Source organism: Muntiacus reevesi, chromosome 6, assembly GCF_963930625.1.
Source record: "Muntiacus reevesi chromosome 6, mMunRee1.1, whole genome shotgun sequence".
Taxonomy (NCBI): domain Eukaryota; kingdom Metazoa; phylum Chordata; class Mammalia; order Artiodactyla; family Cervidae; genus Muntiacus; species Muntiacus reevesi.
Window position 1 is genome coordinate 88,790,625 of NC_089254.1, and position 61,975 is coordinate 88,852,599.

The 61,975-nt window shown below is 42.5% G+C and overlaps 1 protein-coding gene across 1 annotated transcript; it reads right to left on the bottom strand.

Moving 5' to 3' along the window:
• Nucleotides 1–34,676: 34,676 nt before the first annotated feature.
• Nucleotides 34,677–50,976, bottom strand: ZC3HC1 (zinc finger C3HC-type containing 1). The gene is made up of 10 exons (XM_065938791.1): nt 50,591–50,976; nt 48,839–48,950; nt 45,613–45,763; nt 44,364–44,447; nt 41,464–41,591; nt 40,123–40,277; nt 38,836–39,079; nt 38,293–38,505; nt 37,621–37,827; nt 34,677–35,219 (listed from the first exon to the last, which is right to left on the bottom strand). Exons 1-10 carry the CDS (start codon nt 50,740–50,742, stop codon nt 35,151–35,153), a joined length of 1,515 nt encoding a protein of 504 aa, XP_065794863.1. The 5' UTR covers nt 50,743–50,976; the 3' UTR covers nt 34,677–35,150.
• Between the last annotated feature and the right edge of the window lie 10,999 nt (nt 50,977–61,975).

Below are 61,975 nucleotides of genomic sequence, written 5' to 3' on the forward strand. Positions count from 1 at the left end.
GCTGGTATTGCTCTGGATCACTAGTAAGCTGAGAAAATAGGCAAACAGACACGCTGGAGAGAGTCAGGACTAAGTCACACAGGATAGCTATACAATCCTATCTATATAGAACCCCGTATCTATCTATAGAGCTCTCACCTTTCCAGTGCCCCACATAATCACTATATTTCACACTGTATAGGATTTTTCCACACTTCACATAGGGCTTTTGCAAGTGTTTCCATATTTGATTTTCACAGGAATTCTGTAAAAAAAAAAGGCATGCCGGGTGTTATTTATTCTCATTTTTTAGAAGAGAGAAGTGGATTGCTCACCACATACAGTGAGTGGGAGAGCTGATTTGAACCTCTGTTTGCTCTACAGACAACCTCTGACTCAGTGAGGCAAGCAAAACCATGACCCAGATTTCCATCCACTTAGGTGTCAGGGTTCCCGAAGAGAGATGATTGTATACCAGGCTCTTCAAATGTATTTAATTTAGAGGTATTACCTGTGCTCAAGGAGTTTGCAATCTAGTGGTGACAAAGGAAGGCAGGTCATGGTATGGTTTTAGAAACATATACAGAGATAAAATTCAGAAACAGAATGTGACAGAATATGTTTTTGTTATTGTCAAAAACAATAAAGCACAAGAATTTGCAACCCTACTTTCCTCCCATGCTCAACCTGAGAGTCTGGGTACTAGAAGCTGAAAGCTTGTGTCCACCCCAAGGCCATGTTGAAGACCTCACCCCTAAAGTGATAGTATCTGGAGGCAGGACCTTTGGGTGGTAACTAGGTTTAGATGAGGTCATGAGGATAGAGCCTACTAATTCCATGTTGGGATTAGTGCCCTTGTAAGCAAATAGAGAGACCAGAACATTCTCTCCCAATTTTGTGAGGACACAGCAAGAAGGTGTCCAGGAAGACAGCTCTCACCAGACACCTTAATCTGCCAGTGCCTTGATCTTGGACTTCACAGCCTCCCCAACTGTGAGAAATGAATGTTGTTTAAGCCACCTCATTTATTTTCTTGTTACAGCAGCCTGAGCTAAGACATCCAGGCTTTTCAGTTGTGTGGTGTGGTGCTCTAGGATTGGAAGACACTTAGAGAGGGCAAGGAAAGAGGAGAGGACAGGAAGATGGAGAGTGTCTCTGCCACAGGGAGGCTCCAAAGGCAGAAGTCATAGAAGCAAGAGATTTAATAGTTAACTGGGGGCAGGGTGAGAGCAGTGCTCATTTCCATCTCCCAAACTTGACTGGAGAACCTGATCTAAGAGGTGCAACATCTCCTTCCAGGGTGTGTGTGTGTGTGTGTGTGTGTGTGTGTGTAAATTCCTTGGGGGCAGGAGAGGTGGTAGAGTAAAGTCTTTCAAGGTGGAACTTATGCTTAAGCTCAGAGACATCCCCACCATGGGTTTAAGGAAGGCAAGGGAATCCACACACAGGTTGCAAGACCATCCAGAGGGAGAGAAAACCAGAGCTCCAACCACTCCCGCTGCCGCCCTCTCCATCAGCTTCTTCCTTTCCTTTTTCCCAGGACTGAGTGAGACTGATTCTCTGGTCTCCTCATCCGGGCTGCAAGACTGTTATTGAAGAAGAGGGTCACAGCAAAGAGAGGTACTGAGGCAATTTGGGAGGATGTGCTCTGAGCTGACTGAACGGAAAAGACTCAAAGATGGGGGCAGATTTTGAAAGATAAGTTACAGAACCTAACCCTGTCTGGGCAGAGACCACAGTTTCAGGTCCAGACATCAGCTTGAGTGAAGGATCCGAAGTGACGTCAAAACCAGCCAGTGGTTACACTGATGGAACAGATGACTTACAACATCTTTGCTAAACACATATAATAGATTGAAGTGGGGAGGAAGTGTGAAGGTAAAAACTTTTCTCTTGAGCTCCAGGTCCACATTTCCAACGGCCTACTTGAAATCTCCAAATAGCAGGCTCAAAACCTTATCCAGTGTCTACCTCACAAACCTGCTGGTGTGGTCTATGCCCCTTCTCTTCCCACTCACACAGGTTAGATGCCTCCTCTCTCTGCCTCCCCCCTCACCCCAGAGATTATCAAGTGCCATGGATGATCCCACCAGAGAATGTCTCTCACAACGCCCCCACCTCCACCTCCTGCTGGCCTGAATCAGGTTTTCCTAAACTCCGATTAGATCTCACCCTCGCTGATTAGCACAGCTGCCTAATAGACCCCTCTTCTAAGCTCTCCTCTAATCTAAGCTTTAGCTTAGCTATAGCTGTGCTGTGTTCAGTTTTGTCCAACTCTTTGCCACCCCATGGACCACAGCCTGCCAGGCCCCTCTGTCCATGGAATTTTCCAGGCAAGAATACTGGAGTAAGTTGCCATTTCCTCCTCCAGGGGATCTTCCTGACCTAGGATTGAACATGGGTCTCCTCCATTAGCAGGTAGTTACTTTACCACTAGTGCCACCTGAAAGCCCTAGCTAGTTATCATCATCCTAAAGATGGGGTGCCCATTCCTTGAGTCAGAAGTCCCATGAAACTCCCGGGTATCTACTTGAACCCGCACTCACAACTGGAGATATATTTCTGGTGAGTTTGGAAATAGGGGGACAGAAGGCCCCCACTCCAAAAAAAGACAATTCCCCCATAGGAAAAAGAACCCCATGCAGGAGTCCTGATATTGTATCAGAGCCCAACAATGGCAGGAAGTGGTGATCCTATGAGCAACATGGAGCCTGAGTCCAGAAAACAATGGTTCATGTTACCTCCCTGCTTAATAAATGCAGCCTGGCTCCCGTTGCCTGTGGGATAAAGCCCAGTTCCACAAAGTCATTTGCTGTCTGATCCTGCCTAGCCTCTGTCCCATCTCTGCCGCCCCAGGCTGACTCTAGTCTCCCTGCCCTCATCTCCATGCTCTGAGCAGGACATAACCTCTGATGACGGTTTCTACTTGCCCACACAGTCCTCTCCTGGAATGCCCGCTTCCCATATTTCCCTGGCAAACACCTGCTCCTCCTTCAGATGGCCTTTTCCTCTGGGGAACTTTCCCTGACTCCCTGGCCTGGGTGCACCTAGACCTTGGCTCATTGGTACCAACTGTAGTCAACTATAATTTACATGCTTACTTGTTTCCCTCTGCACTTAGCATATTTTAAGGACCCACCCTCCCTTGGCCCCTTCTGGGAACATGCCTGCTCTCACAGGCGCCGAAGGAGTCATCAGTTCAGTTCAGTTCAGTCACTCAGTCAGGTCCAACTCTGCAACTCCATGGACTGCAGCATGCCAGGCCTCCCTGTCCATCATCAACTCTGAGAAGGAGCCATACTTTGTTCTTTTTTTAAATTGAAATATGGCTGATTTATAGTGTTGTGTTAGTTTCTGATATATGGCAAAGTGATTCAGATATATATGTGTGTGTGTGTGTACATGTGTGTATATATATATATACATGTGTGTGTGTGTATATACACACACACACATGTATACACATATACATGGGCTTCCCAGGTTGTGCTAGTGGTAAAAAATCGCCTGCCAACGCAGGAGACATAAGAGATGCGGGTTTGATCCCTGGGTGGGGAAGATCTCCTGGAGGAGGGCATGGCAACCCACTCCAGTATTCTTGACTGAAGAATCCCATGGACAGAGGAGCCTGGTGGGCTACAGTCCCTGGGGTCACACAGAGTTGGGCACTAAAGTGACTTAGCACACGCACACACATATACACGTATGTATATATACTTTTTAATATTCTTTTCCATTATGGCTTATTACAGGATATTGACTACAGTGAATATAGTTCCTTGTGCTATATGGTAGGACCTTGTTGTTTTTCTATTTTATATACGATAATCCCAATTCCTATTTTATCCCTCCCCCTACCCCTTTTCCCTTTGGTAACTCTAAGCTTGTTTTCTATGTCTGTGAGCCTATTTCTGATTTGTAAATAAGTTCATTTGTATCATATTTTGGATCCACATATAAGTGATATCATATGATATTTGTTTTTCTCTTTCTGACTTTTACTCCACTTAGTATGATAATCTCTAGGTCCATCCATGGCATGGCACATGGCATTATTTCATTCTTTCTTATGGCTGAGTAATATTCCACTGTATTTTCTTTATCCATTCTTCTGTCAATGGACATTTAGATTGCTTCCATGTCTTGGCTATTATAAATAGTGCTGCTAGGAACATTGGGGTGCATGTATCTTTTTGAATTATAGTTTTTGAAGGAGCCATGATACCCATGCCCACAGTTAATTGGACTGGAGCTTGATGCTGAACCAAGGGCATCAAGGGAGAGCAGAATCTGCTGGATTTTCTTTCTCTGGGCCCATTCTCATTGCTGGTTGCTGGCTCCTTCAGCTTGGTCTTGGATACAGGAAGAAATGAAAGATTCAGAGAGCATGCCGGTGTGTCCTTCTTTGGGGCCTGATGTTCCCATGAAGCTGGCCTTCTTCTCTCTACCTTTCAAAGTCTTTTTATATTTCTTTTTATTTAATGTCCAGACTTTTTAGTTATAGTGGTGGAAGGAATGGGTAAAATTTTATCTACTCCATCTTGCCAGAAGCAGAAGTTCCTTAAAGAACAATTTTAGGGACTTCCCTGGTGATCCCAAGCTAAGACTCAAGTTTCCACTGCAGGGGGCATGGGTTCAACCCCTGGTCTGGAAAATAAGATTCCACATGTTGCATGGTGTGGCCAAAAAGGGGGGGAAAAAGAACAATTTTACAAAATGACTACCAATACACCTTCCACCCCACCTACCAAAGGGCACACCACACATGACTTTGTGCCCCTTTTCCTCCACCCAGTGAGAACCTCTTTCCTCCACTTTCTTTAGTTTCCCATATATGCAGGAGACCTGGGTTCAATCCCTGGGTCAGGAAGATCCCCTGGAGGAGGGCATGGCAACCCACTCCAGTATTCTTGCCTGGACAATTCCCATGGACAGAGGAGCCTGGCAGGCTACAGTCCATAGGGTCACAAAGAGTCAGACATGACCGAAGTGACTAGCATGTACAGTGTATGGTGGCCAGTTTTGCGCTCCTACCAACAATGCTGCCACAAACATCCTTGCACACATCTTCTGCAAGCACGTGAGTTTCTCTGGGTGCACACACCTAGGAGAGGGATTGCTGGGTCACAGGATATGGACATACCCAACCTGATGAAGTAAGGTTAACTTCCAAAGTGGCCATAGCAATGTGCCAACGGGACTTTACCTTTCTTACTCTGTATGACTACTTTATGCTCACTGTTTAAGAGTGAGAATATAAAGACATACTATTAGTGGAAAAAAGAAAAACAGCAGATGAAGCAGGCAGAGAGGTGACCCCAGACATCCCTTCCAGCCTGATATCTTACCAGATATCAGGCCATACCTTTTCCCTGATTCTGAATGCACAAGCCTGAGTTCTGAGACACTGGGGTCTGCTCCCCACACTTTCCCCTGCCCCCTGCCGAGGCAGAAGTGATGTGAACGAGACAGAGGGGGATGTGAACAGCTGGCACATGAAATTTACCTTCCTGGAGGACCCGCACACACATTTCTCAAAGGACCCAAGCATATGCCTTTTTCTTCATCAAACTCTGCAAATTCTTCCCCAGTAAGAAAGCTCAAAGCTCCAGGTCCTCACTCATAAGGATCCTTGGACAGGTTTCCATTTTTGGAGTTTTCCCATCCTTCTTGAAAGAAAACACCCACGTGGTTTTTGCTGGGCTTTCTGCTCTTGTGAAATCACTGAGACAACAGCCAGAGTGGAGTCCACCCCAGTGATGACTCAGGCACGTGATGATAATCTTCATTCAACCCCCTCTTCAGGTAGATGGACTAAGGCGGAAAGGGAGGAGAGGAGGGAATGGAAGGTCTTGTTGGAAGTAGTGCAATCTGACTTCTTACCGCCGCTGGAACACAGCCAGCTTGTTTACACTCCCGGGCCTCTGCAGTCCCACTGCCTGCATGCTCTGAGCCCTGGTTTTTGCTGCTGGCTCCTTCCTTTCAACTGGAAATCAACTGATGCATCTTCTCAGAGAGGCCTTGCCCGACCTCCTGGTCTAACCCTGTCACCTTCAACCCTCACCTCCATTGCTCTTTATCACATCGGGCTGCTTTGGGGACTTTCCTGATGGTCCAGTGGTTGAGAACCCACCTTGCAATTCAGGGGATATGGGTTTGATCCCTGTGAGATCCCTAGGATCTCACATGCTGTAGAGCAGTAACTAAGCCTGTGCACCAGAACTAGAGACTCCGAGTGCCAAAACAAAAAACCCCACATAACACAAGATCCTGAGTGTCACCACTAAGGCTCACTGAAGCCAAGTAAATAATGAAGGAACAAAAATGTTAGGAAAGTCTGCTTTCCTTTTCTGCAGAGAACTTCATATCAGGCACTGTTAACTGCCTCCCCAAGGCCTATTTCTCCTTCCACCTTGCCCACAGAACTCTGACTTGTTCAGGTGATAATTCCTGCCCTCGCCCTCATCTCAGGCTTCTGTGCATGTGTGTTCAGTCACATCCGACTCTTTGAGACCCCATGGACTGTAGCCCGCCAGGTTCCTCTGTTCATGAGATTTTCCAGGCAAGGATACTGGAGTGGGTTGCCATTTCCTTCTCTAGGGGATCTTCATGATCCAAGGATCGAACCTGAGTCTTCTGCATCGGCATGCAGATTCTTTACCACTGAGCCACTTAGGAAGCCCTCTCATCTCAGGAGTAAAACCTAATTCATCTAAGCCAGTTACACTGCTCCCATCCCACTGCTGATGCTTGGTTTGGGACTGAGCACAGGATGACATTCTGGCCAGTGAAATGTGAGGGGAGACTCCCGGGGGGCTGCTGGAAAATGCTTTATTTTTCTGCAGGGGAGACACATGGCTTGGAAGAGTCCCTCTTTGCTTCCGGGGAGTGTTGCCCTGTCTGAGTGTGATGCCTGGAAATTTATCAGCCAGCTTACAACCCTGTGAGGAGCTGAGGGCCAGGCAGAGGGGCAGAGTCAAAGGGTGAAAGGGGTGAAGGCTCTGAGCCCCTGCATTTTTCAAGTCCGTGCTGTCTGACCTCAGCAGCTCTTGTTGGGTGGGTGTATTAGTCTGTCAGGGCTGCCATAATAAAGCAACACAGACTGGGTGGCTTAAACAAATGGGAATTTATTTTCTCACAGCTCTGGAGGCTTGAAGCCTGAGATCAAAGTGTCAGCAGGGTTGGTCCTTCTGAGGCCTCTCTCCTTGACTTGCAGATAGCGCCCTGTCTGCATGTCCTCACGTGGTCTTCCCCTGCACTTGTCTGTCCCAATCTCCTCTGCTGATACAGACACCAGTCACACGGGATCAGGGCCTGCCCCAAAGACCTCATTTTAGCTCAGTCAGTCATCACTTTAAAGGCCCTACCTCCAAATAGAGTCACATTCTGAGGTGCTGAGGATTAGGATTTGGGGCAGGGGCCAATTCAGTCACTAACAGTGGGGTAAGAAAGCACCCTTATTTTTTTTAAAGATTTTTTTTTATTGGATCATTTTTAAAGTCTTTATCAAATTGGTTACAATACTGTTTCTATTTTATGTTTTTGGCTTTTTGGCTCTGAGGCATGTGGGATCTTAGCCCTTCAACAGGGATCAAGCCCCACCCTCTGCGTTGGAAGGTGAATTCTTTACCACTGGATCTCCAGGGAAGTTTTAGAAATCACCCTTATCGTTTAAGCCCGGTGCTTTGGGATCTTCAGTTACTTGTGCTGGAGAACAACCTGATTCAATAACTGCCTGACATTATCTTGCTTACTTATTTGCTCATTTATTGACTCTCTCTCTCACTAGGATGTCAGCCTCATGAGGATAGGGACCCAGCCTGGCCTGTTCAATGCTGGATCCCTGGTGCATAGAATCATGTCTGGCTTAGAATAGCCGCTCAAGCTACACTTCTGGTATACGTGAAGCAGACAAGGCCATCTCTCCTGACTCTGTCACTCTTGCTAATCACCCTCATGTTTTATATTTAAAAAGTAGAGTCTGATATGCAGGAAATGCCAGTCCTAGGCAGTCAGGAAGTTCTTCATGTTGGAGACCTGGTGTCTGCCTAATTTCAACAGAAAACCTTACTTTTTAGAGAGGTGGAAATCATATGTGGGTCCAGTCAGAGCCTGTTTCCAGTTTCAGTCAAACAAGGAAGTGAGGATCAAAGAGAACCTGACAGATGCGAGCACTGACTCTGAGTTTGGTGTGAATCAGAATCACCTGGAACCTTGTTTCAATAATTCAGACGCCTGGCTCCACCGCAGAGACTCTGATTTAATGGGTTAACCATGGGGCCCAGGCCTCTGAATTGTTAACAAGCCACCCAGGTGATTTTAACAAGCCACCTGTGTTTTGAGAACAATCTGCCTAGGGCCTGCGGGAGGAGTCTGAATTGAGGAAAACAGCTGGATTCAGCTGCCCTGAGGCCTGGGCCCGGAAGGAGCAGAGGCCTGGGAGATGGTGGCCAGTCTCTGTTTGGGTACAGTTGCACCAGATCAAGCATGAAGAGCAAGCAGTCAGGCTTCGCTGGTGGTTCAGTGGTAAGGAATCCACCTCCCACTGCAAGAGACATGGATTCCATCCCTGATCTGGAAAGATCCCACAGGCCTCGGAGCAACTAAGCCCCAGCACCACAACTCCTGAGTCAGTGCTCTAGAGCCCGGGAGCTGCAACTACTGAGCCCATGTGCCGTGACTTCTGAAACCTCATCTCCTAGAGCCCATGCCCTGCAACAGGAGAAACCACCGCAATGAGAAGCCCCTGAACTGCAACGAAGAGGAGCCTCCCCTCTCCTGCAACTAGGGTAAAGCACTTGCAGCAATGAAGACCCAGCATAGCAAAAAATAAATACAATTATTAAAAGAAAAAAAAAAGAGCAAACCACCACCGCTGTTTAGGACCCGCACCCTCCAAGAGGCAGCCAGACATTTGACCTTTCACCCTGTAGTGTGACCTTTATGGTTTCTGGTTTCTGGTCATTTCTGGGAGAAAAGATGGACATGGCCTGAGTTGCTGTAAGTTCTGCTGTGGCTGGGGAGAATGTTCAGAACAGGAGATTGTCTGGCCTACTGCAAGTGTCTAAAAATAGAGCCAAGCCAGAGAGAAGCCACCTGGTTAGGGACCCAGAGGCCCTTCCAGGTGATGGAGAGGCCTCTGAGGCATTGCAGAGACCACAGAGAGGCCGCAGAGGCATTGGAGTCCTCTGTAAGTCACAGCTTCCTTTCCAGCACTGCCTCTGGCAGCGCCCACCACATCAGGCAGCTACACCACTTGACCCCAAGAAAAAGCCACTCTTCTCCAGAGCAGCCAGTCAGGCTGGCGGGGTTCAGCCTCACTGCCATGAGTTGGGCCTCAGTGGTCCTTGAGAGGGTACCCCGGCACTCCAGGAGGGCTTTGTTTTCAGTCCTAATAGGATGGGCCCTATGGAATAGCTGAAGCAAGTGCTGAAGACAGAGGGTCCTGTTTCCAGCTCCCACTCTGCCCCGGCTCACCCTGCTTTCAGCCCCACCTGCTGTCCATCTGCCAGGAAGCAGAGAACTGACTGTACCTGGGCAGAAGGGGAGACATTACTGCAGTGAAAGTATCCAAGATGAAGGGAGCTTAAATATACGTGTATGTCAGAAAACAGAGCTCCTGGAGGCGTGGCTGTGTGTGTGCACGCACGCATACACACACTTTATCCTGGAATAAGTTTTTATTGAGCGTGTACCATGTTGATGAGGAGGAAATGGCAATACATTCCAGTATTCTTGCCTGGAAAATCCCATGGACAGAGGAGCCTGACGGGCTATGGTCCATGGGGTTTCGAAGAGCTGGACACGACTGAGCACGCACGCACGCACGATGTTGATAGTTCCATTCTAGGAACCATTTGAGTCCCAAAAGAGCGTGCCTGGTCCCTGCTCCTGAAGAACTAACAATAGAAATCACTCCTTCACTTACTGAGCCTGACTGTGTGCCAGGCACCATTCTCAATTCCTTACAATGTCCTAACTCATTTCTTTTTCACAACTATCTTATGCAGTGGTTACAAGGTAGTCCCAATTATTATTATTCCTATTCTAAAGATGACAGTGGGGCAGACAGAGACTAAGCTATTTGCCCTGGGTCACAACTTGCAAGGGACTGAGCTGGGATTTGAATCGGCACCTGGGGCTGGGCCATCACCCTGGCACTAAACGGTCCTCAAGGTGGTTGCCACAGCCTAGGGGCTAAGAAGATGCTACCTAAGGCCCCTTCCTCCTCCTGGGAGTTCATAACGATGAAGTAATGAGATTGTTTTTGGTATAAAAATATAGCCATAGGCTCTCAAGTTTAAAGGGAACTCTAATGTTGTGGAGTGAACAACCCAGCCATTTTCTGGAACTTCACATCCAAATAAGTGTCACCCTTTCACCTTTGGAAGGCCAAATAGTGATGCTGTCATGGCTCCAAACATTCTTGGCTTTCCCGTTTTGGAGTTGCTTCCAGAGGCAGTATTTGAGCACGACAAGATGTCTCCAGAGACTTACATTAAAAAAAAAAAACAAAACTTTTTTTTCTAAACACAGTGTTATTCCCTACTTTATCATACAAGTTATTTCCCAGACTTAACTCTGAATACCTTTTAACTATTTCTGAAAGTCAGCTCTGCAGTATCTGTTTATCTGCAGTAAACTGTTCAGGCTTTGCCACCACTGAGATTACTCAAAAGAATACACCAGAGGCTCTAAAAGCTATTTCATGGGACAAGTTAAACAAAATCAAACTCTCTGAGCAGTGGCAGCTTGGTTAGAGGTGGGTGGGAAGGTATCATCTCCTGTCGGGACCATTGGAGGAGAGCTGGATGCCTCAATTACCCTTGCTGGTTAGAAAATCAATCTCACTGCCTTATGGTCATCTTTCATCCACTCCTAGCAGACTAGGTTGTCTGCTCTGGAGGCACATGTCCATTTTGCCCACTATTGTTGTTTCAGCACCTAGCACAATGCCTGATGTACAGAAGATGCTCAATAAATGCTTGTTAGATGAATGAATGAAATGATGCACCAAGTAATAATAGGAGCTGTAACCAGCAAAGGAAGGCTGTAGGCAGTGTATGTCTGTGGGGTATCATCAGAATTGGAGACGGTTACTTTCCCAGGGAAATGAAAAAGAACACATTTGCTAGATGCAAAAGTATTTCCCCTCAAAGTGGCTTCAGGGGTTCAGTGTGTTGCTGATGAAGACTCGGGAAGCCCTGAGGGCCATACAAGGGTGTACAGTCTGATTTAGAGCTAAAAGGGCTTTTAAGTGAATTAATGGTTTTGTAATTTGGCTAAGGGCTTCCCAGGTGGCTCAGTGGTAAAGACCTCCCATGCAATGCAGGAAATGTAGGTTTGATCCCTGGGTCAGAAAGATCCCCTGGAGAAGAAAGCAGCAACCCACTCCAGTACTCTTGCCTGGGAAATGTCATGGACAGAGGAGCCTGGTGCACTACAGTCCATGGAGTCACACCAGAGTCAGACATGACTTAGCAACTAAAGAACAATGATAACTTGGCTCAAGACGGGCTGTCCAACGGAGTGCAGGTGTGGGGAAATCCACCTGCCATTTGGAAAAAAAGGCAGTTGAAGGGCAAAAAACTAGTTGGTGTGATCTCTAGTGAAGGATCCCAGGGAGACTGTTTTTCAAGGAGGCTTTCTGAGGATGTGCATCTGAAGTCTAGTTGAGTTTCTAGGGAATTGACTTAACGAGTCGATTTTCCTAAGCATGATCAACTCCAGAGGCACTGATAATGTCATACTGTTGGATCCAGCCACAGTGTGGTCCAGCCACAGTGATCCCCAAACCGCTGCCACCTTCTCGCTTTGACATCTATTAAGTTTTAACAAAGGCAGAAATATGAGAGATAATATTTATTTATTAACCTTTATTTATTATTATAAATGTTAACAGCTAACAAATGTTAAACATTTATATATGCCAAGTATTGTTCTACGCATTTGGAAGGGGCTAAATTGTGGTAAAATACACATAACATAAAAATTTCCATTTTAACCATTTTTAAGCTTACACTTTAGTGCTTCCCAGGTGGCGCTAGTGGTAAAGACCCCACCTACCAACGCAGGAGATGTAAGAGACGTGGGTTCAAGCCCTGGGTTGGGAAGATCCTCTGGAAGAGGTCATGGCAACCCACTCCAGTATTCTTGCCTAGAGAATCCCATGGACCAAGTAACCTGGCGAGCTATACAGTCCATGGGATCGCAGAGAGTCGGACACGACTGAAGCGACTTAGCACGCATTGGCATTAATTACTTTCACAGTGTTGTGTACTACTCATTTTCAAAAGTTTTTCATCTTCCCAAACAGAAATTCTATGTCCATTAAGTAGTAACTCCCCATTTCTCCTTCCTGGAACCTCTATTCTACTTTTCTGTCTCCGCAAATTTGCCTAATCTAGGTACCTCACGTAAGAGGAATCATACAATGATTTTCCTTTTGCATCTATGTCTTTCACTTAGCATAATTTTTGGAGGTTTATACACATTATCTATAAGAATTTCAGTCCTTTTTAAGGCTGAATAGTATTCCATTGTATGTGATATCATATTTTGTCTATCCATTCATTAACCAAAGGATGTTTGGGTTTTTCCAACCTTTCGATCATCGTGAAAATGCTGCTACAGACTTTGACGTGTAGGCGTCTGTTCAAGTCCCTGTCTTTAATTTTGGGGGACACATCTAGAAATAGACTTGCTGGATCACATAGCCATGCTATGTTTATAAGTACTTATTTATTTACTGGCTGTGCGGCAAGGCATGCAGGATTTTAGTTCCCTGACCAGGGATCAAAGCCATGACCCCAGGAGTGGAAGTGCCAAGTCTTCACCACTGGACCATCAGGGAAGTCCTACTTTTTACATAGTGAAGTGAAGTGAAAGTCACTCAGTCTTGTTTGACTCTTTGTGACCCCATGGACTATAGAGTCCATGAAATTCTCCAGGCCAGAATACTGGAGTGGGTAGCCTTTCCCTTCTCCAGGGGATCTTCCCAATCCAGGGAGCAAACCCAGGTCTCCCACATTGCAGACAGATTCTTTACCAGCTGAGTCACAAGAGAAGACCAAGAATACTGGAGTGGGTATCCTATCCCTTCTCCAGTGGATCGTCCCGACCCAGGAATTGAACCAGGCTCTCCTGCATTGCAGGTGGATTCTTTACCAACTGAGCTATCAGGGAAGCCCACTTTTTACATAATAAGTCATTTATTCATCACATCAAATCCTATAAATTGAATCATATTAGTATCTTCATCTGATGGATGGAGGCACAGAGAAGTTGGGTAACTTACTCAAGGTCAAACAGCTAAGAAAAGGCAGTCGCGATTTCAACTCGGGGTATTGTGCTCTAGAGCCCACATTCTTCTTTTTTTTCCCTCCATAGTTCACATTCATAATTACTTTGGCAGAGCAAAGATGTTGCAAGATGATAAGCGAGCAAGAAATAAATAAGCACATTGCAGGCAGAGGATACCATAGAATACCATAGGAGTTCAGAGCCGGTGAGGTATGTGAGCTGAATGAATTTACAAAGGTTGTTGACATCAGGCTGAGAAAATCTTAGTCCCATTACCTAATGGTGAGTTGTTGAAGAATATTGAGAATGACAGTGACTTGGTAAAAGCAATTTGGAGTGATTCATCTGGCAAGAATGTGTGCAAGTCGGGTTAGGCCTGGTAAAGTCTGGAGGCAGAGCTGTTCTGAACAGCGATCTAGACAGGATGCCAAGAGGGCCTGGGCCAGGGGAGGGCAGTACGCGTGGGAAGGAAACCTGGGGGGGTGCGCTGTGAGAGATTCAGGAAGAACGAGACAACTGGGTTTGGGGATTGATTGACAGTGATGAGAGAGAAGGAGATACCAAACATCAAAGATGACTCAGGTTTCCAGCCTGAGTGACTGCGATAATTATGATGACACTGTTGGAACACCGGAAGTGACCTTGTTCATGTGGAGTTTAAGGTGACAACAGCACATCCAAATGGGAACATCCCGCAGGCTGTTGGAAATGAAGGCAAAGAGCAGGGCAAAATGTCTGTGCTAGAGAAAGAAAAATTGGGAAAAAATCTTCCTATAAAGCAAACAAAGAGGAGCTTGTCAGGGGAGGAACTCTGGGGCCCCCACTCGCAGCTGCAATGCTCTCTGACCCCTGTTTGCCAGATACTCCTATGCTGCCAGCCAGTTGCGGGGCTGAGCCCTCCCTGGCCTGATAGGTTGCAAAAAATGTCCTTTTCTCTTTAGTTCAAAAGGACAAGGTTCATTCAGTTTTTCATATCAAACACTTTGTAAGATGTTGGTTATACAGCGGTTCCCAACCTTTTTGGCACCAGGGACCAATTTCATAAAAGATGATTTTCCCATGAACTGGGGGGGTGGGAGGGATGGTTTTGAGATGATTCAAGCACATTACATTTACTGTGCACTTTATTTCTAATCTAATGCTGCTGCTGAATGGACAGGAGATACCGGTTTGCAGCCTAGAGATTGGGGACTCCTGGGTTAGAAGGTTTGGGACCACAGCTAACCAAAAAACAAACAAAAAACCCAACCCTTGTCATAGTAAAAATTGGTTCAGGCAAGAATAGTCATGGATGCTAAATAGGGGAGGGGCTTTGATAAGACACATATGAATATTTTTATGTCTCAAACTATGTTCCCACTGTTGTTTAGTCGCTAAGTTCTGTCTGTTTAGGTGTTTAGTCATTAAGTTCTGTCTGACTCTTTTGCAACCCCATGGACGATAGCCTGCCAGACTTCTCTGTCCACGGGGTTTCCTAGGCAAGAGTACTAGAGTGGGTTGCCATTTCCCTCTCCACTAATTACATATTAATTACAAAAGTTTATTACAAAAGTAATAACCATTGGGTAGAGAAACCAGATAACACCTTAACCAAGTGATCAAAACTAGGGGTAAAAAGGTATCATGGCTTCCCTTGTGGTACCCTGAGAAGGATACCTCATCATATATGTATATTTAATGTCACATATAATTCCAGTCATAAATATATTGCTGTTGTTCAGTCATTAAGTCGTGTCTGACTCTGCGATCCTATGAACTGCAGCATACCCTATGAACCCAAGCACACCTTGTCCTTCACTATCTTCCTGGAGTTTGTGTAAACTTATGTCCATTGAGTCCTTGATGCCATCCAACCATCTTATCCTCTGTTGTCCTCTTCTCCTGCCCTCAATCTTTCCCAGCATCGAAGTCTTTTCTAACGAGTCTGCTCTTCACATCAGGTGGCCAAAGTATTGGAGCTTCAGCATCTATCCTTCCAAAGAATATTCAGGGTTGATTTCCTTTAGGATTGACTGGTTTGATCTCCTTGCAGTCCAAGAGTCTTTCAAGAGTCTTCTTCAGCACCACAATTAGAAAGTTCGATTCTTCAGTGCTCAGCCTTCTTTATGGTCCAACTCTCACATCCACACATGACTACTGGAAAAACCAGTCTGAATCTGATCATGAGAAAACATTCAGTTCAGTTCAGAATCATGAGGAAACATTAGACAAACCAAATTGAGGGACATTCTATAAAATAACTAATCTGTTAAAAAGGGCAATGACATTATGAAAGATTTTAAAAAGCTGAGAAATCAAAATTAAAAGAGATTAAACAGATATGACAGTTATTCATCCTGAATTATATTTTGTGCTAGGAAAAAAAGAAAACAAACTTTAAAGGACATCATTGAGGCTATTGACAAAACTAGGATATGGACTGTGGCACAAATAAAAGTATTGTATCAGTGTAAATGTCCCTGAATTTGATAACTGGACCATGAACAAGAATATCCATGTTCTTAGGAAATACACTGACAAAGTAGAGGTCTAACATATAAAGGGATGTTAGTACATAGTCCATTCTAGTATAATCCAGAAAACATTTAAAAATGTTTAGTGACCAAAAGTATATAGGTGTTTTCTTTACTAATATTGCAACTTTCCTGAAGGTAATATTATCTCAAAATAAAGTTAAAACAACCACCACCGCCTGACTTGAGCTGGCTTAAACGAGAAGGTAATTTACCGTCTCATGTAACAGCAGGTCCTGCGGTAGGGCAGGCTGCAGGTTAGTGGTCCAGGGACCCCACCCATCAGAGCATTTTGGTACTTCTTGTCTCTACATCCTGCAGCCTTCAGCACAGACTTTGTCCTCGGGTAACTGCAAATGGTCGCAGCAGCTCCGGGACTGACCAGCTGTCTGAAGGAAGGAAAGAGCTGGTTCCTCACTATGGCTCTCTTTCACTCGCATACTATTCCCTCCTTTCTACTCAAACACCTTGCAACAGTACTTAACTCTCTCCCGTTTGTGGCACCCTTTCCATCGTCAGTTTTTCCACCCCTACTGGGTTATTTCTATCAGCAAAAAGACTTTTGATAAATATCTTTATATTGCAACAAAACACAAGCAGAGTTCCTGTCTGGCTACCACTTGAATACTCTTTATAGCAAAGCTCCATCATGGTGTTGCATGCGTGCGTGTGTGCTAAGTCGCTGTCGTATCCAACTCTTTGCGACCCTATAGACTGTAGCCCCACCAGGCTCCTCTGTCCATGGGATTCTCCAAGCAAGGATACTGAAGTGGGTTGCCATGCCCTCCTCCAGGAGATCTTCCCGACCCAGGGATTGAACCCGCATCTCTTACACCTCCTGCATTGGTAGGTGGGTTCTTTACCACTAGCACCACCTGGGAAGCCTCATTATGGTGCTACCTATCGCTGTCTCCATTCCTCATGTCCCCCCAGTGTTCTTTCTCCTCCCTTCTAATCAGGATTTTGCCCCCATCACTCTGCTGAAACCACAACCTCCAGCTTGCCAAAGCCATAACCAATTCTCAGTCCTCATCTTATTCAAATGGTCAGGAGCACTCAACATTGTTGATTATTCCCTCCTTGAAACTCCCGCATCACCTGTCTTTCAGGACACACTCTCTTCAAGTCTGTGTCTCTTTCCTTCTTATCTCTTGACTTATAAAGATCAAGAGTTCCCAGGGTTCAATTCCATGATTCTTCTAGGTGTCTTCCTCCAGGCCCATGATTAAATACCAAGTGTACTGTGATGACCTCCAAGTTTACAACCTCTTATAAAGGTTTCCAGCTCTTCCTGGAGTTCCAGATTCCTGTGATGAATTTTTTTCTTTTTTTATTATTATGGAATAATGCAAATACATAGAACAGTGAGCCCCATGGTCCTCAGTGCTCTGAAACTGTCCTGCTATGGATTTCTAATGAGCATCTCAAAGTTATCTATGATCAAATGAAAACTCTTGGGAACTCCCTGACAGTCCAGTGATTAGAGTTCCAGTCTTTCACTGCTGGGGGCATGGGTTCGATTCCTGATTGGGGAATTCAGTTCCCACATGCCATGGGCTGTGACAACAACAATAACAAAAAAAAAAAACCCTGACTCTCCCCCAGATATGCTCCTTTATCAGTCTTCTCCTCTCTGTGAGCTCAGACCCAAATCCTGATTGTCATCTTTATTGAAAGAAGGGTAAGCAAAGACCATAAAGATTCTCAGATATCCACCTTGTAAAATCTCAGCCCTGAAGCCAATCAGGGCTGCACACACAACTCTGCCCACAGGGTAAGTACATACCCTCCATAGACTTGAGGCTGTAGAGCCCTAACCTTTCAATGCTGGGGGCAGACACACAAGCCAAGCCCCAGATCCAAGAAAAGCTGAGACCTTTTGGGAAGGAAGAAGGGGAAATGGGTGCTGGGTGGATGATGACTAGTCCACTATTCCCCAATGAAACAAAATAAGAACAAAGGGCAAAAAATCAGTTCTAGCTTTTATATCTATCTTTATTTTTAGATATTTTATCTTTAGATATAGGGCTTCCCTGGTGGCTCAGGGGTAAAGAAACTGCCTGCCAATGCAGGAGACACGGGTTCGATCCTTGAATTGGGAAAATCCCTTGGAGAAGGGAATGGCATTCCTACCCCAGTATTCTTGCCTGGGAAATCCCAAGGACATAGAAGCCTGGTGAACTACAGTTCATGGGGTCACAAAAGAGTCAGACACAACTTATCGACAAAACAACAACAATATCTATAGATATACACATACACATGCATACCAGGGCAAGTCTTTCCTTATCTGTAAAACAACATTCATATAATATCTTAACTCAAATCTCATAATACTGTGATAAAGGTAAGAGCATAATTATCTAAATTTTATAGATGTAGAAACTGAATTCCAGAGAGGCAAAATGATATGCTTACTGTGGCAAATCTAATAAGGGCGGAATTATAACTAAACCTCCAAATTTTGTGAATTCACAGCTGCTGCTACCCTCCCCCGTACCCTGAAATATATACCAGTTGAACAGGTTGTTCACTGTATAAACAGTTCAGGGTCTGCTAGAAAGACTTCATATGGACCAGCAGTAGCCCTGGCCATATGCTGTACTATCATAACTAAAAAACTTCTATGTATATAGAAAGATTTATGTTTTACAAGGAGCTTTTAAAATGAATTTTTCTTTAATTCCCTGTTGTAGTGTTGTAATAGAAAGAATACAAAGTAAAATACATACAGTAGAAAGAGTGTAGTGCTCTGAGTTGAATAGGCACTGCTTGGAGTCTTCACTCCCTTTCCTGACGCTGCAGTTCTCACTTTTCTCACCTGTAAAAGGAAGGAGACACTACAACTAAATTCTATGGAGGTTTTGGAGTGTCAGGCGAGACAACTGTACATGGTAGGGTTTTGTGAATGGTAAAGCTCATTACAAGGTTAGTTACCCTTATCTTAATTTAAAAAAAAACACCCAACCACTTGCACATAAATTCTCTCATTTACCTGTGCCATGTTGAGACCGTGAGAAGCTATAGAAGTGTGCCCGTGTGCTCAGTCATGTCCGACTCTTTGCAATCCCATGGACTACAGTCCACCAGGCTCCTCTGTCCATGGAATTTTCTGGGGTGCCATTTCCTACTCCAGAAGATCTTCCTGAGCCGGGGATTGAACTCACATCTCTACATTGGCAGGTGGATTCTTTAGCACTGCGCTACCTGGGAAGCCCTGATTATAGAAGTGTATGTTATATCAAAATTTTCCTAATGTTACCAAAGTTAGGCCACATACTTGCTGGGACACATGGTTCCCCTCTTCATTTCTCAGCCTAAATATAGGCCCAAATTTCCCCTTTCCGCCCTCGGGTAATTTTCCCTCCCACTTCCTAGACTGCTCTGCCCTCTTTTCATCAGCAGAAGGGGAAATCTTGTCTTCAGACCCCTTTCAAAGGACCAGAAGGGGACCTCTCAACCCCACACCAGGGCTGCAATACAAAGTTCTGCCTTCAAACACCGACACAAACTGCAAGTGTCCATTTACGCAGTAAATCTTTCCTGAGCACTTTGTGCCAATCCCTGGGGATAAACACTGGGGAAGAGCCATGGGGCAGAGGGTAGATGAAGCTGCTGAGAAGTTCTGAGAGATCCGCGTGATCTTCCACGTGGTTCCACATCTTTCAACACTCAACGCGAGCCTCGTCTTGTCTATTCCTCCTGCCCTTACGTAATGTTGAGCCCTGTTGCAACTCAGTCCTGAGATTTGCAGAGCCCAGGGGAACAATCAAAACCAATTTCTCGCTGGAAAGCTATTCCTGTATACGTTGAGGGTACCATTTTTTGTTTCAGAAAAAAGCACTAAAATCAGACAAGGTTCTTCTCTGGTAGTCCAGTGGCTCAGATGTCACACTCCCAATGCAGGGAGCCTGGGTTCAATCCCTGAGTTGGCATGCCACAACTAAGATCCAGCATAGCAAAAAAAGAAGAACAAATTGAATTTGAGTTCTTAGAAATAGAAACATAAAGAACAGCTTCTTCTGAAATGGAGCTGTTTTGTATCCTGATTCCAGGAAGCTACAATGGGCTTTGGGTGCCAAAGGAAGAGGTCGGAGGGAGGATCCCAGCAGACAGAAGGCGGGCTGACTGGTGGGTGTCCCTCCCCACGATCCTTGGTCTAGGATTAGGCCCTCGTGGTTGGAGAGAGAGAACCAGAAGCTAACCAAACCGATAACAAAAGGTGTTAAGACTGAACCATGCACTGCGGCTTCAGGGTGGACTGACAATGTTGGTGCTGAATTGGGGAGACACAGAGACGAGGAACCCAACCTCTCGGGTTGTCCGAAGCATGGCAACTTTGGCTCCCTCAAGTGACCCTGGGCTGTGTGAGGTCGGCTGGTGGGAGCCGAAGCCGGAGACAAAGAGCTTCATGGAAGATGCCCTGTGACAGATTGGCTCATGGACATGTGTGAAGCACTCTCTTGGGATTCCCCAAAAGATCTGAAGATGCTAGGTGTCACTAATTTCCAGCTTGGTCAGTCAACAGGGCCAAACATAAGAATTCCCTCAGAAGCTCGTCTTACTTGCTCAAAGTGAAAGTGAAGTCACTCAGTCGTGTCTGACTCTTTGCGACCCTGTGGACTGTAGCCTACCAGGCTCCTCTGTCCATGGGATTTCCAAGGCAAGAATACTTGAGTGGGTTGCCATTTCCTACTCCAGAGATCGAACTCACATCTCTTGTGTTTCCTGCATTGGCAGGTGGATTCTTTACCACTGAGCCAGTCAGGAAGCCTTTCATTTACTAAGAAACTTGCAACTAGTTGATGTAAAAATTCTGGAGATCTAATGCACAGTGTAATGATTATAGTCAACAATACTGTATTATATACTAAAACTGCTGAGAGACTAGATCTTAATTATTATTAATTATTCTCACCACAAAAAAAGAAATGATCATTAATTACATGAAGGGAGGGAGGTGTTAACTAACTCAAAGGTGGTAACTGTTTCACAGCATATAAATGTATCAAATCAACATAGTGTACTCCTTAAACTTTCACAATGTTACATGTCAATTATTTATCAATTTTAAAAGTATATTGGATTTGATAAAGTTGATAATTATTGACTAAGATTTGGTGGAAATATAGTATGAAGAAAAGAAAAAATAGATCAAAATTTTTTGAGGATTAAGACATATTTCATGATCCTTTAATTCTTAAGAATTCGTAACTCTTTAGAAGAGTCAATATACATTAAATTTTGGACATATCAGAAAGAAGAAATAGAAAAGTTACTTAATGAGATATCAGAGGAAATCAAGGATCTATGTGCAGGAAATAGTTTTGAACAGCAAAATAGATATATGAACCTGAGCTGAACAAGAGAAGTGAGTTTCAGGGTAGCATACAAGTCTCAATTTGAAAAAGAAATGGAATGTGAGCACACACGGACGCACCCACACATAGAATGGGGAGAGGAGGAATTTACAGTGTGTTTTACACAGCCCTTAGCATTTCAAATGTTTAATTACTGTTTTTAATTTTTATATAGTTTCAAGTATCTAAAAAGCTGTAATAAAATCAATATTACCACAAATTTCAAATAGCAAAAGGCATGTCTAGGTATGTTCCTCAATTTAAAGCTACTGGAGACCATTGCTGCAGTACCATGTGCTGCCAACTTAATATTTTTGAAGAGGACACCTTGTGGAAAATCTCTGTGTACCTTGTTAAATTGAAGCATATTCTGAGATTGCAAGTTGAATTGTTAATAAAAAATAGATAAAACTGCTATCACTTGAAACTAAAAAAGAGAAAAGGAAGAAAAGAGAAAGAAGGGGAGGTTGGTATTTGTTTGGTATTTACATATATTTATTTATGGGAAAGGATACAATGACCTGATATATCTGGAGCCCCATGTATAGCTATAGGGACACTTCTTTCAACATGCTGAAACATGTATGACTTTTTCTCAATATTTGGGAGATATAACAGGATAACCACAATAGCATACATGCGTGTGTGCTCAGTCATGTCCAACTCTTTGGGGCCCCAGGCTCCTCTGTTATAGGATTCTTCAGGTGAAAATATTGAAGTGGGCTGCCATGCCCTCCTCCAGGGGATCTTCTCAACCCAAGGATTGAACCTGCATCTCCTGCATTGCAGGTAGATTCTTTACCACTGAGCCACCAGGGAAGTCCAACCACAACAGCATAAAGAATATTAAATAAATTTAAATCTATTGACAATGTTACCCATCTCCCAAAGACATGGGACTATGAAAGAAATGGTAAGAATGGCATACCATGGCTAGAAAATTCCTTTGTATACATTATTCTGGGCCAGATGTATTACCTTTTCCAAGGTACTGAGGCCAAAGTCTTTGAGAACAATTTTTATTCTTAGTTGTTGACTCAATTTTGTTTCTTTTGGACATAGACCATCACTGGATCCAACTCCAATTTTGAATAGACAACTCCTGACCCGGATTCTTAATCATAGATGTCCTGTTTGGCATCTGATCTTTAAAAAGTTAGTGAGCAAGCCATGAGTTCAATGCTTGTTCTGTAACGGGATACGTAAAATAAGAGACTCATCTGCTTCTCTAATAATAAAATAAAATTTAAAATAGAGACTCACCTGTCTTCTTTTTTTTAAATTCTATTTGAACTAAAAGAACAAAACAAAGTTTGCCTGTTTTTTCCTCCCCTTCGCCAACCTCTACCTCTGGCAACCACCAATCTGTTCCCTGTATCTGTGAACTTAGTTTTTTTACTTTATTTATTTAGATTCCACATGTAAGAGTAATAATATGGTATTTGTCTTTCTCTGTCTGACTTACTTCACTTAGCATAGTGCCCTCAAGATTCATCCCTGCTATCACTAATGGCGAGATTTCATTCACTTTAATGACTGAATAATATTCTATTGTATACAAATATATACAAATATATAAATATATATATATTTTGCAATTTCTTTATCCATTCATCCATCTATGAACACAGGTTATATTTTGACTATTGCTGCAATGAACATGGTTTGGCAGGGGTATATATCTTTTCAAATTGGTGTTTTTGTTTTCTTTGGATAAATACCCAGAACTGGAATCGCTGGATCGTATAATACTCCTATTTTTAATTTTTACGAGGACCCTCCATACTATTTTCCATATCGTCCATAGTGGCTGCACCAATTTCCATTCCCACCAACAGTACACAAAGGTTCCCTTTCCTCCACATCCTTGCCAATACTTGCTATTTCTTATCTTTCTGATGACAGCCATTCTGACAGTATGAGGTGGTATCTCACTGTGATTTTGATTGGCATTTTCCTGATGATTAATGATGTAGAGCATTGATTCATGTACATGCTGACCATCTGTATGTCTTCTTTGGAAAAAATGTCTATTCAGATCTACTGTCTATTTTTTAATTGGATTATTTAAGTGTTTTGCTATTGAGTTGTATGTGTTTTGAATATTAATCTCTTCTCAGATACATGATTTGCACATTTTTTTTCCCACTCAGTAGGCCGCCTTGGATGAATATGGACTAAGTTGATGGTATTCAAGCCGGAGTTCTGTCCCTGAGTTCCTTATTCCTGCTTGAACTCTCACAGGTGATTCCATTGTATTCCTTTACCTCCAGGAAGTTGGCCTCTCTTCTCTCTCTCATGTGCTGTGTTGTACTTAGTTGCTGCCATGTCTGACTCTTTGCAAACTCATGGACTATATAGCCCGCCAGGCTCCTCTGTTCATGGATTCTCCAGGCAAGAACACTAGAGTGCGTTGCCATGCCCTCCTCCAGGGGATCTTCCCGACGCAGGGATCAAACCCAGGTTTCCCACATTGCAGGTGGATACTTTACCATCTGAATCACCAGGGAAGCACCCCCCCACCCCCCCGCCTCTCTCTCTCATACTTTTGTTCTAATTGAAGAATTCACTTACACCCATAACTTTTCATGTTTTCATCCCAGAGAAGTTGGCAAGGGAGGCGTAGTATTTTAAAAGATGTCCTCAAATTGTTCGACATTCCTCTCTTTGAAAGGTGGGGATCCTTGCCTTTGGATTTGAGTTGACCTTCATGACTTTGGTGGCCCACACAATACAGAGGAAGTGATTCTGGGTAGCCTCTGAGACTGGTTCAGAACTGACCATGTGGCTTCCACTCGGTTTTCATGGCCAAATGGCTCTGGGGAAAGCCACAACATTCTTTATAAGGCTGTCGAAAAGGTCAGGGCTGGGAGTCAACCCAGGTTGGTAGGTTAAACCAGAAAGCCAGTTGTTAGAATTAAGTCTTCTCCTCCCTCCTGCCTCTCCCTTCCCTCAGGAGACAGTCTGTCACCAGTCTCACTTCCTGCCAAACTAGAAAGATGAGGGGCAGTGGATGGGCAACAGAAACGGAGAGGCTTTAAGTTTTGCACAGCACAGGGTGTCACTGCCCAGCCTCCAGTTCCTGGGGGAGCTACAGGAGCAGAGGGGCCCCAGCAACAGCTACTGTTGTGGGGAGCGAGCCTGATGTATTCCCCATCTCAGGTCCCCCACGGCCCAGGGAAGCTGGCATCCCGACCAGGGCTTCGTTCGGTTCATGGGGCTTTTTAGCTCTTTCCCGGAGGACAGTCGCATTCCTGGGCCTATGAGATTTACTGTCTGAGGACTCTGTTTCCTGTGTCTCCTGTTCCATCCACAGGTGTCTTCACTAGGACTTTTCAGGCTACTCTTCCCTGGCTATGCCACAGAGGGTCCCCTCCTCCCCTGCTGTGGAAATCACAAGGCATAAACTTCTTCCTCCTGGGGCCTACCGCACCTTTTCTCTTCTGTCAGTCCTTCTTGTCTCCCTCACCCAATGAGTCAGAGAGAGAACAGTGGAGTTTCATCCTCATTTATTCAATCTTTCGAAAAATATTTTCCAGTTCTATTGTAATTTTAAAAATGTGTGTGTGTGTGTGTGTGTGTGAAATACAGCCCCTATTTTCTTTCTCATCTTACTGTGGAGAAAACCCAGACCGAACTCGTGGGAGGTGACTCAGATCACTGCACAATCTGCGGGGGTGACCTGGGCAGTGTTGGGGTTTGATGAGCGTGCCTGCCACCCACCCCAGGGCCAGGGGTGCCAAGAAGTGGCTCAGTGGTGTTGGGGGTGACGCAGAGGGGAGGAGGAAGCTGCCTCCCCATCTTGGTTTCGTCTCAGATCCCTGGAAGCGTTTTTCCGAAGGTTCTGAAGCCTCAGCTCTGGTTCTGCTCACCCCAGGACGGGCCCTGGAGCCTTTGACCTGTTGTCAAGCCCCCTCTAGGCTCTTCACTCACTTTGGAGCTGTGTCTCGACTTGCTTTCTGAGGGGAGAACAAGCAGAAAGTGCTGGCACTCGCCAGGGCAGCATGCAGAAGGTGTTCCAGACTCCTGGAGGCCTGCTGGTCCAGCTCCAAGCCCAGGTGGCTACAGGCTACAGGCTGGATGACTCAGGTGAGCTGTGCTGGACAAACAAGCCCGTATTCTTATCCTGGCAGGATGACGGCTGTAATTAGCTCTCCTGTCGTCATTGTACCACCACCTTCTGAAGGTGGGCTTGCCAGGCCTGGAGCCAGGACCCGAGGAGACCGGCAGGAATGTGGTTTTCTGGCTCTGTGTCTCCTTGCCCAAGAAGATTCCTGATGCTTCTGGAGCTCGGCTTGGAGCTGAGTCACCAGCACTTGCATTGTCTGATGTGCAGAGGCTGATGGGCTAAGAACCCCACTCAGAGCAAGGACAGTGTGCTGCAGAGACTCGGGTAGGTCTCTTCCTCCTGACCCAACACCTGCTGTTTCAGTGCTCTCTTCCCTCACAAGACCCCAGGCAAACTTGGCCAGGGAGACTGTTGAGCTGAAGCCAATGGGATGGCTGAGTGGCTGGATATGCAGCTAAGCGCTGTCGTACCTGGCTTCCCAAGTGGTGCTACTGGTAAAGAACCCGCCTCCCAACGTAGGAGATGTAAGAGATGCGGTTCGATCCCTGGGTCGAGACAATCCCCTGGAGGAGAGCACAGCAACCCACTCCAGTACCCTTGACTGGAAAATCCCATGGACAGAGGAGCCTGGTGGGGTACGGTCCATGGGGTCAGAGAGTCAGACATGACTGAAGCAACTTAGCACACACACATGCATTGTCATACCTGCCTTATTTAAGTAATACTGGAAAAAACCTAGTATACGGAGCACTTACTACATGCCAGACACTATTCTAAGGACTTCACATATCGCGCTTAATTCTCAGGCATCCCTGTGACATAGCTACTAGCGTTATCACCTTTTTACAGATGAAGAAACTGAGGAATGGGGTCCTTCCTTGGCTCAGAAGCACACAGGTAACCAGGGGATCTAGGATTTGAACCCAGGTTACCGGATCTGGAGCCAGTGCTCTTACCCCCTCTTCTACTTACTGCCTCCTCTCCCAACAGCGGGGCTGCAGCAGGAGAGGATGGAGCGTGGAACCCTGAGACTTCTGGTACAGCCACAAGACCCTATGTGTGACCTTGGCCCTCTCTCCCCCAACTCTGGCCTTCAGATTCCTCACCGTAGAAGCAGCCGGTGAGGGCAAATAGTCAGCAACTTGCTGTTGTTTTACATGGCACTGTGGAGTTTTATGGCTCTACCCCACAGGGAACTAGCACAAATTAGAGGTCCCCCCTCTGCTCCTCCCCTCCTCCTCTGGACCCCCCTCTTGGGAAGTGTTTGCTCCTGATTTTCAAGGGCAGCTTCATGGGTGTTTGCAGCTTCAGGGCCTGCTGCTACTCATAGAGCAAAGCTGCTTCCCCACTCCCCTCCTCAGTTTCCCCACTCAACTCAGCGGAGACAATGACCTTGTTGTGCTCAGTGCTACAGTGAGTCAGGGTTAATTGGCGTGAGTCACAGACCTTGGAATCCTCACAAGGGAAGGGTCATCTGCTGGGTTCAGGCCGCTCTGTGGCCCTGGTGACATAGTACTCTGGCCTATGCTTCTAGGAACACCTCCTCAAAGCTTCGTGAGTGGCTTGCCTAACTTTGTGGGTTGGCCCTGGGGTGACCCAGCCCTGAGTCCTGGCACTGAGATGGGGCACAGAAGGGCTGCCTCATGAGTGCCAATGTTCCCCACCAATGGCTTTATCTTCCCCTGGGTTTCCTCTTGCAGCTGAATTCCCAGTCAGCTTCTTGTCCTTGCTACTTGTCCCCCTAATCCTGGACACAGGGTCCTAACCCTGACCTTACACTTTACTTCTGTGGCTCCATTTTCTCCCTTTATCTCTGTCTCAGTGCCTTGAGTCTGTCTCTCTTGTTCCACACTGTATAAGCCTACAGTTGAGACAAGGTAGCTTAAGCCTTCAAGAAGTTTGGTTAGGAGAAGACCTGTAACAAAGTAAGAACAAAGTAGGAATGATGCTGAAAATGCAAATAAGCCGTTTGGAAAAGTGCGTGCCGTACTGTCCGCCACTGTTGGCCTGCTAGTGATGGCTGAGGCCAGGTGTTCTGCCTCTGCAGGGCCACGGCAGGGAAGTCAGGGGTGGAGCATGGGAGCCACCCAGTGGCTCTGGAAGGTACTGCTGCATTACTGCTCAACATCCCTCATCTTGCTTGACTCTGTAGATGTCTTCCTGGTCTGCTAATTAGGGAAGAGAGATATCCCTTTGTCACTTAGTATCTGATAAGTCGCCTTTCACTTGACATCTCATTTTCTTGTATCTACAGAATAAAGTTTTCACATCGGGTTTCACAGCCATTTTCTTCCCATATTGGAGAAGGAGCAACTTCAAGCTCATGGATAATCAAGGCCATGGCCCAACTGAAGAGCCTCAGAGCAAAGACGCACCCAGACATGACAGAGGAAGAAAAAGGGATGATGGATGATGTTGCCCAAGCCTAGATTAGAAGGATGAAGGGCACAGAGTTCAAGTTGTGATCCTGCTCTGTATACAGAAAAGGCTGGGGGCAGTAGAAGTGGCCATTTCTTTTTAATGTGGTTTAAAAATAGTAACAAAATTTACCATCTGAAACATTTTTGAGAGTAAGAAGTAGTGTTAAGTACATGCATATTGTACTGCAAAGATCTTTAGAACTTTTTCTTTTTGCAAAACTAAAATTCTAAACCCTCCAGACAGCTCTGTATCTTCCCCTCCCTCCCAGCACCAGGTCACCACATTCTGTTTTGTGTTTCTATGAGTCTGACTCCCTTAGTTGTCTCTTTTAGATGTAAATGGAATCAAGCAGTATTTGTCTTTTTGCTACTGGCTTATTTCTCTTAGGAGAATGTCAAGACTCCTCCATGTTGTAGTGTATGACAGGATTTCCTTCTTTTAAACTTTTATTTATGCTGAAGGTTCCATTACATATTTTCCACATTTTCTTTATTGATTCATCCTCTATGGACATTTAGGCTTCCACCTCTTCACTATGGTGAATAATGCTTCGATGAATATGGTGTGTACCCATTTCCTTTTTAACAGCTGTGAAGATACTCAGCTCAGAAAGGATCGGACTAGATTGTGCGCTTGAGTGAAGGTGGGTTGAAGGTGAATAGAGGAAGGTAGGAAAGAAGGGTCCAGCTTCTTTATTCTTACTACTCTATGATATAGAACAGGTAGCTTTCCTGTTCAGTCTATAAACTGTGTAGAATGACACCCAGTATGAGCCAGTAAATTACCAAGAATGGTTCTTTTTTATGTGCTTACAGATAAAACATAAACCAAAACTAGGCAATGTATGTGGCAATTTTCAAGCTAACACGTCATTGTGTTCTATCTTAATGCTGTCACTTAATGCTATTAATCATTTCTATTGTTTCTCACCTATCCTATATCAAATGCAAATAAAAAGTACAGGAGAAACAAAACATAAAAACTTTTACCTATGGCTTAAGAAAAGAACATAAAGTTTACCAGAAATCTTTTCTAGGCCATAGACTACTGGTTACAGAAATATAAAGATTTATTTATTATTTCAAGTTGCTCAGTCGTGTCCGACTCTTAGTGACCCCATGGACTATGAAGTCCATGGAATACTCCAGGCCATAATACCAGAGTGGGTAGCCTATCCCTTCTTCACAGGATCTTCCTGACCCAGGAATCAAATGGGTCTCCTGCATTGCAGGCAGATATTTTACCAAATGAGCTATGAGGAAACGGAAACAAAAAAAAAATTTCATTGCATAAACAGTATGTGTGACAAAAAGAATCCAAAGAAAATTATATAATTCTATTTTAATACTTTGACTTTTGATTTTCTCAAGTTTTCTTCTAGACATGGGTATATAAATCACAGTGGAGATATAAGACATGACATTGCTTTTCATGGATATTGCAAATGACTTTCCATATGAACAGAATAATTATAACTATCATTTTAACAGTTTAAATTATATTCCACAAATTTATACTCTATGTAGTTAATCATTCTCCAACTGTTAGATGCTTAGGTTACTGTCAACTTCTTATTGAAAGTAAGCATGTACTGAACATCTTTCATATATGTAACTTCTGCTCTTTTGAGCTAGGCTCCTGCTTAGAAGACAGACAGTAATGTTAGGAACATAGGCTTTGAAGGCAGTGTTAGAACAGTGCTTGGTTAAACACTAAGCAGAGTTTAGTACATACCTGGACTGACAGCTCTTTGTAATACAGGAAAATCAATTTTCAGAGGCTCTCCTGTTCTAGACTGTTCTTCTCCCCTCTTTCAGGTCTAAGACACAGACTCCAGCTACAGTATTTACTTCACCATCACTTCAAAATGGCTCAAAACCCAACCTGCCACCCAAGATTTTTCTCCTCCCATGGTTTTGTTAAGCTGGACAAGATTGGCTAGGAAATGGAGTTTGAGGCTAAAAATGATCTTGCCTCTGTGATGTTGGCTTCTTTGTGAGAATGGTGAGAGCCCTGGAGGTACATTTAGAATTCCTTCCAAATCTAGTATTTTACGTTCTAACTTCTACCCTCTTGAGGGCTATTACTGACCTACCTGGAAAACAGTTCATTTTTTCCTCCCATATCTCACCCTATTGCTAGGTAGCTGACAAAAGTTAAGGACAAAAAGCTTAAAAGTGTATTAGGTGGTCTGAATCTTTGGATAATTTTCAGATATACCACCAACCTCCATGACCTACCAGTCCTCTTCAGAGACTTGCCTACAGGTTTTCCTTTTCCTCTCATCCTAGGTGGCTTTAGTGACACGACAATCGATTCAGCCAGAGGCACTGTGAAGAGAAAAACAGTAACCGCCACCACCACTTCAGCCAGGAAGCACTGAGAGAAAAGAGAGCATGGGAGAAAGACGGAATGATGGCCTTTAATGAAAGGGCTTGGGTGCAGCATTCATTTCCAAGGGTCATCCAACCCAGACAACAGCTACACAAAGCCAAAGAAAATCTAAAATAGGAAGAAAACTAAAAATAGCAAGGAAAACTGAGGAGGAAGAAGTGTTTGTACTTTTGCCCTTGGTCAAGTTGTACGAGCAGCTGTTTCTGTTCTAAGATGGAACAGGGTGGGAGGGATTTAAAAGCTGGCTCCAAAGCAGCCACAACTGGGGTAAGAGTTTGATGAGTAAATGAGGAAAGCCTCCAAAGAGCATGTTCCGCCTGCTAAGTCTACTCCAGTTGGCTAAAATCTAAGAGCCAGGTGACAGATGCATTCTGATACTGGTATTCCATAAGTGATTTTGAGATACTCCTTTCCCCTGTGAGAGCAGGTCTTGACTTAATGCTCAGGAAAGGAAAATCTTAAGACTCACTGAGCTGAAAGGTATTCCAAGCTGTGTCATAATGCAAAGAAAAAAGGCTGGGGAACATGGGTTTAAGTAGGGCTCTGTCACATTCTGTGTTTCCCAGGTGGCACTAGTGGTAAAGAACCCACCTGCCAATGCAGGAAATGTAAGACATGTGGGTTTGATCCCTGGATCCAGAAGATCCCCTGAAGGAAGGCATGGCAACCCACTCCAGTATTCTTACTTGGAGAATTCCACGGACAGAGGAGCCTGGCAAGCCACAGTCCATAGGGTCGCAATGAGTCGGACACGACTGGAGACTTAGCACACACACACTGTCACATTCTAGCTGTATGATAGAGCAAGATGTTATTCAATATCTGAGCTCCAATCTTAACCTGTGAAAAAAACATAACCTACTTGGATGGGAAATGCAACTTGTGTTAGAACAAAACACAGAATCCTAGAGGCCTCAGTGGAGAAAAGTAATATAAGGAGAATCTGAAGGCTGGCAGGACTGACCAAACTAGGAAGTCTGAATAGACTTGAACAGCTGGGGGTTTTCAAGGTACCATCTGCCTTGACCCCTGGGACCCAGACTGCAAAAGAAGATTCTGACCTGGGAGGGAGAGAGGAAGGTGTTGGTAATTCTATTTACCCACGAGAAAGCCAGCAGGAGATAACACAGAGATTATATAGTATCTCTGTAAGCTACCTACCTAGTCTGGCTAGGTTTAAGTGGGGAAATTCTTTATAATGATGATTTATAATGATATCTTTAAGATAGTGAAGTAGCAAAATTAAAAATTTAGGCAATTTCATTCTTTAAAAGGGTCTGCCAAATGAAATAAAAATTTTTTTCAAATAAAGAATCAAATAAGGAAAAATGGGTTACCAGAAAGGTCAAACCAAACACTTCTAGAAGAGCAATCCACAACCATGAATAATAGCTTGAAGTGATGTCCTAGTGTGTGGAAGGAATCAAATTCTTTGGGAGATGAAGCTAGTAAGTTCACTCTCATCTGTATCAGTCAGCAGTCTCCAGAGAAAGAGAACCAATAGGATGCATACAAAGAAAGAATTATTATGGGATGTGGCTCACATGATCACAGAGACTGAGAAGTCCTATTGCCAACCACATGCAAGCTTGGAGGCTCAGGAAAACCAGTGGTGGAGTCCCAGCTCCAAAGGCCCAAGAACCAGAAGCCCCAATGTTCCAGGGCAGGAGAAGATGGAGGTTCCAACCCACAAAGAGAGCAAATTCGCCTTTCCTTAGCCTTTTCATTCTGCTCAGGCTCTCAGTGGATGATGCCCACTTGCATTGGTAAGGGTGATCTTCTTTACCGAGCTTACCAACTCAAATGCTAATCTGTTCTGCAAACACCCTCACAGGCTGATAATATAATAATATTATTTTTTGGCTGTGCTGGATCTTCATTGTGGCATGTGGGCTCAGTAGCTGTGGTACTTTGACTTAGCTGCACACATGGCATGTGGGATCTTAGTTCCCCAACCAGAGATCGAACCACTGTCCTCTGCTTGGCAGGCAGATTCTTTTTTTTTTTGCCAAGTCTAGTGGGCTTTATTTTATTTTTTTCAATTATTTTTATTAGTTTGAGGCTAATTACTTCGCAACATTGCAGTGGGTTTTGTCATACATTGACATGAATCAGCCATGGAGTTACATGTATTCCCCATCCCGATCCCCCCTCCCGGCAGGCAGATTCTTAACCAATGAATGACCAAGTAAGTTCCCAGAGATAATGTTTTACCAACTATCTGTTAACCAGCTAAACTGACACATAAAATTAATCATCAGCCCATCCGAGACCACACATTACTATTTTAAAGCATACTCATCCAGTCTAGTAGCATATTCATCAGAAACTTGACAGGCAGCCTCAAGCCCTCAGGTACACTGTTAAACAAGCTGGCACTGAGAGTTCCCTGGTGGCCTAGTGGTTAGGTTCCCGGGCTTGCAATGTCATGGCCTAGGTTCAATTCTAATTGGAGAACTGAGATCCCAATTGGCGATGCGGTACAACCAAAACAAACTTAAGGCTGGCATTAAGATCCTTACGAGATAAGGTTGACAGCATCACTCTATGTGGCTTTAGAGTCTACATATTCTGAGCATTTGAAATAATGATCCTTGACTAGTGCACTGAACTCTCCTGACCTCTAAAACACCATTTCCAGACAGGTATTTTTACATAACTGAACTCACAATGTTTAAAAATAAAATGACTGTCTTCCCTCCCCACCTGAGCTCTCTACCTTGACTGGGCAGGCCACAAACCTCAAAGCCATTCATGACTCCTCCCATCTTCTTCACCCCCAAACCAAGGTTGAAGTCACCACTGACATTTCTATCCAAGCACCCATTTTCCCAGCCGTCACATGTCCCTCAGATTCCTGTCTCCCTTAGCGCATGCTCTACACACACCAGGATTGTCTTCCTGAACACAAACGTCACTTCCCTGCTCAAAAAATTCTTCCATGGCTTCTCTCTTTTCACAGAATTGCCTCAGTATAACATATGAGACTTCAAACTGGCCCAGACTGCATTCTTTCAGCCGTTCTCTTCTACTCAATGCAAAGGTCTTGTCACGGCAGAACACCTGCTCTTTCAGAAACATATGAAATTCTGCTCATTTGTTCAATGTTCCTTCAGCCTCAAATATCCTTTTTTCATTAAGCGTCCACCATGTACAGGGCAGTTTTAAGTGCCGAGATGATAAAACAACACAGACAAGGTCCCTGTTCTCATAGAGCCTGTATCTCCAACTCATCTTTTAAGGCTCAGCCCAAATCCTCACCTTCCCCCAATTTCTCTCCAATTCCATATATTCCATAATGAGAATTAACTTATTTTATACTCTTTTATGTTTATCACTCTTTGCCTTGTGTGACATTTATGTATACATGCATCTTCCAGGTTGGACTTGGAGGGTGGAACTTCTTGAGGGTAGAAAACAGGTGATAATTCACGCTTGTGTTATATAAGGGCATGGACAGTGCCACACACGAGACTTAATGTTTCTTAAATGGTATCAAGTCTATCCCAATTTGCTTCCATTTATAATTTAAAAAAATCCCACAAAGCCAAAAATAGTATGGAACTCTGCCTATTTTAAAGAAGAGTAAAAACCTTTTTTTGGTGGGTGGTTTGAAATAAAATAATAATATAAAGACTCAAAAGAAATACCCACATTATTATAATCTGAAACTTAGGCTTGTAGTCCATTTGAATACCTTGTGTTAATGACTCAACACTACTCCTTAAGAAATTGTGACCTAGAGGCTATGAGCTTCTAGTGAGCAGACTTCTACATAGTCACTAGTCAGCAGATGGCTTCCCATCCTAAGCCAGAAGTCTCATTACTAGAACATTAGAAAGATACCTGTTAACCAACCTCTAAGGGGACCATGCAGACTGGAGAATGAACAGTCAAGCCATTCATCAATGCCAAAGGCAAAGGAGTGCCCCTAGAAAAATAATTTGGAAGCAGCCTCTACCAGTCTTACCCACTGATGGAGGCTTGATTTAAGAGCAAAATCAACACTATGTACTCTCTTAAAAAAGTCAGGATTGAAAAAAATAACAAATTTAAAATTGACATACATGAAAAAAAAGGGGCTGTCCTTTAGTCTAAAGAGATCTGGGCAACCCATTACTTTTTGAATTGGATACTGCTGTGGACAAATCAAACGTAAAGGACATTTTGGGAACAACTGGGAATTTTGTATATGGACTGAGTATTAGATGATATTAAGGGTTCATTTTGTTGGGTGCAATACATACAAAAAAAATTTTTTTTTAGAGATATAAAGTTTAGCATGGGTAGAGTATTATATTACATACTATGTTCCTAGAATACTTCAGTATAAAAGAAGTGAGTTATACTTGCACTGGAAGGCACACAGAGGGGGTCTCTTCTGAAGAGCCTTCCTCCCTTTGGCTTCTCTCATTCTTGTTATTATCAAGTGAAGGAGAAAACCATCAGCTTACCACTCACTATAACACATCAGGAGATCTGGTGATGCAGGGAACAAGTGAAGGGAGAAAACCATGAGCTTACCATTCACTATAATGCATCAGGAGGTCTGGTGATGCAGGGAACAATGTCTTGTCTCTGTTCAGGAAAACCTCTTTGACTAGAATCACAGATAAATTCCAGGCTTTGCAGTCAATCTGAAGACTAAAATTCTGTCTTTATTTACTGCTCCACTGTAGTAGTTTTCTCAGTCTCAGCTTCCTTTATATCAGCCCATTAGACAGGAGGAAAATAGTTCTCCAACTGTAAGAACCTTAACAGATGTTTTATTAACACACACTGACATATTCCTGGGACATAAGAGTCTTCAAACACTGCCCTGACCTCAGACAAGAAAACCACTCAAGGCCAGGGTCCTCTGGGGAGTTTTGGAATCACGCACTCCTTTACCAGAGCCAGGTTCGGCCTGCCTCACCTGCACATCCCTACGCTGCAAACAGGCTTCCTCTTGCCAGATGCAGGCGGTGACACACATGTCTTGGCAAGGGCAGGGGCTCCTTGTGATTAAACCAGAATGGAGAAAAACTTAGCATCAGCTGCTCAAAAAGGAATTTAGTCTTTATTTTTCAAAGCCACTAATTCCACTTCTCTGCAAGAAGGGCTGGGATATCTTCAGGATGAACACAGAGATTCCCACTGCCGGAATATTCGGAATACCTTCCTTGATTTCTCAGAGAGACTCTGTAGGTAGAAAAGTTCATTATTAGAGATTAAATTCCTTTATAGAGACAAAGGATAATAGCTTTAAGGTGTGGTCTATAAATTTCTCCCACAATGATCTAGATATGTATAGGAGTGAATAAAACAAGTTAATTGTATACTGTGCTATACATAAAGTGAAAGTGAAAATCGCTCACTCATGTCTGACTCTTTGCAACTCCATGCACTGTACAGTCCATGAAAGTCTCTAGGCCAGAATATTGGAGTGGGTAGCCTTTCCCTTCACCAAGGGATCTTCCCAATCCCGGGGTCAAACCCAGGTCTCCCGCATTGAAAGCGGATTCTTTACCAGCTGAGCCACAAGGGAAGCCCAAGAACACTGGAGTGGGTATAGCTAAAAGCCAGACTAAGAATCAAGAAGCTTGAGTCTGCTGTGATACCACTGCTAACACGCTCGGAGCCTCCACAGTACGGCTTATGTCCTCCTCCAAGCATTCGTACGTGTCCTCATCTCTGTATGAGAGGATGACACGTGTGACCCGCCATCAGTGTAGCACCACACGCCGTGCACTGACTTCTCATCTTTGACTGTTGAACTGGCCCTGTGAACAAGGGTTCATATTCATAAGAAGCCGAGCTGGTGTTTATGGAATAATCTAAGGTTGAGGAATGAAACAAAGTTAAATGACTCTGAAGAGTTTAAGCTATGACCTTGGCCTTCTCAGCTTCCTGTTTTAGCCAGCAGAGCTAATAATAGGAAGAATCTCACTGCCACTTGATCATGCCTGCGAAGTGATCTGAGATTCTGAGAAATGGTGTTACAGGGAGACAAAACAGTCCACTGAAAGATAAAAGTTCTCAGGGAAGCAGAACACTTGGTTCTCTTTGCCTTGGAGAGTCACAGAAGAGCACAGGGTCTTGGTGAGAGCACAAACACATCTAACAAGATAACCCACAAAGTTCCCTCCAATGTCTGACAGAAGATGACATATTCACTGTTTTCTTACCTCTTTGTGGCCGAACGTCTTAGTAAAATAAAGCTCTAGGAGGGCAAAGTTTGAACTCTTACTCATGACTGAGGGCAATTTAGTTAATACAGTGACAAAATTGAAAGAAATTTAAGTTGGCAAACAGTGTAAACTTTTTTTCTAGCTTCAAGATCCTTTACAGGAGAGCCTCTTAACTTTTATAATTCCCAGTCACACAACAGCTGTGGGGAATCTTATCAGACAAGTTGCCAAAACAGACCTTCAAAGTTCCGGAATTCAGGGCCAGTTATGAGGCCAAATTTTCCCACTACCAAAAAAAAAAAAAAAAGCCCTGTGGGGTTCCCAGTTAGAATGACAGTGACAGAGGGGAGTCAATTAGAACCGCCATACATTTTTCATGAGGACCCAGGCAGAGAGAACTCATGTGCAAAGACAGAGCTAATCTCTCCCATTTGAAAGGTGGGCCAAAACATTTGTCTTCAGATAGCTTTATGTATTTTCAAGGTCTTAAACTAGAAAAATGCAGTTTTGGTTTTTGTTTTTTTTTTTTGGCAAAAACTTGGAAAACCATTATCTGCATATTTACTAAGGGTATGAATGTACATTCTTGAGCTTTTAGCATCACAGCAGCGCCCTCTAGTGGAATCCTGTAACCCTACAAAACCATGAATCTGGGAATGCTTCTGATAAACAGCTGCTGGCAAGTATTATTTTACTTTGTCCTTGGAGGCAGCATAAGTCAGAAATTACTATATTTATACCAAGCAGGTGACATGGCAAATTTGGGAATGCACCAGCAAAGGAAAGCGAATGTGGTTTTCATGATTCCTTAATGCCCACTGTCCTCTCACTTCCATCCTTGGCACAGAGCAAACGCTTCAGTTGCTTTCTCAGCTCTCGTGATGGGTTTGCTTTCACCCACAAGTGGAACCAGCAGCAGTCATTTGTGTGATGGCAGCTGAGGGTCAGTGCACAAGCCTGGGGCCTTGGAACACAGCAAAGAAACATGCCCACCATGAGAAATTAAGTTGTGTTCATGGTAGCAGAGTACAGAACTCCGTCCAGACAGCTAAGTTAACTGGCCAGGGCTCCAAGTCTAAGAGACAGCAACTCAGATGGAAAAAGTAGCTACTCTGCAACACGAGGCTGGAGCAGCAGCCTGTTACCTCTTGCTGTTTCTCTATCCCTTTTCTACTTTGAGTCATCTAAGTTGAGAAGACAAAGAATTTATCAGAATTTGGTGGAATGCCAAATGCTAAACTGCAGAAAGAGTGAGCCAGTCCCTTGTCTGTTCTCTAGGATGAACCCAGACTGAGTCCATCTTGACTTGTGAAAACTGTGGGCAGGCAGAGTGCTAATTATAGGAACAGCCTCTTCTCCTCATCTCATAAACAGCAAGTGCTGCACATGATCAGGGCAACGGCTTATCTCACCATGGAGTCAGTTTCAGCAGGCTGGTTAGACTGTTTGTGGGCCAAGAGGATGTTCAGAACTGCCTTCCAGCCTGGCTCTGCCAGAGTGCTGACGTCCACCTCAGTGCCACCATTCTCCCTGGTTTCTTTACCGTGCGTGATGTTCACCCAAGGGCACCAGTCTCTATGCTGAGACGTGGGATCAAAGAAGCTTCGGGAAGAGGCATCCTGAGGAAGGAGGTAGAGCAGTCAGTGTTAATGAAGGCAGACACTGTGTAAGTTCAGGGAGGCTCTGCTCTAAGTCGTCAAATTCAGAATCTCATGATGTTCACATTTCTAGTTTTATGTTCTCCTTTAAACTCTGCCCATTTACTTCCCTCTCATTTTAAAAATTCCTTCACTCCCTTTGTGTTAAACCACAATTTATCAGGTCTGTTCCCCTTTCTCACTACTGCCCCTTGGGCTAGACAAATTTATCATGTCTTCAGTAGCCATCCCAAAGAAACAAAAGGCAAAACCCTTAATTTTTTTCCCCTTCAAGTCACCCAACTGTCCCATCTTTAAACTTATTCCCACAGCCTCCTACAGCTGCAGGACCAGGCTCGGCTTACGCCTGCTTCTCCATGCTGTATACACAGTGAGAGCTCGCATGCTGCCGTGCTCAGGGACCTCCAAGCACGCAGGTGGGCTCACCAAGCTGCTGGAAGAGCAGAGGCGAGCCCGTTTGGCTTTTCGAAGAGGACTAGATGGCACTTCCAGGCTGGCGCTTTCTCCTGTTCCCATGCTGCGGGTCACTGGGCGGGTTCTGGTGGCGGGGCTAGCGGCCTCCGGCTCGGGACGGTCCACAGGACTGGATGAGTCCCCACTCCGAGTTCTAGAGATGATGGGACCTGGGCTCTTTTCAGCCTGAAGGAAAAGGGAGATGTTGGACAATGACATTAATGACTATGGTCAGGAGAAATATTTCTAGAAGTATGTGAAAGCTAATATTTTATTTATTGATTTTTAACATTTTAAAAAGTATAAAAATTTAGTTTCTGAACTGTGTAACTGAACTCTTCAAAGAATAATAGATATCCATACAAAATAATGAATTTGGCATCTCCACTACAACTAGTGAATAAAACCATTCTATGGTATTCTGATCAATTAACCTAAGCTAATTTCCAATTTTTCACCAACATTTTTGGTAAGAATTTAAAAAGTCCACCCCAAACAAGCCAAAGGAGTCTATACCTGCTCTGAGCCTGGGGAAAAGATGGTATCCTGGCTCCGAGTCACCATCCTGCGAGGAGACTCAGGCACCAGAGGGGAGCGCTCTGGCCGGCCCTCAGAGCCCGGGACAGGGGAGCTGGTCAGGCCCAAGGAAGCATCCAGGTCAGTCATGGACGACTCGATCTGCTGAAAGCCCCAGAGCCCCACCTTCCTCATACACTGTGAACAAGTTATCAGGGAGAGCTGCATGGGTTCCAACAAAGAACTAGGTAAGAAAAGAAAAGAGAGTGGGTTTTCTCAAAAGGTAATACTGCCAAGGGACTAAACATAATGATTTGTGAGTATGCTTCATCTCATCAAACAAACAGGCAGTTCAATGGCCTGGGGACCACCTCCTCTCAGGGCCCCTGTCCTCCAATCTCAGGACCTAACTTCATCATCTCTTACAAATTTCTTATAGAAAGATCTAGGGGTCTTAGTGTGCCGTCTATGGCAAGATTATTTCACAGGTGAAAATGTTAAGTCACTCAGTTGTATCCGACTCTCTATGATGCCATGGATTGTAACCTGCCAGGTTCCTCTGTCCACGGGATTCTCCAGGCAAGAATACCGGAGTGGGTAGGCATTCCCTTCTCCAGGGGATCTTCCCAACCCAGGGATCAAATCCAGATCTCCTGTGTTACAGGCAGATTCTTTACTGTCTGAACCACCAGGGAAGCCCCATATAAAGGTATGTTTTACAAATTTCTCATGTCCCTTCTAAAAGTTTTTCCCTATAAGAGAAGAATAGTCCTTAATGTACCAAAGAAAGCATATTTAAAGTAAATTAAAATTGGTCTGACAGTCTTCTGTCTCAGAAGGATTCTGTGCCAAACTGAGCGGCTGGAATGGAAACACCAAGCTGGGGCCTAGAGGATTCAGCTGGTGCTTGCTTGGTAGATTTCATCAGTTAAACTGATTTTTCCTTTCTAAAACTAGAAAGGAGCTTCACTGTTTACAGGAACACAAATTTCCTACTGGGAAGTGACAGTAAAAGAAACAAAGCTTAGGTGTGTTCACAAATTCCTGAGTTCTAATTCTGGTTTTGTTGCTAATTCTTACTATCCCTCTTCCACCCACTTAGGTTTTCTCTGTCACTGCCTTTCTCACACAAACACCATGTGATCTACAAATGCTAAGAGTAACTGATATACATGGAGAGGGAGGCCTGGCGTGCTGCGATTCATGGGGTCGCAAAGAGTCGGACAAGACTGAGTGACTGAACTGATAGTGTCATCACGGTTTATGTCCCCAGGCACATTCGCTAACCTACACGCCCAGCCACACACGGAGAGAATACAGGCAGTGACGTGCACTTGGATGTCTGAGCCTAATTTGGTTGCAGTTTTTCTCTCATCAGTCCGGTGATCAAGTTCATCTTCAAGCAGGTGCAGGAGAAGACTGATCTTGTCTTCTGTCAAGCACTACAAAGGAACCAATATGAAAGACTTACACAAATTTCAACCACCATGAACAGAAGCCATAGATAATGATGCATCTAGATGGTACAAGGCAAAAATCATGGAAAAAATGATAAACACAAAGACAATTCTCTTCACTCAAGTAGACTTTTTTCTAGCAGAGGCTAAGGTATCCATAAGCACTTCCTGACCTGCCCAGGATCTGCTATGAGAAAGGGAACAGTTTTCCTGGAACTACATCATCTTTTCTTAGTACCAACTTGCTTTCAAATCACCAACTCCATATTTTCTCTGAAATCTGTAAACTTCAAAACCAAATGATGACTACCACTTATATCTTATATCTCGCCCTGACACTGAATTTACTTTATTTTTGGATGTGCTGGGTCTTCGTTGCTGCCTGGGCTTCTCTCTAGTTGCAGTGTGCAGGCTGCTCACTGCAGTGGCTTCTTTTGTGGAGCACGAGCTCCATGGTGTGTGGGCTTCAGTCGTTAAGGCACGTGGGCTCACTATAGTTGTGGCTCCTGGGCTCTACAGCACAGGCTCAATAGTTGTGGCACATGGGCTTAACTATCACATGTCATGTGGGATCTTCCTGGACCAGGGATCAAACCTGTGTCCCTTGCATTAGCAGGTGGATTCTTTCTCTCTGAACCACCAAGGAAGCCCTGAATTTACTTTTGACACAACAAAAGAGCTTGCCAGAATCTTTACTGTTGTTCTAAGAATAATACAGAACCATGACAGGGTGAAGAAAACTTGCCTTGGCTAGGGACAAGTAGACATTTATAACAGGCATCAGATGTTAATAGTCTGATGCTGAAATACACAATAGCTTCTCAACTGAAGAATCAAAACAATAGCTTCTATTTCCTATAGTTTAAGTTTGTCTTAAAAATGGTATGCAATAAGCCATATGAAGCCACATTTCAGTATCTTCTGTTAAGTATTTAAGTAACAAATTGAGATAAAATTGAATTTATGCCACTTAGAGCATCATATCTAAAAGTGTAAATAGAACTCATTTATTTAAACCCTCGAGTCACCTTTCCAGTAGAGATTGGAAAAGGTCAGTTGAGAGACAAACAAGTAGTTCTCTTTTAGCTATCTTCATCCTCTGGTCATTAAAAGAAATGCTTCATGCTGGTGACAACTGAAGGCCACTGTATGCTAGCCAGAAAAAACTCACCATAGTTTTTAGGTCCTCTGGCCTCAAGGAAGGAAGCTGGAGGTCCAAGTGACAAAGGCTTTGAAAACGATCTAGGAACTCACTAACAAGAACAGTGGGCTCATCCAATGGCAACATCCCAAATCGATCTGTGGAAATAGTAAACTGAAGATGATACTGGTGCAAATTATTTTAAAAAAGAAAGCATGTATAGAGCAGCAATATTTGATAATATTAAGAAATTAACTATTTCTTTTTTTGGATAGGGCTGTGATGATATTTTTGTGATTGTTTTATTTTGTGGCTGCACTGTGGGGCACGCGGGATCTTAGTTCCCTGACCAGGGATTGAACCCGTACCCCCTGCATTGGGAGCATGGAGTCTTAACCACTGGACCACCAGGGTAGTCTCTGCGATTATATTTAGAAAGCAGAGTCTCAGGAACGGTTTCTCAGAAGCAGTCAGGTCTAAGCTGAACTGGAAAGACCAACAACAGTGTGTAAAAGTAAAGCCCTAAGGGACAGCATATGTGGGGAATTCTAAATAGTTTCACAGACTTGGAACACACTATTCCTGTGGGGAGCCGAATCAGAGAGAAGGTTAAAGTATAGACAGCAGTCAGGCCATAATTAATGTATGTTGATGAGAAACTACTGGAAGATTTTTTTAAAGGAAAAATACAGAATATATGCACTAGTTTAGAGAATAAGGGGTCAGCCTGGATGCAAAGAAATAAGCTTAGCAGACAGTGGGGTGACCTGAAGTAGTGATCCCTCTAAGATATCAGGGGCACAAGGATGGCGAGAAGCAGCATCCATGTGAAACGAAGGAAAATGGACAGAGGCCTGTGGGACCCTGTGGGATCAAGCACACCAACAGCTGCATAATGGGAGACCCGGGAGAGAGGGAAAGGGGCAGAAACAGTATTTGAAGAAATATGATCTGAAAACTTCCCAAATTTGATTAAAAACATTAATCTGTACATCCAAAAGCTCAAAATCTGTGTAAGCAGAGAAACAGCCACTATGCTAGAGTAAGTAGGAAGTGTACCAAGAATGAAACCTTGATTAACACCTGTGATGACACGTAATTTGGTGAAAAGGGTGTTCAAATTAGTCACACACAACAAGAATGTACAAAGAGGGTCTGACAGGAGGTTCTAAAATGAATAAGCCAGTGTTCCCAAAGGGAGAACTAACTAGATAAACACTATTCCTCAGCTCTTGGATTAAAATTTTAGATGGTTCTACCAATTATAAAGCTTCAAGCCTGCTACCTGTGACAACATGGACTAATTTCAAAAAAGCTGACTCCCCCTATGAAGGATAGGTTGTAGAATATATACAGAATGATAACATTTATAGAAAATTTAAAACAAATAAATAGTACCAGCTATACTGCCTCTCAGTTCAGTCGCTCAGTCGTGTCCAACTCTTTGCGACTCCATGAACCGCAGCATGCCAGGCCTCCCTGTCCATCACCAACTCCCGGAGTCCACCCAAACCCATGTCCATCAAGTCGATGATGCCATACTTGAAAATGTTGTAGATACAGAAACCATGTAAACAAATCATGGTCACTAAATTCACGAAAGTGGTTACTGCAGGACAGGGAGGCAAGGAATGAGACTGGGGAGGACTACACAGCTGTTACCTGTAATTCTTCCTGATAAACAGGAAGAATGCAAGGTGGGTGTTTACAAGGGTAGCAAAATGTTAGTAATTGGTGAGGCTGGGTGGTATATACAGAGATGCTTCTTATATTACTATTTACATTTTTTTTATACTTGAAACACTAAAATTTTAGAAATTACTTAAAAAGTTAAAAATAAAACAAAGAGACACGCTCTATGGGTCCAAAGAGTTTTGTCTCTGGTCTTGGTGAGTGCCCCAGAAGGCTCTGCTCTTGAGGCTTTACTCAACAATATGCCTCCAAGACCAGCAAAATATAAACAAGTACCACCCGAGACTACATTTTAGGCTCCCTTGTTCTGAAGAGCTTTGTGCACACATGAGTGGTTTCTGATTCGAGAGAAAGGGCATACTGCCACAGCTCTTCTACGGGAAGTTCAAGAGCAGCCTGCACCTGGCCTCTCCAGACTGCTTAAGACAGGGGAGTCCTTGGCTGTGATATCCTTTGTTGTTTGGTCACTAAGTCATGCCCGACTCTTTTGTGACCCATGGACTGCAGCCTGCCAGGTTCCTCTGTTCATGGGATTTTTCCAGGCAAGAGAATGGGAGTGAGTTGCCATTTCCTCTTCCAGGGGGTCTCCCCGACCTGGGGCTCATCTCTGGAATCTCCTGTATGCAGGTGGGTTCTTTACCGCTGGGCCACCCGGGGAGCCCCGGTGGTACCTTCGCTTCAGTGCTACTGCTATGCTGTGTGCTCTACTGTCATAAACTGCAGATTTGTGATCACTCTCCTGTGCAGTCCCGTGAGTCTTCCTTAGCTACCGACCCTGTTTAACTGCCACCATTAATGCCATTAGTGTACCAGGAAGCCTGGGCAGCACATGGGGCTGGTTTGCCACGGTGAGAAAGGCAGAGAGTTTGAAATCAGACAAAACTAGTGGCTGATAAAACTAGACATATAAAACTAGATAAAACTATGGCTCCTCACTAGCTGGTTTTAAGATATCTGATTCTCAGTTTCCTTATCTAAGAATCAGATTGATAATATTTACCTCCCAGCGCCCCTGCAAGAATTAAACAGGATAATGTATGCATGGTTTAATCTCTGTCATGTCAAATGCATTTAATAAAATAATGACATAAGAATAAATTAATGTCAGTTCTTCTTGTAAAGCACAAATAGAAAGGAGGAGAAAGAAATTTCAAAAACTAGATTTATACAAAGAAATAGACAATACTAAAATGCAATGACCAAAGAGATGATAATTGGGAAATGTTGGGAATAAGTACCTGGAGAGGGGCTGTCTGGCCAGAAACAGAACTTCTCATGGGCAGTACATAAGGCTTTCTTCAGCTCAGCACATCGTTCCTTATCTGAAACCCACAGAGGTAACAATGCCTTAAAAAACACTACCACACTTCTGTTCTGTACATCTGTGTCTCTTTTTCTGTTTTGCATATAGGGTTATCATTACCATCTTTCTAAATTCCATATATATGTGTTAGTATACTGTAATGGTCTTTATCTTTCTGGCTTACTTCACTTTGTGTAATAGGCTCCAGTTTCATCCATTTCATTAGAACTGATTCAAATGAATTCTTTTTAATGGTTCAGTAATATTCCATGGTGTATATGCACCACAGCTTCCTTATCCATTCATCTGCTGATGGGCATCTAGGTTGCTTCCATGTCCTGGCTATTATAAATAGTGCTGCAATTTTGGACTCTGTGGGAGAAGGCGAGGGTGGGATGTTTCGAGAGAAGAGCATCGAAACATGTATATTATCCAGGGTGAAACAGATCACCAGCCCAGGCTGGATGCATGAGACAAGTGCTCGGGTCTGGTGCACTGGGAAGACCCAGAGGAGTCGGGTGGAGAGGGAGGTGGGAGGGGGGGATCGGGATGAGGAATACATGTAAATCCAAGGCTGATTCATGTCAATGTACGACAAAAACCACTACAATATTGTAAAGTAATTAACCTCCAACTAATAAAAATAAATGAAAAAATAAATAAATAAAAAACACTATCACAGATTCAAAATCCAATGGCCAAGAGCCTTTAAGAGTATAGATACAACTAAAAATAAAAATAACTAAGGCAATTTTTAAAGATATGAAATATTAGTAACTGCATCATCTTAATATTTGTCACAAGTTTTAAATCAAGATTCTAAGACCAGTTAACAAGGAGCTATTATGTATCTTTATAAGGCAGAGCATTCCAAAATGTGAGCCTTCATTAATGCCCTGTGTTTCTTAGCCTAAAGTATAAATTTCAGAATCCTAATATAAACATACTGCTGTTAGTTTCCCAGAATGCATAAAGACAGGTTCACTCTAAAGTAGCTGAGCTTTAAAGAAAAAAAAAAAGTAATGACTGAAGCTAATAATTAGGGTGAAGAAAATCACAAATTTACCTTGTTATATATAGAAGGATACATTCTTGATCAAACACAAGTTGCTAGTATTTTCAGAAAAGCTAGCATAGGTATCTTTTGAACTTGGAGAAAAATGTAATTTGTATTTTATACTTACATCTGTCAAAATCAAAAGCTGGTTGTAAAGTGGCACAGAGGAAAGCCTGACAGCTGGAGCACTTCAGCATATCACACTCAACTGTGACCCAGCCATATTTTGCACAGACCAAGGGAGACAGCTCAGAGGGCTTGCCTGCCCATTTCAGAGAGTATTCATGTTAAGAAAAACATAAGTACATTAAAATGAACAAGTCAGAAATGAAAACTTTAATTCACTCTTAGTATATTTAGGAATAAACACATTCAGAGGAAAAGCTATGGGAAGCCCTATATATTTTATTATTTATTTATTTTTTCCTATATATTTTATATGCTTAAAATGTTTTTTATTATTATCAGTTGTGTGATGAAGTAGAGAAACCATTCTATTTTGCTTAATATGAAATACTAGGGACTGCCTTGGTGGTCCAGTGTTGGGGAGTCCACCTGCCAATGATGGGGACACAGGTTTGACCCCTAATCCAAGAAGATCCCACATGCTACAGAGCAACTAAGCCCGAGGTCCACAACTACTGAAGCCAGAGTACCCTAGAACCGATGCTCTGCAACGGAAGCCACCACAATGACAAGCCCGTGCACTGTGACGAAGAGTAGCCCCTGCTTGCTACAACTAGAGAAAGCCTGCATACAGCAACAAAGACCCAGTGCAGCCATAAATAAATACAATAAAATAAAAAAATTCTAAGGATTTGAAAACACTAGTGAAATACCTGGATTTGCCTGAGCAACAAGGGATGGTGAAGGTCAAACAACAGAAATATTTATCGCTCATCTGGGCTGCCCTACTTTTACCTTCTGAAGAATAAAGTCAGTAAAATTAAAAATATTCATTATTCATCCCTGCCCTAAAGTTGTCTGTTATATACTAATGTGTGTAGGTGGTATGTGTGTTTTAAATAGGCTGAGAGCATTAAGAGCATCTACAAGTATAAAATAAAAAACATTTATTGATCTTTAACATTCAACACTCGGTTTTTCTGTTTACCTATAGAGCTCTTGTTTTACAGAGCACACATACAAAAAAAGAATAAAACATGAAAGTTGCAGGAAAGTTCTGTATTTTTATAAGGGATATTGGAATTTGAAAACATTTTAATAGCAGCAAAAGGACTGAAGGCTAGAAATAGAATCTAAAAAAAAAAAAAAAGAAATAGAATCTAGATATAAATGTTAAAGGAGTTTGGATTCTGTAGAATAAAAGAAGGAAACAACAAAATTCTGTAAAGCAATTATCCTTCAATTAAAAACTAAATAAATTTTTTAAAAAGAGAATCACTTACCTAGCTTAGGTCAAATAAATAATTATCATATCAAAGTGGCAATCAAATTAAATTCACTGAGAACAAAAAATAACAAAATGAAATAATTTTTAAATGCTGTATCAATATTAGGAATTAATTCAAGGAATAGCAGTACAAGGATGGTTAAAATACTTTCTCCTTCCTGAACAATTTAGTCCTAAAGCCACCAGGTGGTGCAAGGCAGAGGAATAAGCCAGGAGGGTGAGGGAGACAGCTCAGGGCAAGGCACCAAAGCCGAAGTGAGGGAGTCCACATAAAAAGTTGGAGCACCTTGGGGTGCTGTAGTCAAGTGAGGTGTAAAGAGTATCTACACGGGCTTCCCACTTACCAAATCAGGGGCAACTGGAATTTCAAAATATAATACTAATGGATTAAAATCCATTGAATAAAAAAGGAAATCAGGAGACCAAGCTACTACAAACAAATATGTTACATAAAGTTTGATGAGGAATTATATTTATGTAGTTTCAAAGCACATTCCCACCAAACAGCTTAATTACAAAGGAGAAAAAAGTTATTTTACAACAGTAAACACCGACAGACATCCACTTAATCAACTGATCAAAATGATCATACGGGTAAAGGGGTATATCAAAAGCATGTGCCACCTGACAGGATGCAATGAGAACACAGCATCACAACTTGCATCTCATCATAATCAAACATCAGATAAATGCAAACTGAGATACGCTCTATAAAATAATTGGCCTATCATTTTCAAAAGTATCAAGGTCACGAAATTCAAAGAAAAAGTGAAGATTTTAACTAGATTCTCTTAAGAAGGTTATGATGACAACTGATGGAATTATTATGATGTAAGGGGTAGACAGTAGTAATTTATTATATGAATTTCCCAATTTTGATGATTTCATTGTGGTTATGTAACAGAAAGTCATTGTTTGTGGGGAATATTTGGGGGTCATGAGGTGTCACTTTGGCAACTTACTTTCAAGTACTCAAAAGAAGGTTCTATGTAACCTGTACAAGTTTTCTATTAAGTCTGTAATTGCTTTTAAATTAAAAACACTCTAGCAAATAGAAAACGGCAAAAGTGATGCGATGTTGCTTGAGACTAGGTTATAAAAATAATCTAGCTTCTATCTTACTCTCTCTTGCTTGCTCACTCTGACTGAAGTCTGCTGCCATGTTGTGAACTATCCCTGTGAGAGGCTCATGTAGCTCCAGTCAAAAGCCAGTAAAGAACTGAAACCCTCAGTCCAATAGCCATGAGGAAATTAATCTTGCCAACAACCACGTGAGTGGGCTTAGAAGTAGATCCTTTACTAGTCTAGCCCTGGCCAACACTTTGATGACAGTCTGAGAGGCCTTGAACCATAGGACTCAACTAAGCTGTGCCTAGATTGCTGATCCACAGAAAACGTGAGATAATAAGTGTTTGTAGTTTTAAGCTGCTAAGTCTGAGGATAATTTGTTGTGCAACCATGGATAACTTAGAGAGGAAAATCTTGAAAGAGACAGGAAATGTACTATAGTCTAAAATAACATTAGGTTTGAGTGCTAAGAGCCTTACACCATAATTCCGGTTCTACCAGTTACTAACAAGTTGACCCTGGGTAAATCAAATAATCTACCTGAACTGTTTCCTTTTTGCAAAATGAGATTAAGAATACTTATTTTCATATGTTTAAAATGAAGCTCAAATGTGATAATAAACATGAAAACACTATAAACAACGTCAATTATTATTCCTTTTTCTCACAGGCTCTTAGTTTTCTCTTCTGTGGAAAAAAAAAAGAAATCAAATGTCCCTTAATATTTTATGATGCTAATTTTCCTAAAAAAATTCTTATTAAGTTTAATTCTAAAAATTAAAACATCAGAGTAACTGGTGTTATTCCTGGAAAAAAAAACAACAATTCAGCAGCAGGAGAACATGCAACTCACATGAACCTAAAAGGATATAGAATATGTTTCCACTCTGCTAAAGAAGGCTTCTTTGCTTGTAGATTCCAACGGAGGTTCTTCTGCTTGGGGTGATCCATTAACTGACTGGAATGTGGCAGATGTGTCCTTCCTAAAATAAAGCAGCAGAACTACTGGTAATCCTTTCAAGGCATCACTTTGCCTAAACATTTTGTATCTGGCATCTCTGTATCTCATAATATCAATCACACCACTCTAGATTTTAAACTTTCTAAATTTCACTTCTCTACTTAACATTTTCAGTAGTTTCACAGAATCCAAATTCTTCAGTCTGGCATTCAAATCCCTTTATAGTTTGGCCACAACTAAGTTTCAGGCAATTTCTACTTCCACCATGCTCTGCTAATCCTGTACTAGTAAACTGTTTTACCTCACTCTCTGGTCTCTGACAGCACTTTGCATAACTTTTGTAAACACAAAACAAGACTCAAGGCTTCTATCCATTATACAACTTGAACCACCTTATAAATTCAACTCTTTTAACAGCAGAAAATAAGTTTTTATATTTCTACCTAGATTGATACGTGATACCCACTTTTCCCCCAAAGGAACTATAAATCTAAGTAAAGATTTTTAGGCTATTTCATTTAAAAATTCAAGGGAAAAAAACACAGCAATACAATTATTTTATATTCAATGAAAGGCACTTCAACAGAGCCTGGATAGGGTAAAGGGAGGAACTGCATTAGACAAAAGTAATTTTAGTAAAAGTAAAATTACATCAGGGCTTCCCTGGTGGCTCAGCTGGTAAAGAATCCGCCTGCAATGTGGGAGACTTGGGTTTGACCCCTGGGTTGGGACGATACCCTGGAGAAGGGAACTGCTACCCACTCCAATATTCTGGCCTGAATAATTCCATGGACTGTATAGTCCATGGGGTCGCAAAGAGTCGGGCACGACTGAGCGACTTTCACTTTCAAGATTACATCAATTATTGTAATTTATTCTAAGAATCCTTCTGAGAGTCACAGAGAGCCTCAGGGAGGTTGGATCTTGGAAAAAACTCAGAGGATTCAAAATTTGGATAGAAAAAAAGTGACATTTCTTTTAGTAACTTCTAACTGAAATGCAGCACTTCTTTCCATTATGAATGAAGATAATTTAAAAAACCACAGTAGCATCAGCAGTACCTGTAAACTTGTCACCATGGAACTCACAGATATTTTGTCACATTATGGTTACTGCGTATGTACCGTTTATGCTTAGCACTACTTCAAAATTACAGTAGACAACATATCTACTACTGAATAATTAAGCGTTTTACTACTGCATCAATTCTTTAATCTTTTACTTCCTGATAAACTGCATTCCAACATAAGTGGTACCCTTTATAATCCTATGCATTTTACTTCATGCATTTAAAAATATAACTTTCTGAGGTGTTCATAAACTTTACAAGGCCGCCAAGTGTCTAGGACTTTAAAAAGGTTAAGAAGTCCAACCGAGAGAAATCGGGTGCGCATTTCCAGTTAGCAGTCTTCTTTTTTTCCTCCCGCCCCGGTTATTAAAAAAAAAAAAAGTCTGCCTTAAGACAAAACTGCGCCCGCGGTGTGGCATCCAGTATCTCCTGAGTAGAAGATTAAAGGCGACAAGGTGAAGTAATCCCAGTCTCTTCAAGATCCCGGGTCGAAGCCACCCCCACCGCCTGAGTTACAGACCCAGGTATCCCCTCTAGTCCGAGTCCCCTAAACCCTCTTCAATTTGCCGTCGCCAGACACAGCCTGCACTCACGCTTCGGCGCCGGCGCCTCCCTCTTCCGGGGCAATTCCCTCATCTATCAGCTGCCGGACTTTTTGGGGAGTCCCTTCTGGAGAGCGAACAACCGCACTCCAATTCTTCTCGACCCCCGAGGCAAAGGCTGTCCCCTCAGTGGGCGCCGCCATCTTGGTCCGTTTCCGAGTTACTTCCCCGCCGGTGTGAAGGCTCAGGAACTTCCGTTCTGGGCGATTAAAATCTTTCTTTGGCTTCCCGCTCGTTAGCCCGAGAGACCTGTGGGTTCTCGCCGCGGGGCCCAGCGCTTCTTGGCCTCGTTACAAGGAAGCAAATTCTCGTTTTAGAGCGAGGTAGGGACTTCTCAGGAGGTCCAGTGGTTAGGACTCCGCGTTTCCATTCGAAGGGGGCGGGCTCAGATCCCGTGGTCTCGGGAACTAAGATCCCGCGTGATGTGCAGCGTGGCCCAAAACAAAAAACAAACGAGATAGAAACTCGCGGGAGGGCTCTGGTTAAACACGAAGTTTAGTCGTTTCTTTTATGTACGAGCACACCTGGGTTGATAGGTTTTTAGAGCGCTACCTCCAAGTTCAGCAGGGGTGAGGTGCTCAATTTAGTCTTAAGGTAATTAACTGATAAGGTTTAAAAGTTTTAACTTATAGGTTTAAAAAGGTTTAACTGAAGGTTTAAAAGATTTAACTCAGGGACATCCCTGGCAGTCCAGTGGTTAAGACTTTGCTCTCCAGTGCAGGGGGCGCAGGTTCAATCCCTGGTCGGGGAGCTAAAAACCCACATGCCTGGCGGCCAAAAACCAAAACATGAAACGGAAACAGTATTGTAACAAATTCAATAAAGACTAAAAGTGGTTCACATCAAAAAAAAAAAAAAAAAAAAATCTTTAAGATTTAACTCAAAAGGTTTAAAGTTGTATCTTTTTACATGTGACAGAATGGCGACTTGAGAGTAAATAATCGAATCCTTCTTAGAAACAGTGTTATGGGTGGATTTAGAAATTTCTAGCATTTGCCATCATTAAACACATTCTTCTCTGCTTTGTCCAAAAATTATTTAATGAGGGTGTTCTACTGACGGTGTCCTCAGCGCTGGTAATGACAGCAGTGAATAAAGGAGACATAGTTCAAAATTAGTGGAGTTAGACATTAAAAAAAACTAAAAGTTTTCATGAACTTTTGAAATTAAAAGTGCTTCAAAGAAATACCAAGGGTATAAAGGACCTAATTCAGTCTGCAGATTCTCCTGAGAGCATCAGTGCCAGAATTAAAACAGATGAGATGGTGGGAAGGAGAAATACACAGACTCTTAAGAGGAAAAAAAAAAGGCTGATATGACTGAGCAATAGGCAAAGCTTAAAGTGGAACCACTCCAACCCTTCTAGCTCACTTTCTGTGGGCTCCTAATTCCAATAATGTTTCCACCCACCAGGCCTTTCACCTATGGCTCTAAGTCTTTCCACTGATCCTAACTCCACCACCTGTCCTATTTCTTCTCTCCTTAGCCAACTTCAGTTCATTTCCAATCATTATTATCATTCCTTTGCAAAATTTGAATGTGGACTGATAATTAATATTAAAAAAACTTATTGTTCCTTTTGTTATACGTGATAGTGGCATTGTGATTTAAGGTTTTCAAAAGTCCTTAGGTACATTTTGAGGTATTTAGGGGTGAACTAGAATGATGTCTGGAATTTACCTTAAAATTCTGAATGAAAAGAAGATGTAAGAATAGATGAAAAAAGATGGCAAAATGTTTTGCTTTGTTTTTTCCAAAATGCTTTGAATTTTGGTTTTGGGTGATAGATGAGGGTTTATTTTTCTATTATTGGGTATTTTTCACAATGTCATAATAAAAAGCAAAATATATAAGCTAAAAAGAATACATTCTCTTGAATGTACTCTCAATTTCTTTGAACCTTTCTTGATTTGTAGTTCTCATTTGGCAAAACCTCAATCACAATAGAATTCAGTGTTCCACCATTCTGCTTTTGAACCCTGTTAGCTGAATATGGTTAAAGAAAAATGAATGACGTGCTGATTTGCCTCTCCTTATTTTTGACCTCAAGTGGGCCCTTAATTTTGCCCAGTAATCATACTTCATTTCCCTAGTGTACCTCCTCTCCTGTCTTCATAGGTGACTTTCATATCTCTTTGAATCCATCCTCCCTGTCTGCTAATGTCCTTGTTTCCTATTTCACTTAAAAAACTTAAGCAATCAGAAGAGAACTTTCACAAATTTCCACTCCACGTCTACCCACTAGCATATAGAGTACTGAGAATTTTTTTTAAGTTCCCATATTCTCATAGTAGTAGGCTTGCCTGGTGGCTCAGATGGTAAAGAATCTGCCTGCAATGCAGGAGACCTGGTCAGAGAAGAGCCCCTGGAGAAGGGAATGGCTACCCACTCCCAGAAGAATACTTCAGTATTCTTACCTGGAGAATTCCAAAGATGGAGGAGCCTGGTGGACTACAGTGCACGGGGTCTCAAAAAGTAGATAGGACTGAGGGACTAATACTTTCCCTTTTTTTTTTCTTTTTTCATTCTCATGGTAGTAGCTAGAATTCAGAACCAGTTTTAAGTTTAATCAATTGATAACTCATCCCAGTGAGTGGGTTTTGCAAACCCAAAGACAACCCATTGATTCTGAAAATCAGCCAATCACAGGCTAAATTCAATACATAGGCCACCAAATGCCAACCAATCAATAATAGTCTCACCCAAGTTATCACTTGTAGGGAGAATGTCAACACACTTAGACCTCTGAAAGGTCATCAATCCCTGAATTCCCTACTTGCTCAAAATCCAGTATAAGAGTAGCAGTTTGGTTTTTTTCTGAGCTTGTGCCACACTGCTTATGGTAAGCAATAAATTTCACTTTGCCTTTTCATTTCATATATTGAGAGGTTGTTTTATCCTCTGATAGTACTTTACCTTTCCTCTTGTTACTATAGACCAATGTTTCTCAAATGGGTGCAATTTTGCCTTCTAGAGGATATTTGGCAATTACTAGGGACATTTTAGTTTGTTACCAGTGGGGTGATGGTAGAGGCTAGGATTGCTGCTGAACAGGACAGCCTCTTACAACAAAGAATTCAGTTCAGTTCAGTCATTCAGTCGTGTCCAACTCTTTGCGACCTCATGAACCACAGCATGCCAGGCCTCCGTGTCCATCACCAACTCCCAGAGTTTACCCAAACTCATGTCCATTGAGGTCATGGTGCCATCCAACCATCTCATCTCTGTCGTCCCCTTCTCCTGCCCTCAATCTTTCCCAGCATCAAGGTCTTTTCAAATAAGTCAGTTCTTCCATCAGGTGGCCAAAGTATTGGAGTTTCAGCTTCAACATCAGTCCTTCCAATGAACACCCAGTACTGATCTCTTTTAGGACGGACTGGTTGGATCTCCTTGCAGTCCAAGGGACTCTCAAGAGTCTTTTCCAACAACACAGTTCAAAAACATCAATTCTTTTGCACTCAGCTTTCTTTATAGTCCAACTCTCACATCCATTCATGACTTCTGGAAAAACCATAGCCTTGATTAGACAGACCTTTGTTGGCAAAGTAATGTCTCTGCTTTTTAATATGCTGTCTAGGTTGGTCATAACTTTCCTTCCAAGGAGTAAGCATCTTTTAATTTCATGGCTGCAGTTACCATCTACAGTGATTTTGGAGCCCAAGAAAATAAAGTCAGCCACTGTCTCCACTGTTTCCCCATCTATTTGCCATGAAGTGATGGGACTGGATGCCATGAAATTCATTTTCTGAATGTTGAGCTTTAAGCCAGCTTTTTCACTCTTCTCTTTCACTTTCATCAAGAGGCTATTTAGTTCTTCTTCACTTTCTGCCATAAGGGTGGTGTCATCTGCATATCTGAGTTTACTGATATTTCTCCTGGCAATCTTGATTCCAGCTTGTGCTTCCTCCAACTCAGAGTTTCTCATGATGTACTCTGCCTACAAGTTAAGTAAGCAGGGTGACAATAATACAGCCTTTTCCTACGTACACCTTTTCCTATTTGGAACCAGTCTGTTGTTCCATGTCCAGTTCTAACTGTTGCTTCCTGACCTGCATACAGGTTTCTCAAGAGGCAGATCAGGTGGTCTGGTGTTCCCATCTCTTTCAGAATTTTCTACAGTTTATTGTGATCCACACAGTCAAAGGCTTTGGCAGAGTCTAAGGCAGAAATAGATGTTTTTCTGGAACTCTCTTGCTTTTTCTATGATCTAGCAGATGTTGGCAATTTGATCTCTGGTTCCTCTGTCTTGTCTAAATCCAGTTTGAACATCTGGAAGTTCATGGTTCACGTATTGCTGAAGCCTGGCTTGGCAAATTTTGAGCATTACTGTACTAGCGTGTGAGATGAGTGCAATCATGTGGTAGTTTGAACATTCTTTGGCATTGCCTTTCTTTGGGATTGGAATGAAAACTGACCTTTTCCAGTCCTGTGGCCACTGCTGAGTTTTCCAAATTTGCTGACGTATTGAGTGCAGCACTTTCACAGAGGCATCTTTTAAGATTTGAGATAGCTCAACTGGAATTCCATCACCTCCACTAGCTTTATTGGTAGTGATGCTTCCTAAGGCCCACTTGACTTGGCATTCCAGGATGTCTGGCTCTAGGTGAGTGATCACACCATCATGATTATCTGGGTCGTGAAGACCCAAAGTGTGTCTGACTCTTTGTAACCCCGTGAACTGTAGCCTGCTAGGCTCCTCTGTCCATGAAATTCTCCAGGTAAGAATACTGGAGTGGGTAGCTGTTTCTTTCTTCATGGGATTTTCCCAACCCAGGGATCAAACCCAGGACTCCCTCATTGCAGGTGGATTCTTTACCATCTGAGCCACCTCGGAAGCCCATTCCTACATAAGACCAATTTTATATACTCAACCTAATACTCCTTTCCAAGGGCAGCCTGCATTCAGAGATTAACCAAGACAGATGTTTAAAAGGCCTAACCTCTTCCTAACTCTGGACAATGCTGAAGGGCCATTAGCTTTACAGTTGCCCGTAGGGGCCCCTGGGGCCTCCGTTAAGACTGCATCCCAGTCCTGCCTCTCTCCCTACCATCCTGCTTCCTCCCACTCCTTTCCATAATGTTGTTCCCATGTGCCCTCCCCAAAAACTTGCATCATGCTAATCACCCTATCAGGGTCAGCTTATTCATTTTTTTGTCCCTGTGAAGCTAACAACTCTGCTGATAGCTGCAGATGTCACACTGTCTTTGCTGTGGGTTTTTTGGGTGGTGAGAATATACAAAAAATGTATGTGGATAAGCGTATTCTGCTATGTAGGACCTCTTCTCTTAAGAATATGTCACACATACTGTGTTTGCTCATATCATTCTTTCACGAAGTAGAAAAATGTACCAAACAGCAACATTTATATTTTTAGTGAAAATTTAGTTTCTATAAAACATGATACATAATAGGCTTTTAAGTGGGCACACATTTATCAAACATTTTTATGTCTTATGTTGTTGTTCAATTACTAAGACTGACTCTTTGTGACTTTTTGTCTGATTCTTTGAGACCCCATGGACTGCAGCATGCCAGGCTTCTCTGTCCTTCTCCTCCTGCCCTCAGTCTTTCCCAATGAGTTGGCTCTTCAAATCAGGTGGCAATTTCTTATGTGCTACTTTTTATTGATATATAACTAAAATAAAAAGATTCCCCCTTTAATAAAGTGTATATGTCAGCAGTTTTTAGTGTATTCACGTGGTTATACAACCATCATCACTATCTGATTCCAGAACATTTTATCACTCCAAAAAGAAACCCTATCCATCCCTATCCATCCCTATCCATACCCAACAGCAGTTAGTTTCCATTCCTCCCTTCCCCCAGCCCTTGGCAATCACTGATGTTTTAGTCACTATGAGTTTGCCTGTTCCAGACTTTTCATACAAATGAAGTCATACAATATGTGGCTTTTTGTGTGCATGATGGTTTCAAGGTTCGTCTTTGTTGTATCATGTATTAGTACTTCATTCTTTTTTATGGCTGAATAATATTGCATTGTAAGGATATGTCATATTTTGTTTTTATCTGTTGATAGACATTTGGGTTTGTTTACACTTTGGATCTATTGAGAATAATGCTGCTATGAATATGTACAAGTTTTTGTGTAGATGTTTTCAGTTCTCTTAAATAGAAATCAAGGAGTGAAATTTTGGGGTCATATGTTTAACTCTGAAAAATATGAGTGGCAGTACCATTTTATAATCCCATTAGCAATGTATGAGTGTTCTAATTTCTCTGAATCCTCCCTGACATTTATTCTTGTCTATCTTTCTGATTTTAGCTATCCTTGGGAATGTGGAGTAGTATCTCAGGTGGTTTTGATCTGCATTTCCCTTACAGCTAGTGATGTTGAGCATCTTTTCACATTCTTATTGGCCATTTATGTATCTCCTTTGGAGAAATGTCTATTCAAATCCTTTGCCCATTTTTAAAATTGGGTTTTCTTTTTGTTGTTGAGTTTTAATAGTTCTTTATGTATTCTTGATATTAAACCCTTATTATGATTTGCAAATATCAACTATTTTCTCCTATTCTGTAGATTGTCTGTTCACTTTTCTGATAATGTCCTTTGACACATAAACATTTTTAAGTTTTGATGAAATCCTATTTAACTATTTTTTCTTTTGTTTCTCATGTTTTGCTGTCATATCCGAGAATGAAGATTCACCTCTGTTTTCTTCTAATAGTTTTATGGTTTTAGCACTCATATGTACGTCATTGATCCACTGAGGGTTAATTTTTGTATATGGTGTGAGTTAGGGGTCTAGCTTGATTCCTTTGCCTGTGGAAATCCAGTTATTGCAGCACCATTTGTTGAAGAGATTATTATTTCCCCTTTGAACGCACTTGACACTTGTCAAAAGTTCATTGCCCATAAATGCATGGTTCCCTACCTCTTTCTAACAAGGTATGTTGACTAGTGTTTTTATTTTTTATTTTTTTTGTGTGTGTGTTTTTATTTTTTATTTTATTTTATTTTTTTTACTAGTGTTTTTAATCTCATTGTTACGTGGCAATTGTAGTTTGTTTTTATCCAAGGATGCCTAAGTCTAGGAAACTTTGGTAACATTTCTCTTATATTAGAAGAATTAAACATGACTATATTTTTTCTTTTTCTTTGAAAGAAATTTTTCAGGTTAATCTGAAACTTCACAGTCTTAACTCCTCTTGCCTGTCCAAATCCCTTTGTCTTTATGTTGTGGAAATTATCCAAGGTTGAATTCAAGAGAAATTATTATCTAAAACGTTGCCAATGCTTAGAATCAATACCATCATTCTTTCTTTATTAACTTTTTATTCTTAAAGTAATATAATCATATTTTAGAACATTCTGAAAGTAGAGATAAGAAGAAAAAATTCCATAATTTCACTCTCCAACACGATAATCTTTAGAATTTTCCATCATTTCTCTCTTGCAAACATAGTATTGATTCCATTTAAGCTAGGGAGTCTGTGAACTTGGATGGTATACTGGGTTGAATAGTGTCCCCCCAAATTTTATGTCCACCTGTAACTTCTGAATGTGACCTTATTTGGAAATGGAATTTTTGCAGATGGACTTAGTAAAGATGATATCATACTAGATTTGGGTGTGCCCTCAATCCTATATGGCTGTCCTTATGGATGTCCTTATAAGAAGAGGGCAATTTGGACACAGAGATGCACAGAAAGAGCATCATGTGGTGATGAAGGCAGAGCCTAGAGTGGTGCAGCTGCAAGTCAAGGAATGCAAGGGATTGCCAGCAACTCCACCAGAATCTAGGAGAGAGGCTCCTCCAGAGCCTCCAGAAGGAACTGATCCTGTTGATAGCTTGATATCAGATTTCTAGCCTTCACTGCTTCAGTTTTTTGTTCCTCTCCACCACCCTCCCTTCCCGGCACTGCTTGGAAATGCTTGATCTTAGTTCTCCCTCTAGGGGTTGAACCTGTGCCCCATGCAGTGGAAGTGCGGAATCTTTACCACTGGACTGCCAGAGAAGTCCCAGGCTTCTAGCCTCCAGAACTGTGAGAAAAAATAAACTTCTGTGTTTTAAGTCCTCCTGTGTTTTAAGTATGTGTTATTTTGTTATGGAGCCTATCAAATTAATATACCAAAAAAACTAATATAGATAGAGTAAAGATACCATTATTTTAAAACTCTTCTAACTGAAAGTTAGCATTTACATCAATTATGTTGTTGTTGTTGCTGTTTTCCAGACACTAAGTCAAATCTGACTCTTTGTGACCCCATGGACTGCAGCACACCAGGCTTTCCTGTCCTTTACTGTCTCCCGAAGTTTGCTCAAACTCACATCTATTGAGTCGGTGATGCCATCCAACCATCTCATCTTCTGTCGTCCCCTTCTCCCCCTGCCTTCAATCTTCCCAGCATCAGGGTCTTTTCTAATGAGTCGGCTCTTCGCATCACATGGCCAATGTGTTGGAGCTTCTTCAGCTTCAGCATCAGTCCTTCCAATGAATATTCAGGGTTGATTTCCTTAAGGATAGACTGGTTTGATTTCCCTGCAGACCAAGGGACTCTCAAGAGTCTTTTCTAGCACTGCAGTTCGAAAGCATCAATTCTTCAGCGCTTAGCCCTCTTTATGGTCCAAGTCTCATATCTATATTTGACTACTGGAAAAATCATAGCTTTGACTATACTGACCTCTGTCAGCAAAGTGATGTCTCTGCTTTTTAATGTGCTGTCTAGGTTTGTCATAGCTTTTCTTCCAAGGAGGAAGCATCTTTTAATTTTGTGGCTGCAGTCACCAGTCGCAGTGATTTTGGAGCTCAAAAAAGTAAAATCTGCCACCATTTCCACTTTTCCCCCATCTTTTTGCCATGAAGTGATCTGGTCCCATCTATCAATTATAACTGTAAGCAACAAACTACAGTGGTATTAACTGTACTGTGACTTTGTCACCAGTAGAAATCCAGATATTTTTGTATCCCATTACACTTACTGCAAACATCTTGAAGTATTGTTTATGCTCTATATTAAATTATAGTAGTTATTAGATTCCCATTTGACCTTGTTATTTAATGTGTTGATAGGGAGGTACATGAACTGCTATATCACAAATTTAATTCTTTTAATATTTTGATAGCTACATTTAAGTATAATTGGTTTCTTTGGTCAAAAATTTTTGTTTTATGCATTAAAAATATTATTCTGAAAAAGTATCCACAGACATCACCAGACTGAAAGAGGTTCAAAACCCCTGATGTAAGTGAAATTTGCATGGAGAAACCAGAATATTGTCCTGTGAACAAGTCTTTCAGGGAAATGAAAGTCAGTGGGGCTTTTCAACCTATTGTGCAATGCAGTCAACAAGGGTATTCCCAGATCCTCTGATACCTTGACAAGCTATATTTCTCATTTGGAGAAATTTCCTCTCCCAATCCCTAACTTTTTTTTTTGTTTTTAAAGAAAAAGATTTTTCAGGCCCTGAAGGCAATTCTAACTTTGCTTGAATTTGTTTGGAATCCTTGGATTTCTTTAACACCTTCTTGTTTGTTTTTGCTGTGTTTGTAAACTTACATTCCAAAAGACAGTGTGCTGATTTGGGGCTTGAAGGTCTTGGCTGTTTTTTATTCCACCAAAGGGGACAGAAGAATGGCTGCAGGTTTAAAAAAAGTAATGACCTGTTAAGGAATACAAATGTATCCAATGTATCCAAGACTTATTGTATAAAAAGAACAAAAGCCATGCAGAAGACATTCTGTAAGGTCCCATTTATGTAAGGAGCTAAAATAGAATAGATGCCAGGGTCCACATGTGCACATATGTCAATACATTAAAAAAAACCTGGAAGGCTAGACATTGAGCTGTTAACAGTCTTTTGGAGTAGGGAGTAGGATTGAGTGGAGGGTGAAGGGGAGAGTTTCATTTTTTTTTAATGTCTTCAATTTATTGAAGATTATACAATAAGTTTATTTTCATTATTTTAAAAATTTAAGTTTAATTTAAAGACACAGCATAGTTATCCATATAGGTCTTGGGCAATGTAGCTATCTTAGGAGTATTTACAACTTCTTATATTTATTATCTTATTTTGCCTCTCTTCAGTTCAGTTGCTCAGTCATGTCCCACCTTTGTGACGCCATGGACTGCAGCACGCCAGGCCTCCCTGTCTATCAACAACGCCCAGAGCTTCCTCATACTCGTGTTCATCGAGTCGGTGATGCTATCCAACCATCTCATCTCTGTCGTCCCCTTCTCCTCCCACCTTAAATCTTTCCCAGCATCAGGGTCTTTTCCAAGGAGTCAGTACTTCAGATCAGGTGGCCAAAGTATTGGAGTTTTCAGCTTAAGCATCAGTCCTTCCAATGAACATTCAGGACTAATCTCCTTTAGGATGGATTGATTAGATCTCCTTGCAGTCCAAGGGACTCTCAAGAGTCTTCTCCAACACCACAGTTCAAAACCATCAATTCTTCAGTGCTCAGCTTTCTTTATAGTCCAACTCACATCTATACATGACTACTGAGAAAACCATAGCTTTGACTAGACAGACCTTCGTTGGCAAAGTAATGTCTCTGCTTTTTAATATGCTGTCTAGATTTGTCATAGCTTTTCTTCCAAGGAGTAAGCGTCTTTTAATTTCATGCCTGCAGTCACCATCTGCAGTGATTTTGTAGGCCCCGAAAATAAAGTCTGTCACTGTTTTTATTGTTTCCCCATCTATTTGCCATGAAGTGATGGGACTGGATGCCATGAAATTCATTTTTTGAATATTGAGTTTTAAGCCAGCTTTTTCATTCTTCTCTTTCACTTTCATCAAGAGGCTATTTAGTTCTTCTTCACTTTCTGCCATAAGGGTGGTGTCTTCTGTATATCTGAGGTTATTGATATTTCTCCTGGCAATCTTGATTCCAGCTTGTGCTTCATCCAGCCCAACGTTTCTCATGATGTACTCTGCATATAAGTTAAATAAGTAGGGTGACAATATACAGCTTTGACGTACTCCTTTCTTGATTTGGAACCAGTCTGTTGATCCATGTCCAGTTCTAACTGTTGCTTTCTGACATGCATACAGATTTTCAAGAGGCAGGTCAGATGATCTGGTATTTCCATTTCTTTGAAGAATTATCCACAGTTTGTTGTGATCACATAGTTTAATGCTTTGGCATAGTCAATAAAGCAGAAATAGATGTTTTTCTGGAACTCTCTTGCTTTTTCAATGATCCAACTGATGTTGGCAATTTGGTCTCTGGTTCCTCTGCCTTTTCTAAAACCAGCTTGAACATCTGGAAGTTCACGGTTCACCTACTGCTTAAGCCTGGCTTGGAGAATTTTAAGCATTACTTTGATAGCATGTGAGATGCATGCAATTGTGTGGTAGTCTAAACATTCTTTGGCATTGCCTTTCTTTGGGATTGGAATGAAAACT

What these genes read in the sequence shown, in the direction of transcription:
- ZC3HC1 (XM_065938791.1), bottom strand. Translation starts at nt 50,742, where the DNA reads ATGGCGGCGCCCACTGAGGGGACAGCCTTTGCCTCGGGGGTCGAGAAG. An exon ending in CAGAGGACCTAAAAACTATG is followed by an intron (nt 40,278 to 41,463) that starts GTGAGTTTTTTC and finishes GTTCCTTTGTAG; the next exon opens with TGCTTGACAGAAGACAAGAT. An exon ending in CTGCTGAAACTGACTCCATG is followed by an intron (nt 35,220 to 37,620) that starts GTGAGATAAGCC and finishes TTCTACCTACAG; the next exon opens with AGTCTCTCTGAGAAATCAAG.